At 42.4% G+C, this 72,089-nt stretch overlaps 1 protein-coding gene across 2 annotated transcripts; it reads right to left on the bottom strand.

Annotated features, from left to right (window-relative positions):
- Window positions 1-4,707: 4,707 nt before the first annotated feature.
- On the bottom strand, window positions 4,708-53,974 carry UBE4B (ubiquitination factor E4B). Of its 2 annotated transcripts, XM_075280014.1 has the most exons (29): window positions 53,629-53,974; window positions 44,708-44,894; window positions 31,594-31,729; window positions 30,999-31,086; window positions 30,571-30,715; window positions 30,191-30,416; window positions 27,844-28,194; window positions 25,224-25,337; window positions 21,791-21,917; window positions 21,541-21,641; window positions 20,513-20,627; window positions 20,287-20,370; window positions 18,806-18,862; window positions 18,524-18,640; window positions 18,297-18,395; window positions 16,950-17,063; window positions 16,404-16,602; window positions 15,595-15,733; window positions 14,438-14,537; window positions 12,354-12,481; window positions 12,091-12,189; window positions 11,727-11,962; window positions 10,624-10,750; window positions 9,511-9,655; window positions 9,136-9,270; window positions 8,855-9,046; window positions 8,477-8,651; window positions 8,089-8,235; window positions 4,708-5,956 (listed from the first exon to the last, which is right to left on the bottom strand). In XM_075280014.1, exons 1-29 carry the CDS (start codon window positions 53,650-53,652, stop codon window positions 5,895-5,897), a joined length of 3,969 nt encoding a protein of 1,322 aa, XP_075136115.1. In that variant the 5' UTR covers window positions 53,653-53,974; the 3' UTR covers window positions 4,708-5,894. The 2 variants fall into 2 exon arrangements, with proteins under 2 accessions (XP_075136115.1, XP_075136116.1); XM_075280015.1 differs by lacking the exons at window positions 25,224-25,337; window positions 27,844-28,194.
- Between the last annotated feature and the right edge of the window lie 18,115 nt (window positions 53,975-72,089).

Raw genomic sequence — 72,089 nt, forward strand, 5'->3', positions numbered from 1 at the left:
GCAGCAAGGAACTCCTCCAATATGGGTTTTACATAGGGAAGAGCAGTGATGGACATTTTTTCCCCACAATTGCACTTCTGGAAGCATAACAAGCTCCTCCATTTTACCAAGAGGATGGAAATAAGCATCAGGGCAGGTGATCCTAACATCTTGTTTATTGGGCTATTTGCAAAGAACCACTTTAAGACAAACAAAGCAGAGGATCAATCATAATCCAGACTCAAATTCCATACAAGATCACTAGACAAGACCTAAGGGACCTATAATGGAGAGAAAGGGAAATTAAAGGAGTTATCCAGCTTCCATAAATTTTTATTTATTTTACTTGAGACTCCTTGTATCTATGAACAAACTACATCTCCCATGATACATCTGCCTGCTCTCCAATGAAATCACAGGTAACAAATTACTCACATCCAAGGTCACATGATGCTGTGATGTTTCAATGTGATACGCGCGTATCACATTGAAAGCAATAGGTAAAAATAAAAGCCTCCCATTGAGTTCAATGGGTAGCGCACGCAAGACCGAACCCATTGAAGTCAATGGGATTCTGTTTTACTGTGCTCACCCTGACACGTATTCAAGTGTCAGAATGAGCGGAGCGTGTGAAAGCAGCCTTACAGTCACCAGCTGTGTGGATGCGATCATGCTCTGAAAGAGATCAAGGTTTCCATTTCAGATATTCACCCTCATTTTGACAAGTTGTGGTCTCCACGGATTAACAGGTCTAACATCCAAGGTCTGTCGTCCGGTCTCCAACTGATTATCTTTGATTGACCCATGAATACACCTTGCACCACTCCCTGGCAGGGGGTTCTCTTCTCCCTGTACTCTTCCCCCTTCCGAATATAACGCTGCCTTCTCCCCTTTATTAGTTTTAGGTTGTTTACCTTTAACCCATATTCTTCCCTGTGTGCCCCATATAAGGGTTACTAATATGTAAGACACATGGGGGGATACTAATAAAGGACCTTAATTATGAAGATTTAATTTTATTATTACCTCCATATCGCTCACATATCAGTAACTCTTATGTGAGGCACACAGGGGGTTAATGTGAGGGACATTATGGGGTTAACTGCTATTACTATGAGGCACATGAAGTTACTAAGCTATAATGAACATGACCAGACGTTTTACCTGCAAAGGTGAATAAAATTATGGACTATTATATTTCAATGGGCCCGTACACATCGATGCCATTGCTTTTGCGGCCGTGTGTCCGGGCCAAATTGAAGAGCTGCAACTTATGACTAGGCTTATACTCTAATCAATAGGTTTTCCCAGTTTCTTGTGCTAAAATTCGGGGCCTCGACTTATATTCCAGTTGGTTTATACTGTAGTATATACGGTATTTTTCTTATATGCTATACCTGTGCCTTAATTCAATAATTACTTTTGAAACAAATAAATTAAATAAATATTGAAAAATAGACACGTTTTCCTCCCTCTTGTAAGTGTGTGTGTGTTTAGATCCTATTAATATTATTTGTGAGTTTGTGTGTTTGGATGTTCGGATGTTTGTTCCTCAATCACGGAAAAACCGCTCCACCGATTTGGCTGAAATTTTCCACAAACATAGTTAATACACCCGATTAAACAATAGGCTACTTTTCGTCACAATAGCGCACATACGTTTGTGCCAGGACCCCCACAAAACCCAAACTCACATCACTATCTCTGCAATCTCACACACTTTGGACCATAGCAAGCCACAAAATTCATATTGCCCTCTGCAGCCTAGCCCCTAACCCCACACAATCACATATACATATACTTTACCACTTTGCCCCTCACCTTAACGACACTCCAGGAGGTTCTCTTTAACGCTCCGGAGCAGCCATGTTTGCCGACCCCCACCGCTCTGACAATCCGCGACACCGCCCACCCATGTCAATACCCCTAGGCGGTCTAATAAATGCAAAAAAAAAAAGTTAAGTAAAAAAAATATAAAAAAAATAAAAAAGGATTAAAAATTCAAATCACCCCCCTTTCCCTAGAACACATATAAAAGTAGTTAAAAACTGTGAAACACATACATGTTAGGTATCCCCACGTCCGAAATCGCCCGCTCTACAAAGCTATACAAATATTTTTCCTGTTCGGTAAACGCCGTAGTGGGAAAAATGGTCAAAAGTGCCAAACCGCCATTTTTTCACTGTTTTGATTCTGATAAAAATTTGAATAAAAAGTGATCAAAGCAATAACATTTCCCGAAAACTACAAAGTACACCCGGTCCCGCAAAAAAAGACGCCCTATACATCCCCGTACACGCACGTATAAAAAACGGCTGTCGGAATATGGCAACTTTTCAAAAAAATAATTTTTTAACACTGTTTTGGATTTTTTTTAAAGGGGTCAAAATGTAAATAAAACCATATAAATTTGGTATCCCCGGAATCGTAACGAAACACAGAATACAGGGCACATGTCATTTTGGTTGCACAGTGAACGCCGTAAAACCAAAGCCCGTAAGAAAGTTGCAGAAATGCATTTTTTCTTCAAATCCACCCCATTCTGAATTTTTTCCCTGCTTCCCAGTACATTATATAGAATAAATAATGGTGGCATCATGAAGAAAAATTTGTCCCAGGAAAAATTAAGACCTCATATGGCTCGGGGAGCGGAGAAATAAAAAAGTTATGGGGTTTAGAAGGATGGGAGTCAAAAATGAAAAACGAAAATCAAAAAATGCCATCGGCGGGAAAGGGTTAACTTCAAATACTTCTGTCCCAAAGTCACTATGCAAAGTTTCTCACAACACCGTATAGCAGCTCAAATACAAGTTAACATCAACACAAAAGTCTCATGTATTGTCTGAATTACAGCAAAAACAAGATACAAACTTACATTTCATATCCCATACCTTATACACAGTACGAAAACCTTACCCGCGCTTGTATATACCCACTTCTACAATCACCGCAGACGAAGTCGCGGGTACCAGCTAGTCATATATAAAATCTACATAGCTAGAGAGAAAAAAAAAAAACAAAAAACAAAACAAAACCAAAAACACGCCAAAATAAAAACATAAAAATAAAGCCCTGGTCCTGAGCCAGAAATTGGACCGGGACTGAAGCGGTTAACATAAAAATTTCCTTTAAGCAATAGGTCATTTTGTCATGACACATTCCCTTGAAGCAGTCGAGCCTCTGCCACTCAATGAATAATCAAATTTCACTTGACTCAGTTTGCACATTCATTTCAATGGAGTGTGGTGATTAAGTCACAGCCATGTCAGTTCTAATCCCTTTCCACCCCCCCTCCCACCCCCCAAAAAAAAAAAAAATGTTCCATAAGAGTTTGCACCAGCTTTTTGGAGATAATGGATAGCCATTTAAAAAGTCTTGTTGGAACTTGCACAAAACCTGTTTTTTCATTTCATTTCAGAAGTAGTTGCGGTTTAGACTAGAGATGGAGTAGATGTAGTTTAGGCCAGATTAAAGATGAAAATCATACCATACAATAAGTACAAGCCTTAGTGATCCGCTGAGTGTAGATGAACTTCACATTTCCCCATTTAACATCACTGGCTAGTAATAGCATCTTGCTGTATAAAAATAGTACAAACCAGTAACTTGAGTTCTGCGTGTTCTTGGACATGACTCAACAATACTTGTCCCCAACTCATTATGATCAGTTACAACCGCTATATGGAGAACACGAAACTGCAAATGTATTGAAAATGATGGTACTGTGTAGCAACCTGACTGATTCGATTATGAAAAGCACATGTATGATACTTGCTGAATGAATATTAGTATTTAAAGGGGTGGTCTAGGATAAACTGAGAAATAACCCCTAAATTGGTATTTTCTGGTGTGAGTTATAGCAAAATCTCTCACTGGCACCTCAGGTACTTCCACATATGCTGTAGTTATAAGAGGCAGGAGCCGGTTAGTAATTCTGATCAGTTGTATACCTGTCAGGGAATTAAGAGTGGCGTATAAAAATTGCCAATCCTAAAAAATTTCACACAAGATCTCTATGGATTTAAACAATCTCAATTTATACTATGGTGCCACTTTATTTTGGAGATGTAATAAAAGTCTATATGTTCTCTGCCTTGTAGCTCTCTACTTTCTTGACAAAGAAAACAGCAAATAAGACCTCTTTGGTGGAAGAGAGGAATATGCTCTAGTGCCACCTTTGGAAGGTGGTGATAGAGCACATCATATTTAACCACCCAAGTAGGCTTATTTGCATAATACTTACCAGAAATTCTTAGCAGGACATGCAAAGTTTAATAAGTCCATATACAGCCTCAAGGTGGCATCTCCCTAATGAGACATAGTACACCATTTGACAAGCTTCCTTGTACACATACTATCCATGATAAACTGATCATTCTGTAATGGGAAGGATACCCCTATTACTTGAATAGGAGCAGCCGACATGTGCTCACCATCCACTATACCAGTTTCCAGTGTCTGAAGACTATCGAAGCAGCTGATCTGTGTGGGGTCTGGGCATCGGACCCCACAGATTACATACTGGTGAGCTATCCGGTCATCAATATGAAAACAACATTTAGGACAGGAAAACTTCAATTGTCACAATGCAGTCAAACACGAAACATCCAGTAATTGTACGATTCATGCACCATGTAATGCAATACCTGTCAGCGCAACAATAAAATAAACAACTGGTACACAGGTTTTTCAATGTAATTTTTTTATTTATTTTTTTTTACTTTTCCGAGACTCCATAACGCAATGGGAAAGAGGGAGATTATTCTGCAGAAAAACTGAAAATATAAGGGAAGGGGAAACGCACTTTTTTTTTCTTTTTACAGGTTTCATTTTAAAATTTTCCTGCCTTTCCACATGAAGAGAGTACAGGAATTCAAGTATGTTGTGGAGGGCAGTAATACAAAAAAGGTTTCATAAAAAAAAGCAAAACAAGAAAAACAAAGAGGAAAAAAAAAAAAAAACAGAAACAAAACCTTTGCACATGCCAGTCCTCCTGGCACCAATCACTTTGGTAAGGCTAAACAATAGGAGCAAACCAAGATTTCACAAAAAGGGCATTATCCACTCCTACACTGGCAGGAGGAGGCAAGGTGCAAAGCAGGGCTGGGGTGTAACCTGGCAGAACATTGCCTCCCCCAAATCTCACAAAAGCCAGCAATATAAAACAATTCCCAGTGCTGCTCTTTCAAAAAAAAAAAAAAAAAAAAAAAAAAAAAAAAAAAGTTTATTTTTTTGCACAAGAATGGCTAAGGTATAGGAGAAAAATAAAGCATCTAAAGCATGTGATAAAACATTTGCAGTTGCTAAGCTTAAAACAAATATACTCATAATATATAAATATATATTTGGAAATATATATCATATATTATACAGATATAGGATCATAAAAGAGCACTCCACAAATCAGACTTTGCTCCGGGTCCCAAAATCAGTATATCGCATGTTTGAGGAAGCGCAGGGTTACAATGAAGGTGGTAAAGATAGAGCTCAGCCAAATACGGATTTTCAGACATTTCCTATATCCTTTTATACTGGTATCCTGGCAGGGAGAACAGACAGGGAAGGAAAAAAACAAGAGGAGAATGTTGTAGCAGCAGAAAAAAAATTAAAAAAAAAACAGGAAAAAAAACCAAAACCGACGACTGATACATTTTTGCAGTCAGCTCTTCACCAACTTGTGATGAAACCTTGATGTTTTCTGTCCACCTGCTCTCCAACACAGATGAGCTGAAGGTCTCTGCCTTCCGGACTGTAATTGCTGGCCTTTATTAAGAAAATAGAATCCCCTTTTGTTTATTCCGCATTGGGTGCGCTTGTCAATACGTGTGATATTATTTAAATATATGTACAGGGTTTCATCTGCTGTGGTGTGGTGGCCTTCAGAATGACAAACCTCTTTGCAATTCATTGCCGCGTCATCGGTCAGCACTCTGTTTCTCTCTCATCCATGCATGGATCCTCTCCTTAAGTTCTGGCACTAAAATAAAAAAAAAAAATCAATATTCATAAGTAAAAGGTATACCGCTTAAGAAACTTCTAATCTGATCATGCAGGACTGTGATCAGACATTAGTTATTCTCTACTCAAACTGACCTACGACTGAGCAGCTAGGGTCCGACTATGCAGGAAGTGACCGTGCAGCTGTGGCAGAATTACAGTTCTGCATCTCCCACAAATACAGGATCCACTAGCTTGAAGTAATTCACATAAACATTACAGATGTGGGTATGTGGGGAAGGGGTGGGGAGAGTCTGAGGTACCAGGGGTCTCTTGTTATGTTGCAGCATGTAAGAGTGGGTTCACACCTGCACCTGGTCTCCACTTTCAGGTTTCCGTCTTCTGCCTGAGAAACCGGACAAGAGAAGGAAACCAGCAGTTTTCAAATCCATTCATTTGAATGGGTTTGCAAAGTGACCACCCGTGAGTGTCTTCTGCCTCTCCGCAGCGAAACAGTTTTGGTTTTGTGTTTTCTACCAGACACAAAGTCAGACATGCAGGACTGTGTCCTGTTAAAAAATAAAATAAAAAATGTTTCGCTGCAAAGACCAGAAGATGCTCACGGGCGGACACTGACTGCCAGGTTTCCGTCTCCTGTTGGCAGAAAACGGAAAACCACAAAGCGGAGACTGGACGCAGGTGTGAACCCCACCCTAAAACTGTATTTCTCCTGCCCAGCAAAACCGGTGTATACATTTTATATCTGTTTTGAGTGAATATTTACTTTCCTGTAAAGTGTAGCTATTTAATTGCTAAAATAAAAGACACCCCACCTAGGGCCTGTCCTTATGTTAAGGCATCTGAAGCCAAATAAAAAAACAGTATACGTCAGGTGAGCTAGGGAAGCATGACAATTAAGGGGTTTTTCATGATTCATTTATGAGACCAGCACACCACCCTTAAAGCTTAACTTCAATTATAGAACAATTTTTCATAAATTAATAGTACGTGACTATAAACTTCGTAATATATCTTATTAAATAAATTAGTTTCCTTGTCAGGCTACTTTTCCCTTCCTTCACCCATATGGTATCGAGCCTCACACACAACTCTAAGGGAAAGGGATGGGGGCACTACTACTAGCAAGTGATCGATTTACTGCTCTCTTCTTTACAGTAAAACAGCATCTCAAGATATTACAGCATTAAAATAGCCGTCATGTTTACAGAAGGTGACAGAGCTTAGCAACTGCAGCATGTCATTTCCAGGAGCCTAAGTACCTGGCCAAACGGGAGGGGGATCTCCAGGTGTCCTGGGCTGCCAATTAGAAATCGAAACTTCAGTTTTACCCCAGTTCTGGGTAAAGTATAAGGGTAAGCTCACATGGAGTTTTTTTTTAGTCAGGGTTTTGATGCCGTAGACCAAAAAGACGGCTCCCATTGAAATCAATGGGAGCCACTCAGGTCTTTTTTCCAGAAGCTGTTTCTTCCGGCTCCCGGAAAAAAGAAGCGACATGCTCATTCTTCAGGCAGAGTTGTCTCAAGATTCGGCATGAAGAAACTCCCTCCTCCGGACTAGGCCCATTCATTGGGCCAAATCCGGAGCGGAGTGCGCGGCTGGATACTGGTGCATTTCACCGGCTTTCAGTCGCGGCTACCCGGTTTTTGGATCAGAACTAGAGATGAGCGAGTACTGTTCGGATCAGCCGATCCGAATAGCACGCTCGCATAGAAATGAATGGACGTAGCCAGCACGCGGGGGGTTAAGCGGCCGGCCGCCGTCAAAGCGGAAGTACCAGGTGCATCCATTCATTTCTATGGAGCGTGCTGTTCGGATCGGCTGATCCGAACAGTACTCGCTCATCTCTAATCAGAACCTGAGGCGGCCTCCACCTCAGGTTCCGATCCAAAAAATCCCCCGTGTGAACTTACCCTAACTCTGTGTCAACTCTATACTGGAGGTGCCAGGGTGTGGAGAGCACTCTGCTGTATATTTTTTTTTGTTCTCTCCATTCCTCCCCACATTCTGGCTAGCAGTTCGAGAGATAGCTTCCAAACTTACAGACAGGAGCTTTCTGGCCAATCCAGAATCCTTCCTTCTCCACTGCACCAATATTTCTAATTTTTTAGCTCCATACTAGATAGGTTCTTTAAAGCACGTTTGTAAATTTACCTGGTTCAAGCATGCTTTCTGTGAGTGTTTGTCTATTGAAGGGATCTGTAGATGAATTAAGAAGGTGTCTCAGAATGATTGACCTGTCCATGATGGTTCCAGATGGCAGTCTCACTGGTTCCGACATCAAAGTGTCCATTAGTGGATCTAGATTGATAAAAAAAAACAAAACAAAAAAACAACAACACACATTTAAAAAAAAAATGAAACGTGTGAATGTCACTTTTTAAACTGATATATTACCAACAGGTGGTCATCTATCTGTAACCAGATGGGAGTTATAAAGTAGTAAGATATAAAAATAAAAAATAAAAAAAACTGGTGTAAAGTGTATGTTGAGAAATCCAATCTCATTGTATTGTATTTAGTACAGGCAGTATTTCTATACCTCTGAACTCATCTGGAGCATCACTATAATCAATTTCTGCCCGGGCATTCCGTGCCACAATCTCCTCCACCTTCTCCGCTAAGAGCTTGAACTTCTCAATGGCAATTGTAGATTTAATTCCAGCCTTTTTCATTTTGGATATGACCTCTTCAAAAAGTTCTTTGCTGTAGGATCTCTGAGAATGGGGAGGACAAATAGGTCAAGTCATTTCTTTCTGATGTAATTCTGCTACTGAATTTATAAAGATTTACAGGTAAAATGTGTACACTGAAGGATTGTAGAAGGCTAGAAGTAGGTTGATATTCAAGTAAGGACAATTTTTTTTTAACCCAAGTAAAAACATGAAATAACCACAGCTATATAAGAAGCTACACAGACCTGGTCATCTGCTATGGCCTTAGCAAATCGGGCACAGTCTAAATGTAAGTAGATATCGGTGAGTTGATCCAGAAGTTTCTTTGGTTCAAACCCATACTTCTCTGGGTTCTCCACCTTCAAGTCTCGACACTTAGGTCCACATAACTGCTGCAGGTTAAAATTTAGCATGGCTGCTAACCGGGGTCCAAGCTCCTGAAGGAGGAAAATCGGAATATGTATTGGCCAAGGAAGGTGAAATACAACAGGAACTACAAACAGAAAGCCAGAGGCCCAGCACTCACAGGTCTAAGGAACGGCTTCTGCACTTGTTTGGTAAGAATGTGGAACATGTCAACAGTCTCTGTGGCTAAAGCAAGATAGGAACGGGAGACACGCTCATCTTGAGCCAGCTGGGATTGACGGGCCTGCTGTTGATCCTGAAAAGTAAATTTCATTTGGAGTCATTTCAATCCCTCTGTTGTATGAGAAACAGCCGTAACACAGCCAACGCGATTCCTATAAAATGATAGGTCACTACAACTCATGCTCAGATGAGTTCTGAGCTGGAAATAGAAGTGACTTGTCACAACTGATCTGTGCCCCACCCAGCCTTGACAGTCCCACGACAGATCCACTTTAAATTACATTAAATTAGGGAATGGCATTCCAAGACTAACCCGAGGCAACTGATCCCAGTGTTCCTTGTTCCTCATCTCCTCTTGCATTTCATGGATTCGCTTTAGGGACTCTAAGCTCTCATCCAGCAAGAAGGTGGTGTCATTAATAAGCATGTTTATGTAACGCACAAACTGCTTCCCCGAGCTGCAAATACAAGAACGCTGCTATAATCAATTCGGTCACAAAAAGCACAGCAGAAATGCAAATCAAAAGCACCACAGCTAAATGGATCATGACATAAGGAGGCATTACAGATGCATACTAATAATTACATATATAGGCACATGTTATTTTGCACAAAGCATTGGGAAACACTAGTAATATAACCAAAAGAATCATTTTATGCCAATCCCTTTTTCTCAAGATATGCCTCCAGACCCATAACTATCCCCTCAACTTCATCGCTTTTATAAGGCGATGACAAACACATTAAAGGGGTTGTCCCATCACAAGGATCCTATCTATACTGCTGGTTAATGTGGATGTAAGACTTTTCCTAAATACATTGCTTCAGCAAAACTGCTTTGTTTGTCCACTATCTTACTTTATTCAATTCTTTGTGGCCACAGCCCTGACTTATCTGCTCATGAGTCAAGTGATGTATCTGCTGCTCTCAGGAAGGGGGGGGGAGGGGCTAAGTGCAGGGAGCGAGCCTGTGTATCTAGCTATTCCTGTGTCTACACCACGTGACCTAGCTTCCTGCACTCAGATAGGGAAGAGGAGCTGCTTTAATTTCTTCTGTTCTCCCAGTTATCAGGCTAGCTAATTCAATTGTGTTCATTATGGCAGAGACAGGCAGTCTCTGTATGTAACACAGAATGGAGTTGCTGCTGCCTGTACTTCATAGTCCAATATGGGTGGGCGGAGCTACATGGAAATTTGGGGGCGGCGCTAAATGGCAGGTTGCCTGTGAAACCCCGCCCACCAAATGATGCAAGAAAACAGGAAGAAAGAAGATTTTACAGCAGTAAAGACTGATGAGTATGTGAGGTGGGAATACCCCTTTAATATATGTCGAGGCGCTATTTGGTTATACATTATACAGTATGTTTATACAGAGACAAATTGTTTAATGGAATTCCAAGCAGAAGTTTCTGTATTGAGCCACTCACTTGAATTCTTCCATAAATGTACCATGATGAGCTGGATTTTGCCATAGGCTTTTAAAGATGGTACTTATGTGATAGCGTATGGTAAACTTATCATAGAATTCGCTGGTAGCGCCGGTATGTTCAACATCTAGAGAAAGAAGAAGAAACTTATTCAACTAAGAATCAGGCCAAACATTGAGCAGATCCTGAAACATAAAATCATGTAAAAAATACATTACAGTTCCCGAGAACTGCAGATGAGCTAGAGGCCATGACAGAACCAGAGAAAATCTGATTTTGCAAGTCCGTATAGTGGAACTAATGGGAGGAATCACTCTTGCAGAAGACATGGAAGAGCTGTCCAGATAAACACAAGGTCATAGCATGCAAGGCACACGCATCTCTCACATTCCTGCCCATTAGTTATTGAGGAACCGAGATCCTTTATTAATCACGTTGCCTCTATTCAATCTAAAAAGCTATTTACTTATTAAGCATTCAGCATCACCGGAAACGCATTGATGTCACTACAGTAAAGAACGTTACACTGAACATATATTCTGCTCAGTATTTTGACAGAGATAGCTACATAACGCACCAGCTCAGCCTCAAAACAGGTAAGAAACACATGGGATTACACATAATTTAGCCATGACAAAAGAGTTTCAAAATAGAGAGTAAGGCTAAGGCCCCATGTTGTGGAAACGCAGCATTTTTTTTTATTGTGGTTTTTTGAGCCAAAGCCAGGAGTGGATTGAGCAAAAGATGTATAAGAACTTCCTATATATTTCCCTATTCCTTTTATGACCACTCTTGTCTTCAGCTAAAAAAAAAAACAAAAAAAAAAAAAAAAAAAAAAAAAAAGGCTGTGTTTCCGCAACATGGAGCCTCAGCTTAAAGCTACGTTCACATCAAGAGTTTATCCCAGGATTTACCATATATAATCACTAGAGTATACTAAGTTTTTTGATCACGTAGAGTCCAGTAAAAAATGTATAGATAAACTATAAAAGTTAATATCATAGAGGGAACCTATAGTGACAAATGCCACTGCATGGTGTCTGAGGGAGGAACTAGTGGCAACTGCTATCTGATTCATGGTGAATAGCTGTACTGTTCATTACCTGTGTAAAACTTCATCAGAGAGGGCACAAGAAGTTTGGTTGACAACGGGTGTCCTTCAATCATCTCAAAAAATTTCTGAGTCCGATGCTGGATAGCTGGATTAGTTACAAACATAACCTCCACCAGCTTGGCCACAAGGTACGGGTTTCGGATATAATTCTGGTTGCATAGCAGCACCACCAGGAACGTAGCAACATCCTGTGTACAGGACTCAAAAAGAACCTGAGGAGCATATCTAGAGGAAACGCAAGAAACCCAATGAGCAAGTTGTATAAAAATAAACAAAAGCCCATGAATAAAGTACGGCAGTTTTTAAGAGCAGGTTTAGTGGTATACAAAGACAACCAATGACAGTTTACTTACTGCACAATAAAAAACAAAAATTCAGCTACATCTTCTACATAAAACTCGGGCAATGCAGCAAATATCTTGGGAATGTCTGGATTTAAAGGCAGCGTTATACTGGAGGAGAAAAAAATACATTCAAATTCATTGTCACGTACAACATAAACTATAACAGTAAAAAAAATATCAATGTTAAACTTTGCTCGAAAAATAATTTGCAAAAAAAATGCAACTGGAGTGTAAACACTCAGGTATCTAATCTGTCAGCCTATAAAACTCACCTTGGGTAAGCGGGATCCACCATACGCAATAAGAGTTGTATAACCATTCCATAGAAACTGAGGCATCTTCTGAGGAAGTTTTCATCCAGTAATCCGGCATCAGCACAGGCCTTGCAGCGTACTAGCTTCTGTAGTATGATCAGAAGGAACAAACTATAAGCTTACAATGCACTCATTTCATTGTGGTTGGTATGAACTTATTTTTTATGCATTATATGTGAACACCTAGAAGAATCACAGTTTTTATTGAAAAGCACTGATAGCCGGGAAATCCAAGGGGCAAACCAATAAACACACAGCTCTCCAATAGACCTCTCTTTCCATGAAGTAGGTTATTCTGTCCGCAGAGTGATGGACCTTCAGAAAATGAGAGACATAAATGCACCCCTCAATAGTATGCACAATTCTTATTTTTTCGCCTGGACCTGCTGGATCAAGTTTCAGGGGACGCAGGACTACAAAGACCTTAAGAGGTCCAGAGGAAACCTGGAAGGCTAGTTGAGATAAAAAGGGACTTTTGTACTAACTATAAAATCCATTTCTCGACGGTTTCACTGGAGGATACAGTGGGTATTAGCCCGGCCGCTAGGAGACTTGACACTAGTATAACAAAAAGCCTGTTGCCTCCGGGCAATACCACTCACAGACACTGTGCTAATCAGGTTGTACTGCAGCAGTAGGAGAAAGGCACACAAAATAAGGGAGGGAAATTAAAAAAGAAAAAAAAAAAAAGTCGGACAGGAGTAAACGTAATAACTAAGGTGGGATCTGTGTCCCCCAGTGAAAAAGTCGAGAAATAGATTTAACCGAGTACAAAAATACCTCTTTCTGACCTAATTTTCACTGGGGAACACAGTGGGATGTCCCAAAGCAGTCCCAGAGGGTGGGAAATACACAGCCATGCAAATCACCTAGCGCAAAGCTGCTTGGAATACCTTGTGACCCAAACTGGCATTGGCAGAAGCCACAGAATGGATCTTATAAAATTTTGAAAATGTGTTGATGGAGACCCAGGTGGATGGCCTCGAAGGTAGAGACCATTATGCCCAGGATGCACATACAGAACCGAAGAGTGCAAGGAGATTTTTTCTGAAGGCGAGACACACTGGACCAAAGAGGAGGAATTTTAGACTCTGGGAGGAGAACCTGGCTCTGGTTCGTGTCAAGGATCACGCCCAGGAATTCCATATGTGGAGACAGAATGAAACAAGACTTTTCCTCATTGATAAGCCAGCAGTACTGGTGAAGAAGGTTCAAGGTAATGCGCAAGCTGGTCAGGTTGTCTGATTTGTAGGGGCTTTCACCAGCACGTCGTCCAAGTATGGAATGGAAGGTATGGAACACGAGGTTCAAACTGATTAGCACAGTGTCTGAAAGGGTTATTGCATGGAGGCAGAGCCAACAGACTTTTTGTTATACTAGTGTCAAGTCTCCTAGCGGCTGAGCTAATACTCAGTGTCCCTCAGTGAAAATTAGGCGAGAAATTCAGGTTCATTCCCTCCCTCCCCATTCATTTTTTTCACCCCTTCTGCTCTGTCACATTTCACTTGATTGTCCCTCTCCCCTCCTCCGTTATGCCTACTTGCACTGTAATCGTCTGAGTTTGTCCTTGGCGCCTCGGTTTTCTGGGCAAAAAATGTTTTATAAAAAAAAAAAAAAAAAAAAAAAAAAAAAAAAAAAAAAAAAGGTCTGTTGGTGCTATTAATGGGTTAGTAAATGCACTCAAATACCTTTAGCAGTGTTTTGAGTGATTTCTGGGTGTGTCTGGGAACGTGACGTTCCATTTCCGGAAGAGGGGAAACAGATCAGCACCAGAGAACGAGCAAATGCGGTATATGGGTAAATATACATTTTTGATAAATTATGTTATTTAGAAAGTAAGCAGGGGGAGGGTGTTTAGATTAGAGTAGGAATTGGTTTTTAACCCAGACAACCCCTTTAAGACTTTGTAGCCCCAGACTTCCTATGGCATTTCTGGTGCATTTTGTTCACTTTATGTTCTCTTGCAATAAAAAACCCCAAAATAAAATTATATATATTTCTTAAATAATTTATTTAGAAAATTCTGTAAAGAAATAACTAACCTTGAGCTGAGTTTTACAACGTTTCAGCATCTCTCTGTGTCTGGCAGCAAGTGGGGAATCTTTCCACTGACTCTCATTGTTCTTCAGCTCTTCAACCGTCCTAAAGATGGTTAAAAGAAAAGCCAGAATAAGCCAATGTTTGTAGTATATGTACAAACCATGAATACACCAGAACAGTGCATACTTCAGAGGAAAATAAAATAAAAAAATCTATATACCATCCTGGCAAAAGCCAAAAAGATTCTTGGCTTTCCCCAGGTTAAAGGGGGCCCTTATGGACACATTTGACAAATGTAGTGTTTAGAGATGAGCGAGTACTGTTCAGATCAGCTGATCCGAACAGCACGCTCGCATAGAAATGAATGGACGTAGCCGACACGCGAGGGTTTAAGCGGCCGGCCGCTGTCAAAGCGGAAGTACCAGGTGCATCCATTCATTTCTATGGCGCGTGCTGTTCGGATTGGCTGATACGAACAGTACTCGCTCATCACTAGTAGTGTTTGTTTCTTGTAAAACTGACAAAGCAGATCCAGCCTTGTGAATTTCAGAGACCAATGCCAGCAACGCTGTCACTCCCTATTCATTTCTCCTACATTTAAAGGGGTTTTTCAGTATAAGGGTTCATTCTCACGGAGTAAACGCGAGCTCATTTTGGCAAAATACACGTGTAAAGAATACACGTGTAAAAATAAGACTCCCATTGACTTCAATGACATTTTACATGTGTATTCTGACGTGTAAAAAAATGGGAGACTTATTTTTACACGTGTATTTTGCCAAAATAAGCACGCATTTACTCCGTGTGAATGGACCCAAACACTGATCTTTAGGGTTGTATAGGAGTTGAGCTGTAGTAACTCAGCATAGCCGCTACACATAAAATAAAGATATCTGCTTCCGTTTCAGTACTTCATTTGGCAACTACTGCCGAAAACAGCTGATCTGTTGGGGTCCCTCCTGTCTGACAATGACAACCTATCCAAAGGATAGGTCACAAATATAATTTGTATAGAAAATAACTTTAACCCAGAGCAAGCAGAGGGGGGGTCAAGAAAGGAGGACATCTATATAATCTCCAAATGATCTAACAGACAGAAAAAAAAAAATTAAATCAGTTCAGATTACAAAAATGACACAATCACTACAGAATTGCTAACCTGTTCAGCTCCCGGATGGCCCTTAACCGTCGGATATAACGGCGACAGCTAGGCAGGATTGCGAGGTGATGAGCATGCAAGGTCAGAAAGAAACACTCTGTAGGAAACTTGGGTTCCGAGAATGAAGAAGGATCTTGATCTAAAAAAAATAAATAAAAAATATTTAAATTAAAAGCATAAATACATTTTAAAACAGACAATACTTATCTAGTGTAGTCATCCAGATGATAAAAATTTTTCCTATGCTAAAGGCATTTTCTCAACAAGGACATTTATTCCATACCTAAAACATCCAAGCAGTCAGACCCCTGGCAATCGTGAGCACAGGGGCAATGGTGCATATACATGGCCATCACTTTATTCACAACTATCTGACTGCCAGGGCAATGATCTCCAGCAGTCCCAAAGGAGAGAATGAAGCTGTGGCCACACATGCACACCACCACAAGGAGCAGTCAGGGAAGACTTGTGGTCCTTGTTCTCCTAATGTGACACTTCTCAATTATCCAGTGCATATGGCATATGTGCCCATATGTTCCAGTTACAAGACAGCCAGTGTCAGTGCTGAGGGCACCGTACTTTAACTTAAGTGACCACTAGCTGATTAAAAGACTCTTACTACTAGTTGTGAGGTAACCTGCAAAATCCCATGGTTAGTAATGGGGAAAAGATACTAATCAGTTAGTGCTTTCACAAAAGTAAAAGAACCAGCAACCCCAACACTATGTGTCAGCCACTATTAATGGTCACACTTCTTGAATGATATGAACAAAAATGACATTATCAACCTAACAGGATAAGACACTTACTTAGTTCTGTCATCCAGCTGGTAACTTCCTCCATTGTAGCTTTGATACGAGTCTCATCACTAGGCAGTGCTATGCGACATTTTGGATGGAAAATATACATAGGATCCACAGTCTCCAGTTTAATCTTGGTACTGAGTTGCTGTAGCACCCAGAGGAAGTTCAGCATGAATCCATCAGTAGACACCAACCTGTCATCTGTCTGTTGGGCATAACGAATCAGAATTCATTAAGTTAAAATGGCCAGACCTTTCTCTTGCTGCACATTCAGCCTGACAGCAGCCAAGCTGAATAGAGTCATGACTGTTGGTGGACAGCACCTCCTTTCACTTCAATGGACGTGCTGGAGGGTATCCGAATGCTTTACTTCGGTTGTCAGTAGCACGCCTATGGAAGTGAATGGGAACGCCACCCACCAACAGTCGCATCCACATTCAGCTTGGAGCTCAGGAGAAAGGTCCGCCCATTTTTGCTTCGTTAGATCACCCCTATACCCTTTAAAAACAATGCATCATCCTACAAGCAAGTGTATTATGGAGAGGATTGTACCTGCATCTGTGCCTTTTTTATATTGCCATTGACTATGGCAGCCATGTAGTTTAGAGCACACTCCCTGGTCTCACCATTGAGCAGAACACTGTGCAGAATCTTGAATAGCTCTTGCTAGAAACAAACAAAAAGTACAACAATGAATAAAGTCTTGCAGTGTGAATATGACCAATTCTAAGACTGGGTAAACATGGTGCTTTTTTTAAAAAAAAAAACCCACAAAATTGCAAAGTTTTTTTTCCAGTTGCGCTAATGAGAAGTAAATTTCACTCAGAAGTTTAAAATATGGTGTCAGGTGTACCTGGAAGCAGCTATATCCAGGTACATTGTCTTACACTTCCAATTCCAGTAAACTAGAGATGTGACCTCATTCATGTGATCACATTTTTAATCCATTTGCTGTTTACCACCAGTTATATGTTGTAACTATTGATGCCCAACAGTTAGGATGTATAGACTGTCTTATACGTCACTCAGTTTAATGTCAAACCTTGACGTATAGGTCTCCGATATGGTCAGTGCAGGACAATATATGGCTGTTTCAGCATAGTTAACTGTATTGCTAGGAGTTCCTCTTCTGATGTAGTGTTCAGGCCGGTAAATCTGGCACACAGAGTTTCACAGCTTAATTTATTTTACCTATTGTAGCTATAATTTGTACGTACTGCTGCCAATTCACATGTAACCATTAAAAGGGTTTGTGCCATTAATGACACTTTTACCCTAGCCACAAGACCCCCTGGTCAGGCCGCCAGCAATCACGATAGGATAAGGGGAATAAGTGTCCATAATGACACAACTACTTTAAGCAAGAAAATCAAAAGTTAGCATTAAAGTATGTTTATGCTTTAATGTTGCATTCTGTGCGTATAGAAACGTATTGGCTTAGACATGAGTCCCAGGCAAGTACCAAGGGAGTCCCATGCAGTACAGTATTCTGGGAACAATCTTCTGTAAAGAGCAACATGGAAACCAAGCATAGGCCTAATCTAGGAGTAGCAAAGGAAGTGCTGTATCTAGTGCAGTGTGGTGTGACACAAAGTTCTAATAACATTCTTACCAGAAAGATGCTATATTTCCCCAGTAGGGATGACAAACTACACCCAATGATGACATTTTTTTTAGCACAGGTTTCAGAACCAACCCCTTGGAGATACATTACAAGAAAGTGCAAAGCAAGCTTTTTTTAAAATGCTCATAAGGGGAAAAATTTAGAGAAAAAGAAAATTCAATAAATCAGGAAAAAAAAAAAAAAAAATAATAATTAAACAGACCCTTGAGTCTAGCCACTATGGACATTATCTTATCCAAGTGAAGAAGTATACTCTACCAGCGTACAATACTCACCCGTGCGGACTCCAAGTAATGCTGAAGTGACTGACTGACAACTCGGGTGTTTTCTAGAGTAATTGTAGGACCAGAGAAGTATTTCTCAACAACTTTATTCTGTAGTAAGAGAAAAACATTTTTTTCGAGTCAGAAATATCAAGCTGTAGTCCCGTCCTTGAATAAGCATTTAAGAGAATTTCTTAAGTGTGGAAAACAAATCTTACTGCAAGACAAAAGAAACTTACATCATCTTCAGCAAAGACAGAGAGGCTGAAGAAAGAACCAAGGTAAGACAGACGCTGCAACTCACGGCCAGTCGCAGGGCTCAGAGGCTTGGGCAACCAAAGGGGTAAAGAGGCCATCTAAAATGGAACATTCGAATTGAAGTATATTATGTCAAATACATACTGACGCTTAAATATGGACACTATTAGCACAATTCCTGGAAAAAAAAATAAATCTACTTCTCAGTTTTGCATAATACTATAAAACTATACTAAATTATTAAATTAAAATAAGACACTTACCAAGCAGCAAACAGGATGAGTCTTTCCAAACTTAATTTCACACAGTTCACCTAAAGCCTAAAGAGGAGACAACACATGAGAGAGCACAGAAAAACCACCAGTCCCCAATATTAACTGTAAACCATTACTAGTGACCAGTGGTCCATCCGTCACATTGAGCGTTCTCTTCTTACAACACAATTTTCAATTTGCAGCCTCAGGCCACAGACGGTACAAACCTATTCACTTAAAATTCAACTACATAGATAACAGGCCAGCAGCCGTCCAAATGCATAGGAAATCATTGCTGCAACATAAGTACGAGAGCACTACAGTAAGCAGCTTAAAAGGAGTTGTCTAGGCAAAAATCTAGGTTGTCCAGGCAGCCAGGGGCAGTGAAAAACTAAAAAAAAAAAAAAAAAAAAAAAAAAAAAAATAATAATAATAATAATTCACACTCACCTTTCCATGATGCTTCAGTGCCTCCCACCACGGTCTGGTCTATTCAGTCTAGTGCAGATGTGTGGCGGAAGTCCCAGCCACACATGACCACTGAGGCCAATCAGTGGCCTCAGCAAACGGCATGTGAGGTCACTACCTGTGACATCATGGGTGTCTGTATAAGGCTGCTGACTGGCCTCAGCGGTCACTTAACCACTGAGGCTAACCAGTGCAACTCAGGAAGGGACTAGAGATGGGAGAGTACTATTCGAAACGGTAGTTTCGAATAGCACGCTCCCATAGGAATGAATGGGAGCGGCCGGCGCGCAGGGGATTAAGCGGCAGGACACCGGCCCCGACTGAGTCCATTCACTCCTATGGGAGCGTGCTATTCGAAACTACTGTTTCGAATAGTACTCTCTCATCTCTAGAAGGGACCCGTAAGAAGATGATGGAACAAAAAATGACCAGGTAGAGCTGCACTACCCTTATCAAGGCTCCGCAGTTAAATGCACTTTGGAGTTGGTAGAGACTCCATTAGTAGTCAGTGAATCACATCGGCCAGGAATACAGAGTCTGACCACTGAAGCTATAGAGTCGGTGGTCTGAAGCCTAGGCAATGAGGTGTAAATACTGAAGACACAAAAAATTAGCGGAATCTGGCAAATGGAGCAATATGGATAAAAGGTCAACAGGTCGGTTATCTCAAATAGTTGAGAGGGGATCCATATCAATGTATGTTCTTGTGGCTTGGATCTCCAAGAAGAGTGGGTCAGAGATCCCACTATTGTACTCATGGTAAAAGTGTAAAACAGAATTTGGGATCTTCTACAGCTTACAGGAGTGTTACACTGACTCTACAGTCCCACCAAGTGATATATTAGTACCAAGCCGTATTAGAGAGTCAATTAAAAACAGTCAAGACTGGGATATTTATATGGTAAATTCTACTGTATTCAATACCAGTTCTGCAATTGCAGGAAAATACCCTTGGACTTTGCTGTGCGGTGATCTGCTTTACCATTAATACAACGTCAAAATACAGCAGTTAGAGTTCTTACCATTAGTGGGTATTTGAAGTTGTCACTATCCAAAGAACAATCTTTAGCTGCCAGAGCCAAACCTTGCAAAATAGGAATGAAGATCTGCGTACATAAAATAAAAAATATTGGTAAGGATTTATAATATATTTGATTGATTCTTTGGGTTTTTCTAGTCCTGCCCATATACAGACTTGTCAGCCTGTTCAGCCAAATGAGGGGAAAAGGATTCCGGACTTTTTCTTACCTGTTTGAACACCTCCTCATCCTGATATGTAGTCCTTACAAGTTCTTGAATGAAGCCAAATGGCAGGTTCCTACAGAGCATATATGGCACAAGGAGAGACTGCTGCTGTACAGACCTGAAACAGAAAACATGGGAACTGTGCATTCATTCATATTATCTTCTGTAGGCGCTTCAGGTCTCCCATTCAAGGGGACAGGTGTTCTTTATGCAATGAAAGCCCAAACAAAAAACTGGAGGCATTTCTATTTAGAAGCCGATAGAGTTGACACACAATTGACTTCTTAACTAGAAGTATAAACCTGTACTTGATTTTTATTTAACACTAGAGACAGTACCTGGCATCGTCTGGGTATAAAGTATGGGTGCAAATGATCCCATCTGCTGCCCCTCTATTATGTGCTGAATGAACATATATCATTCCCCATTACAGCTTAATCTAAGTGATGGAAAACTAAAATGAGGCAACTGTCATTAGCAATTTTGTTTTTTTTTTAATGTAGATTGTGAGCCCCACATAGAGCTCACAATGTACTTTTTTTCCCCCCTATCAGTAAGTCTTTGGAATGTGGGATGGAAATCCATGCAAATACGGGGAGAACATACAAACTCCTTGCAAATGGGTTTTTTGCCCTTGGCAGGATTTGAACACCAGGACTCCAGTGCTGCAAGGCTGCAGTGCTAACCACTGAGCCACCGTGTGGCCCCTATCATTAGCAATTTCTGGTAAAACTGGTAAATACTGGAGACTGCCAGACCAAAGCCAATTTTTCACTGGTGCAATACAGGCCATGTATAAGACAACATTATGGTTACAAAACAAGTTGTATAATGATGAAGTACTACACAGTGAAACTTCCCCAAAAGACATCTTCTGTGATGGATTTTCAAGATTTCCAAACTAGCCATGTTTAAGAAGAATCCCTCTAAAAGACCACTTTTTCATGCAAATGTGGGCATTTGTCTCAAAGAGGTTTCTCTTGAAAGAAAAATAGATCGAACATAACTGCAATATCTTAATATGTACCTACCTTGGCTGGGTGAGTGCCCCTTGTAACACCAGAGCAGCATGGCAGATACACTGTGATCGAATGTTGCTCAGGAGCTGGCTCACATCTGGCTGACTGCACATCTATAGAAAAAACCAAACAAAAAAAAACAAAAAACGATTATATCTTATTTTATTTACCAATCACAGTATGTAGACTATCAACTGCAGAGAACAATGGCGCCATCCAGTGACCAGATGATATAGCTGGTTTTCAGATGATAGTATTTTACCTTTGGTGCTTTCCTCTCCTCTATTCCCACTCTATCAAAGCACTCAATGAGGTAGTTGAGCATCTCAGTTTCTTTGCAAGCTTCTATTGTGAAGTGATCGCCACAGGACTCTGTACTACTATTTCCACTGTGGGAGGAAGCAGAAATATTAGTTTGTAATCTTGGCAACATTTCATAAAATCCTGCAACCAGCATTAATCCAGGAACATCCAGTGCACAGGTCCAAAATTTGCAGAGTTAACAGTATTAGCCATTTACCAGAAAAAAACAATATAATAACGGAACAAACACCAAGTGTATTAGGGTTTAGTATTCAAAGTACAAACAGTGGTTTAGTCATATTCCACTATAGTGCAAGGATACAGATACTACCATACAGAGCAGGGGTAGGGAACCTTGGCTCTCCAGCTGTTACAAAACTACAACTCCCAGCATGCATACTTGCTCTGCTGTTCTTGGAACTCCCATGGAAGTAAATGGAGAATGTGGGAATTATAGTTTCACAGCAGCTGGAGATCCAAGGTCCCCTACCACTAATATAGAGGACGATTAGCAAGGGAAATTTGGGTATCAAAAGGTAAATAGGTCACAGCTATGCTACCGTAACTTCAGAAAATAGTGTGTCCCAGGCTGCAAGTGTGCCTTGTATAACTAGAGATGTGTGACAAGGAGTGTTATGTTCCAGAATACTGCTTATACTAAATGAGTACATGACGCAGAACACAGAAGGTGTCCTACATATAGGATAAGGTAATTTATTTTGCCTGGTGCAAACACCCAACTAGACATAACTTAAAAATGTTCCCCCAACTAGAACCACTTTTTTTTCAGTTTCAAAATTATGAATGCAGATTAATTTTTATCATATTCTTATAACTACCAATTTAGAACGGTAACACTATAGGGGATTGTAGGGCTATAAGGTGGACTTGATGGACAGATGTCTTCATCCAACCTCATCTACTATGTAACTATGAGTTATAGCGGTATTCAGAGGGCTACAACCAGTGAAGGCTACAGCAAGTTTTTAAGTTAAAAGGGTTATCCAAGAATTCATATCAATTACTTATCTTTAGGACAGGTCATCATTATCAGATGTTACGGAAACAGTGGACAGAGCTAGAATCAGATAGCACAATACACTGTGTAGAGGCCTGGCTCAGCCTCCACTCTAGTCAATAGAAACTCAGCTGAAACCGCACAGTCACTGCCCAGTATATGGAGTATGCTAACATATTTTACAGGTTTTCACTGCAGCTAGTCTTAGAGCTCTACGACAATATAACCCTAAATGACCATACATGCTGCAACAGTAGGTTTTTAACTGTGAACTGGGTTTAAAAAAAAAATAAAAAAAAAATGCAGGTTATAGCATGTCGCTGCCTCCCAGTGGCATCCTATCCCATACTGTAATTACTACAGTATATACACATGATCATATCGAGCACAGACTAAACAGGTAACATTATGTGTGTATATATAAATATACAGTATGGAGTACTGCAGTTCTTCCCCCGCACGCAAAAATATAAAAGCTACGCGTTTGCACCAATATAGTAACACTGAAAAACATTTTGAAAAATAAACTCCATACTGTTTTGGTTGATGGACAAAATTCACCAATATTGTAAATAAGGAGTTTACCAACACTATTATTGTCTTCCATTTGGATATATGCTTCTTTCATAGCCATGTTAGTTCAAAATAAATAAAAAGGATTTTTATTCCACTTATGACGGCAAGGACGACATTTGTGTGCCACTCTTACCTCCATGGCCTTATAAACTAAGGTCAGTGAGCACAGGCCACAAGACGGACAGGAATAGGACCCGGCCTTGTGTACAGTGCCAAAGAAATAAATGGGTCAGTGTGACGTGGCAGCGGTTGATTGGCCAGAAGCTTATCCAGGCCCCTGGGAGGAGCTTAGATTATACAGTAGGTGTATCAGTGCCAAGATGATAGCGGAAAGAGAACCTAGTACTATTATTAATGATCTCCTCTCCTTGGCTCAAATTCACCTCTCGCGACCTACTGTATATAGACTAGGGGAAAAGGTGTGGTAGCAATTGATCATATTTAGAGAGAGATCCAGCATCTAATCAAACAGTTATATAGAATAGGAGGTTACAATGTAATACACTATAACTTACTACAGGACTCTAAAACACGGCTAGGACACATAAAACTAACAGTCGTGTGCATGAGGCCTTATTCACAGACCTGAACCCACAGTAACGATAAAACATGGTGTCCCTATGTGAATGATGCAATGGCGAGTATGCGCAGTCAGCGCTGTATCCACTTCCATGTGACAGATCACAATGTACAATGCTATGCAATTTTTGTCCTAACTGCACAGCCCTGTTCGTAAGTTGCACAGAAGGGAATGGAGAGTTGGACATACATTCCCACTACCACTCAACTGGGCACTTCGAGACTCCCATTTTTGTTATCAAACCATTATAAGTAGAAAACCAATTAAAGGCATGAACATTGGAACACTATGATAAACCTATAAACACCCAATAACTGCATTCGGTAATAAACACCCACCTGAGAGAATTATATTATTCTAGATGAATGAAACAGACACTGCATTCTCAACAGGACAGCAAAACGTACACAATACAGAAACACAAACATTTTCAGATTTATCCCTTGTTTCCTCTACGATACATCGCATCATTTTATATAAAGCAAAAACATGCAATGATAAAAATTGTTCTTACTATTGTCAAGCTGAAACTTTTTAGTGAAGCAAATAGATTTTGTTTTAGTAAATAATTACTACCTGGCTATTATTGTGAATATTGGCTATAATTTAAGACAATAAAAAGAAGCATTTGCCATAAGGCCATGTTCAGACATGGTGAATTTACCGTGAAATCTCCAAAAGGGAGGTGCAATCTCCCATCTGCTTTGGATTTTGCTTTTTTAAGTTTAAAATAGATAGATACGGTATATTAAATTTAAAAAAATTTATAATTTCACGCAAGAAAACCAGACCTTAACAAACCATTTCAATGACGGACACCAACCAATCCCATAGGAGCCAGAAACAGGATAGAAACTAGTGCTGATTTGGGGGCCAAGCAACTATGACTGCTCCCGTAGGACCTCATACACATTGGATGTCAGTTTTTCCAAGAGTTGAAGATTTCAGCGCACTGCATTCACCTTTATTTAAAGGTATTTTTCACATGTATAGACATAGACATGGTTGTAAATCCTTTATGTAGACTAATACTTTACAGCAGGTCCATAGAATCTTGCAATAGCAAACCTTGGCAGCCATGAGTGGCAGCAGATCAAGTGACTTAACAGATTGAAGTCCACTTGTGCAAAAACTGCAATGCATTGAATAGACACGGCAACTGGTATTTGTGAGTGTTAGTGAGCGCTTGGGAACACTGACATGCCACATGGCCAGTACCTGGACCCAAAGTGAATACTAGAGACATCCTCTTCATCGCTCTCTTCGTCACCGCTGTCCTCAGCCTCATTCGTGTGGGCGAGGAAGAAGAGGGACAAAGGGTTGTCATACGGACTAGCACAACATGAAAACACAGTCAATAAGTGGGGGTGGGGAAAGGGTAATGCAAACATTACCAAACATAAGGGCAAGTTACATTAGTATGTGTGAGTCTATACATCTATCTTGGTAGTGGAAAGAATGTTGTATCACTACATAAGGCACTTTCACCATTCAGGAGGCCAGGAACCCTAGTGCCAAATCCTGTAAGAACTGAAAGAACCAGCATATTGGTTGTCAGCCAGTTTTTTTAAGAATTGACATTTATCTTAAGAGACACTGCAGTACAAGTTAGTATTACTGTAATATGAGGATATTTACATTATAGAACTGCACATTTTATTATGACATGGCCTACTGTATATACAATGCAGTCACATGGCATGCAGCATTCATTGAGCTGAACAGCAAACCCCAGTAAGTAGAGAGGTCGCGAACACGACAGGCGGCTGTCATGTATTGTGTAAAGATATACACACTGCGGTTTTGTTTCGCTGTTATTGTCCAGACAGCTGAAACATGACAAACCTTTCACATAATACCCAGGAAAAGCCTGTATGGGTGGCTATACCAAATCAAAGACCAACAAATCCTATACATGGATGTTTGTCATGTTAAATTGAAGTCTTCAAGACAGACTGCTGAATCTAGTTACAAGGAGGAGATAGAAAACCCATCTCCATGCAATCCATTAGAGAATTCTGATTATTAGAGGGAGGAATTGCATTACAGAAACAGCCCACTTATTTGTATGGCTATATAGCTTATGCGTCAGTACCCTTGTGGCAGCACTGTGGGGAAATTCAACGCTTACTGCCAGGTTTCCCTCCAAGTTAAAGCCAAAGCTACACTGACTTTTGCAGCGCTACTGACTGATTTTTAACTATTTAGTGACAGCTGCAACCACAACAGTGAACACAACTCAATGCACAGCAGCTGTAGTCCAATAGCTGAGTCAATAGTCAGTGTAACCCTTGTATGATGCTGGATATTTTTGCTACTAGAAGTCTCAGTACCCTCTGGGTCACAATGTAAATCCATTGACATACATTAGTGAAGGAGCTGCAGGGAGACACCAAAGTCATAGAACAGCCACCAAAGTCACCATGTGGCCCTAGCCTAAAGCAGGGGGTGACAACGTTTGGGAGTTGGATATTCAATCTAATATGAAGGGACTTTTCTGACAAGTGAGGGCAGGTTCACATCTGCGCATGGTCTCCACTTTGTGGGTTTCAGTCTTCTGCCGACAGGAGATGGAAACCCGGCAGACAGTATCCTCCTGTGAACATCTTCTGGTCTCCGCAGCAAAACAGTTTTTTGGTTGTTTTTTTTTTAACCGGACACAAAGTCCTGCATGTCCGACTCGGTGTCCGGTAAAAAAAAAAAAAGTTTCGCTATGGAGAGGCGAAAGACGCTCACGAGCGCTCATGGACGGACACTTTGCAAACCCATTCAAAAGAATGGATTTGAAAATTGACTGCCGGTTTCCATCTCCCGTCCGACAGAAGATGGAAACCTGAAAGTGGAGACTGGGCACAGGTGTGAACCCGCCATAAGGAGTGTCAGTAGTGCAGTACTCTGATACCTCCAGTATTGTGGCTAGTTCATTAACTGAATAGATTGCTGATACAGTAAGGAGAAAAGAAGTGAAAATACTACCCCCCAGAATTATCTTTGTACTTCCAACAACCCTATATTATGGAGACTGATAGAACGTAGCATCCTCTTAGGGGGCGTTCACACTACCGTCATTGTCCGACAGGTAGTGTCCGCTGCTAGTGTCCATTCAAAATCTCGCACGGACATTAGGAGCGGACACTAGCTGTGTCAGTGACAGTTTTCATTCATTTAAATGGCGATCGGGTGCGTTCTTTTGCACTCCATGCCTGTCCTTAGCTGTCCGTTTGTAAAGATGTCCGACTTTTCAAGCGGACAGCAAAGCCCGACATGTAGGTTTTTTCTGTCCGCTTGAAAAGTCGGACATCTTTACAAACGGACAGTTAAGGACAGGCACAGAGTGCAAAAGAACGCACCCGATCGCCATTTAAATGTATGAAAAGTGTCACGGACACAGCTAGTGTCTGTTGCTAATGTCCGTGCGAGATTTTGAACGGAAACTAGCAGCGGACACTACCTGTCGGACAAATGACAGTAGTGTGAGCGTTCCCTTACAGTCAAAAGGGGCAAAGACATTTGAAAATAGTGCAGCGTTATAGCTCTTTAGATTGATGTTTTCCATAAGGTTTCCAATCCACCAATACAAAAAAAAAAAAAAAAAAAAAAAAAAAAAAAAAAAAAGGGTGCAAACAAACTAGAGAGTCTATAGAACACCTTGCAGTGTCCTTGCCTTATTAAAAGGATGATATGGAGAGTCATATGGCCTTAACAGGTAAAAATACATTTCTCAAACAAGACAGTATGATATTTCAATACACATGCAGAGAAAAAGGTGAGTAATGTAAAGGAAACACCCACAACATACAGAAATCATGCACAAACCCACAACCTGCAGAGAAAATACCTAGGAGGTATCCGGTTTTGCCTTGGAGACATTCTGGGAGATACCAAAGACCTCCGTCTTTGTGAGCTGGTGGGCACTGCACGAGGACTGCTGGACAAGGTACGAGGGCTGGGAGACAGGTGCAAGACAGGGGAGAAGCTAGAAGACCTTGGACTGGAAGGAATGGGCATGGGTCCTGAATGGGTGACCGTGTAAGGTCGATAACGTGGTGATGATGCATGTCCCAATGATGGGCTTGATGGTACGGTCAAAGACTGCCCAGCGCTGCACGGCTGGGGACTAGAAACAGGGGGCAAGGGTGACTGGGGTTCTGGCACAGTGGTAGTATGAACTGGACTAGCATTATAAAGACTGGATAAAGAAAGAAAAATATGAAGTAAAACAACAACATTTAGACAAGAGAAATGAAAGCAGGAAAATGAATAAATAAATCTGTATACAGCAGGGGGATAACAGTTTATAAGACTAACAAAATATTCTGGTTCATGGGTTGAAAAACACAAAACAAACGCACACTACTCATTTCTAGGTAATGCAGTGATAGGTTCTCAGAACAGTAGCAAACTAATCCACTTATTTTCACAATCAGACCTTTGTGGTTTGTGAATTGACAACCAAGCATGGACCATACAACAGGAGAGAAAGTATATACTGCAGTTGCTGCTGCTCTTTAATTCAATCCACTCTGTCTTGGTTAGGGAACCAGCAAAAAAAAACAAAAAAAAAAAAAAACACGTGGAAACCCAGATGAAAACCTCCAAGATCTGATTAAATGTGAAGTAAATGCACTACACACCACAATAGCTAATTCTTTTATTCCTCCTGAAAATGTCTGAATACATTAGCAACTGGGTATTACCATTATACTTGCTAGTGGGATATGTTGCGCCACAGTATGATAGGCTGAACACACTTCAATGTCAAAGTATATGGTAGCACACAGTTGTCCACTAACTCCTACATTTCCAGGCAAAATAACAGAAATCACACAACCGTGAGATCTAGTCAAATATCCATGCAAGTATTTTCTAATATGGAAGAAAAGGAGCCAGGTTTTCTTTAAGGCAATGAGAATGCCATATAGGAAGTTTTAAGTAGAGCCAGGGTACTAAAAAACAAAACAAAAACAAACAAATACGTGCAATTACCATATTTCCCATACTAAAGGGAACCTGTCAAGGTGATTTGGGGCACAAAAATCACCCACGTCTGTATGGACCAGGTGTTTAATCTCCCAAATTGAAGTGTTAAAGTCATTTGTGCCCACAATAGAAATAAAGACACTTTATACTCAACCTGTCATTCCTTGCATTGGCACAATTGTTCACTGAAGCCAGAGTACAGGTAGTCCTCGGGTTACGACGGTCTCGGTTTACGACGTTTCGTGGTTACGACTAGAGATGAGCGAGTAGGTCCTTGCTAGTCGGGAGTGCTGGCAGCTTGCTGTTACGAGGGAGCTTACTTTTTCTCATAGGAATAAACTGACCAGCGTTGATTGGCCAGTGTACAGCATTCTGCCAATCAACGATGGCCAGGAGGCAGAGTCTAATATCAGACCACAACGGAGACTGCTGTGGACCTATCGTAGACTCCGCCTACTCACAGACGAGCTTCTGGCAGAACCAGCGTTGATTGGCCGAATACTGTACACTGGCCAATTCCTCGGAACTGAGGAAGGCTGTACTGTACTGTATATGGTACAGTCTTCCTCGGTTCCGAGCCGCTGCACACCAAATCACATTGATCTGTTCCTACGCGGAGTCATATGGTACAGTTACGCATGTTCCCGACTTCCGTCGAAATTCAGTTTACGATACTGCGTAAGAACGGATCAACGTAAGTCGAGGACTACCTGTAGTACACCTCGGGTTCAGTGCACATGCCCCCGTACCTCCTGCACTTGGGCAGCGAATTCGAGGTATACATCATCAGCTTCACTGAAGACCTGTGCCGGGGCTGAGGGCACCACAGGAGAGTCCAATGAGACTCATCTCTAAGTATGTATAAAAGGTTTTCGTTTTGTTTAAAGTGTGGACACGGATGGATTTATAACAGCGCGACTTGGGACACTAAACCACTCATTGGTCTATAGACTAGGAGTTTAGTTTCTCAAATCAACCAGACAGGTTCCCTTTAAAGTTATGTTTCAGTACATAATTGTATTCCCCATAAAATAATTCCGAAGAATTAATAAAGAGAAAAAAAAAAAAAAAAGAAGCAGCTACAGATCTTTTATTATACTACTTGGCAGATATGATATTCTGCCATTTTCTGTAATAAAATCACAGGTAATTTTGGTAGTGAGATCACACTACTTTAGGCCAAATAAAAGGTGGACTTCACTTGCCTTGATAGTGAGCTGGCACCAAAGGATCCAGAGTTACAGAACATAGGACTAGTGCCAGGCGTTGACCCAGAGTTGAGCAATAAAGTCTTCTCTGGGATTCGTGAAGTAGCAATTGGCTGTGATGTGGCGGTCAAGCTGGCAAATGGGTTGTCGTCTTTAGACTGTGTGGACATCATCAAGACTTCCATTAAAATCTGCCCAATCAAGTCTTTGAAATTGGAGTAAACTGTAGAAAAAGTAGCAAAAATGACAAAACTGGAAGCAAAAATGAAAGTCAGCTAGTTATAAAAGCAACTTCACAAAGTTAGTTAAAGTTCATTGTGGAAGTGTGATGCATGCTGTTTCATGTTGTGGTTTATTTTCAAGCACATAATAAATACCTTCTTTAGGATTTTGCCTAAACTGAGCAGAAAGGCCCCTCAGGAAAACGACATCCCTGTCTCTGTCTTTCCAAGATACTCTGAAGATCTTGCAGACCAGCTGCAGTGACTGTTCTTCAGACACCTCAGATCCTGAAGAGGATTCCTGCAATACAAAGGAGGCATATACAGTAAGGGTAAGACCACACTTGTTGCAAATCCATAGCAATACATGGAGATTCTAAGGTGGAGTCCCTGTGAAATTCACTCCTGCTACATTGAAAGTGGTGAAACCAGAGCTGAAATTATGTGGCATGAGAATGCTGCAAAACTGAAAATCCACGTGAAAAATATCTGTAGTATTTGTAACTACAGTGTCCAACAATTCAACCAGCAGCAACTTTCTGGATGCCAACTGCAAGGGTTCTTCCACAGATACATGGTATTACCTTATCAGTAAGGCTTCTCTTCTCCCTGCGATCACTCTCATCCACCTCCATGTTCTCAATCCCTGAGTCCACATCCACCTGGGATATGCTGGAAATCAAGAAATGTAAATTAAGTCCTTCTCCGATAGAGGTCAAATACATTAATACCAATAAAGCAAAGTTTGAGCTATAGTTAGAGATAAATTTCATAATATGATCTCGCAAAACACAGAAACCTACAATTGATCTTGCTCAGATGTAGGACTTCTTGAATAGAAGCGATGCTGCACATTACGCTCATCCACTTGCAGCTTCCTGCATCAAGTGGCTACTAAAACATACTATCTGTGTGAGGTCCAGTTGTCAGAACCCGACAGATCATTTACTGATGACCTATCCAGTCAGTATGAAAATTCAATTTTGGGACCAGAAAACCCCTTTAAGTACCATTTATTATTAGGACTGGGATATATCACAGAGCTTAAACCCCACTCATAGAAGTGATTGGATATCACATGACAAGGACTTTCATTTCCAACTTTTTGAAAGCAGTGGAGTCAAAAATACAGATTATAACAACGTAAAAAGCAAGCCTCCTTAGAAAAACCTCCTTTACCTCTTTTCACATGCAACGCTGTCGATGTCCATGCTCTGAGAACGAGAGAGGGACTGGGACTGTGTTTCGAGGCTATTGGATGGGGAACTGCTGAGCGAACTGACACCTTCACTGCTCTGACTTCGATGGGGCACCCCTGGAAGACAAAGGTTAATATTAGTTTGACAACAGAAAAATCAATACTCCCCCCCCCCTTTTTTTTTTCTTTACCAAACAATACATACATCTTAGTATTTTGATCATACAGAGGAAGCATTCTCACACTATATGAAAGGGTCTATTAAAAATTCTGTTCATGCACTATGCAACATCTGGCAAATATACTGCAGCATACAAGATGCAACATAAAACACTGCCAATAGAACCCCCTGGTACAAAAAAACTGAGGGATGCCATACTCTATATGTAGAGGAATTTGGTCAAACTAGGTCATTTAGTCTTCCCTCCAAGAGATTACATGACAAACTCATGCGCCCCAATTCTGACCCATCTCACTGCAGTAAAGAAAATGATTAAGACTGATGTAGGAAACACTAGGCTTAATAAGTCTGCAGAGCTCCAAACCTCTCTTGCCATCGGCAAGTGCAAGCCTTACAACACCAAGCTCAATGCCAAATGTTGGACAGAGCAGCGCATAGTTCCAAGGAAGGGAAATCTTCGATAGGTTGTACAGAAGTCACCGCTGAGGTCTGTGACTGGCTGCAGAGGTTACAAAGCACAAATAGGATGTCAGCTAGGAGGACTGTATACAGAAAACTGAACCTATCCCTGCTGAAAAAGGACCAGGGAGAGATAAGTAATGTTTTATTGAGTGTTATGGACCCATATAGCAGCACTATTACATCTTGAAACCCCTCACACACTACTGTGTACATGCTGCTGGTTGTAACTGAATGGTATGGCCGGCACTGACCATGATTCCACGACTCCATTCATTCAATGAATGGTTTTGCAGCCAGGCTTCTGCAATCCTCAAACAGGAAGAAGACCTTTCCTTAGTTTTGCCCCCGGACTGTTGTAATACACGGTCATGTGCATGGGCCAACATAAATTAATTGGTCAGTGTACTATCCGAGTAAAAACCCAGATAGCACACTTAGCTAATAGACAGTCGTGTGCAAGGGGCCTAAAACAAATAAGTCAGAATATCTATTTTTTAATTGCTGCAGCATACCAAGACATATTGGACAACTGTATAATTCCAACTTTGCGGGTCCAGTTTGCCCCTGTGCACAAAGCAAACTCCATAAAGGGATGTTGGGTGGGTCTGTAGATTGTGCGCCAGCCCACTCATTCAACATTAGCCTCTGACCTCACTTTGGATGCTAATAAGCACACTCGAAATCTTGTAGAGCCAACTCTCTATTAACGCCTACAGTGGCGTAGCTGGGGTGGTGGGAGGCATCAACAACACACTTATGTATTTGGACACAGAATTAGGAAAGTGACCAGAGCCTAGCTACAGCTCTGAATGCCTATATGATGTAGCCTGTTATCAATCTAGGTGCACAGTCTGCAGGAGGACGCATGTCATTTATGACAAGTTGTGCCCCTAGTCATGAATTAATCACATCCACCGCAGGCATAGGGAATGTCATGACCGCTGCACTATATGCTAGTCCTGATTATATCTTTCCAATTTCTGCAATACAAACACAAAAGCTTAGTGGAAATTAAAATTACTTATGTCAAGGAAACTTCATAGGTCGTTTAAGGATTCTTCATCTGAAGAACCATAGACGCTTATTCAAGTAGACACAAGTTAATGTGGAATGTCTTGTTTTGCAGTCTAGTTACTACCGCAGTAGTGCAGGTCCATGACCAATAATAAATCAGTAAGACATACACAGAGATGACAACTGCACACAGCAGAAGAACAGAAAGGGAGGGGGTATATGACCACCTCAACTCCATCAGGGGAGGATTTAAAGAAACATGACAAGTAGGGTCTTATTCACTGACAGCAAGTAGAGACCTTCAGATGAATTAAAAAGACAAAAGCTGCACACTAGTTCATGTGGCAAAGCCTAAAGCAGTATTTCTCATCCTTTTCAAACCAAGTACCCCCTTATGAAAAAATACCCTCAACAGACACCATGGGGACATGTGACAGATCCGGTTCCTGATATCAAGTGGGGAAGAAAAACTGGCAAGCATAGTGTGCCAAGAAAATCCAGCACAGACTACCCTCCGACTCCCTGATCTGAAGTCTTTGACATTTACCTCTGCTTGGCGGTCACTCTGCCTCAGTATCTGAACATAGTGGGTGGCAATAGTCTCTCAGGAGACTCAGAACCTGAGCAAATCTGTCACTTCCAGGGTATCTGTTCTCAGCCACAGCACGCACCACTGTGTACATCCTACCAACTGGGATACATGTACCACAGATTGCAAGCCACTGGCCTAAAGGGACCATCTTATTAGAACAATCCCCATTCATGTGCACTTTCATAGTTTGTAATTGTCAAAAAGGTGGTACCTCTGCTCAAGAGCAAAAGCAGCCATACAATATCATTTGGACATTTGGCTGCCTGCAACTATCAAAAACTGAAGGATTGCAGTGGAGTCATCCATATCATACCACAACTCTAAGCTATATTTACATAGAGCTAGCGCCATACAACTCAACTTGCCACAAAGGAATCAATGAATTTGTCAGCCGTAAGCACAGTGATCTGCAGAACACATACAAAGCAGGCTCCTGGATATTAGAGCTGCATTCTCTAAATAGCAGGAGGATTTACAAGAGTTGTATAAAACCAGATTGATGGCCTATTTATAAAGTTAATGCGGCATCTGTGTTGGGAATACATGGCTGGGAGACTAAGCTGCACTGACCGCTCAGTCCACTTGTCACTGCTGGAGACGGTTTCCAGTCTTATAATGCAATGGCATATCAATAGTCTCATATTAGGATAGGCAGGGGTCTGATCTCTGGCACACCAATAGCTCTGCCCAGCAGCACGCCCGGTCACTCTGCTCTGTAGCAAACGGCAGTCAGTCCCATTCACTAGAACTAGTGACAGGAAAGGAATTGTCTGCAGAGCGGTTAGGAACTGTACTTCAGGAACATACAGGTCAAATGAAATCTGGCTTTACCTTAAAAAGGGATGTGAAGTCAAATTTATTTATTTTTTTAAATGTAGATTGTGAGCCCCACATAGAGCTCACAATGTATATTTTCCCCTATCAGTATGACTTTTTTGGAATATGGGATGGAAATCCATGCAAACACTGGGAGAACATACAAACTCCTTGCAGATGGTTTTATGCCCTTGGTGGGATTTGAACACGAGGACTCCAGCGCAGCAAGGCTGCAGTGCTAACCACCAAGCCACCGTGTGGCCCCAAGTCAAAAAAATTTTTTTTAACCAAGTGTATATGTTAAAATATTTAAGATTCCATCCCCTTCCCCCCCTATTTTCTATGTCGCTGCCTGTATTTTAAAAGGTACACTAAACCCTGCAGCTCTGAGCAGTTTAGAAGAAATCTTGCAGATATAGTTTAAGCAGACAACACTTCCTGCCTCTGTACAGTACCATTACTGACTTCAGAGCGACACAAACATGACATCACAGGAAGTTTAGGAGGGGGTGGGGCTTAGCCATATAGCCTACAGTCATTGCTGGTCTGTGAGGAACGCCCCCCTGATAGTTCAAGTCTATGGCATATTCAGTACTTAGCAGTCCCTATTGGAACAGTACCTAGTATATTACTCAGCTTCCCAGAACCCTGAAAGGCAAATCTGGCAATCTCTTACATAATTATATTACTATATTCAATACTCAGCAGTCCCCAATAAAGCGTTACCTGGAATGCTACCCAGCTTTCTCAGGACACCAAAAAGGAGTGACCTAACATGGCACAATTATGTGATATGGAGTGGGATTCCTTTCTGTAAATGTAGTATTCAGTTTCCCTATTACAGCTTTACAGGCTTTGCTACCCAGCTTTCCAAAACCCCTACAAAGGCAAATCTAGCAAGTCATGGCAAAAATTTGGGAGCAAGCAGTGGGATTTACTTAGGTATACTTAGTACTTAGAACACTTATCTAGCCAATCTTTTCTCACAAACCTATACATCCATCTGCTCAGTCCCTTCTGCTCTATAACATGCTGCCTATAGGTCTCTCTGTGTTCTCAGTAAGACAGGTTCCCTTCGGAGAACTGAACAGGCACACCAGCTCATGCAGACTTTCGGCCAGTATCTTATGTACTTAGTTCAAGCATGACCACTAAGCACCATTGTTGTGTCCTCATGCAGAGCAGACACTTTAGCAGAATACATTCAGAAATCAGAGTCTGTTTAAGAAGGAAGGGGAAGGCGAAGGGAAAGGGAGGGGGCAACAAGATCTTGTCTCATAACACTTGAGAAAGGAGATATGTCTCCGAAATGCATTGTGTGCTATGAGCCTTCAATGAAATTCAACATTTCTTCAAGAAGCGCTGGTGTATCCACTCTCCACCGGAGCCGCCGCTGAGGGGTCCTGCAGCTTCATCTACTATTGGTGTGACTGCTATGGTCTTCATAGCAGTCGTGACTTTTCACAACTGAGCCAGGTGTGGGGCCGACCTTAACATTGTGAAGTGTAGACAGTCAGCTTTGTTTTCAAGATTCTCCGCCTGTCCGTTACAGTCCCTCCTAGCACGGTGTATACCATTTACCTGTGTAAATTAGGTACCTCATTTCTCATCACACCTTTGGAATCCGTGTATATCTATACAGTGTCACGCTATGTGCCGCTCAGCTTTGTCTCTATTTCTTCTCTTTTAAAACATTCCTACCTTTTTTTTTTTTTTTTGACAGGAAAAATATCACAGGCTATGGGAACTACAATTTTTCGGCTAGGATGTTGATCCAGAGATTCAGCCCAAGTGCCATATTTGCTGGGGTTTTTTTCCCCCTCTGATGTGGCCTCAGAGTATTCCCTTACATTTTGCTGGATCAACTTGGTAGACTTCTAGGTTGGACACACAACTATATCCAACCGTATCAACACTTCTGCTAAGAGAACAGGGAAACAGGACTCAATGAGAGATGTTATTTGTGAGCGTCTCCTGATATTTGTCACCATATTGTCAAGTAATTTTATTCAGTAAGGCCTCATGCACATGATCAAGCTTTCAAGCAGAGTCTCTCCCATATGGGGGGAGGGGGGGGTGTCTAATACTCCGTTCTATTGCAATGATGGTCCTATCCTTCTCAATTGCATTGGAATCCTTACTGAAGTCAGGGGAAGGTGGATGACACTCCAATGTCATCTGCTATGAAGTCTGTCCCTCCACTGTGTGTATATAGCCTAACTGTACAGCTGTACAGTGGTATTAGTTACGATGTTGTGGTACTGTGATCAGTCTGGCAGTATTATCTGGCCCTTGTTTAATGGTCTTAGTATACTTGGTTTTCCGCATTTAAGAAACATTACATTTTGATTGCTCCTAAAGGCAAATAGGGCAGAATTTCAGTTCCACTCTAGCCCATTTAGTTCCCATTCCCTCAGATATGCTTTTCCATTTGATTTTGTTAAAAAAAAAAATACCACCATTGTTCGCAACTTGCAACCTTTCGTAAGAAATGAATGGGGTTACTGTGCTCAGTCAATGTACCCGTGCCAATTATGTATTAGGATTGTAGTTTTTGTTGTGTGTAGAAAGCCAACAGACATAGTGACAGACAAAAGAATGTGGCAGTGTAGTTACTAGGAACCAGTGTCTATGTGAAGTATTGCAGACACTGGAGTCACCAGTCCCATAATAAAGCCTAACCTATAATGTACAGAGTCACTTAAGTCAGTCATACATAAAAGTTGTCTACCATGTCTGGAATGCCTTCTGACCTGACGTACACTACCAATCACATGAAAAACACATTACACAAGCTGCAATATGACGACCTGCGTAATGTATCTGAACATCTGACTAAACCTGGGCTTTTACTTCCACAGCTGTTTAGCAGAGAGAGGGCCCCAGACCACGAGACCGTATAATACACAGCAGGCCTAGGACAAGATGTTCTGTTTACACGACTCAGAGGAACATCCATTTCTATACTTGGTCCTTCTCTGAGAGCAGAGCACATGACCACGTTTATAAAATGACTTTAGCCTGAAGATCGGTGAGAATGGGAGGCAAATAATGACTATTAGAAAATAATAAAATGTTAATATAAGTATGTAACAACCTTGGGAGACAGGAACAGAAAATAGAAATAGGCAAATACACTTTATAAGCTCTTTAGTTTACTATATTGGACAGTTACAGACTTTGTCAATGCAAGAGTCTAGAGAGCCAACCCCAGTTCTATCCCCTGACCCTGGTCTATAGTCTCTCACGCTGCCAAATTAGTATCCCTGCGCTATGCTGAGGAGGTCCAAAAGACCAAAACAGCGCTGTCCATAGCTGGGAATCTGTTCCTTTTGGAATAGTAAAATTTGAAATCAATAAATACTAATTTGGTAATAAACCCCGCATCATGTCAGTAGGCTTATTAACTGAGTCATGCATGATGTTAAGGGGGCTGTCCCTAGAGGGCAGCATATTGAGGCACTGTTCTAACTACATACTGGAGAATAGATTTGCATATTTTTTACCCAGAATCCCTAGCGGAACAGGAATGACTTGTAAGTTTCCGTACGCCTATGTAGGCACACACTCTCCCTAATGTGTATGATTATCCCCTGCATCTGTTAATAAGCACCGGTCTATTGGTTCCAGTGCAGCTGGAATTCTGTCTCAAGCCTTCCTCATTGCTCAGCAATTAATGCAGTTAGTTTTGGTGCCTGGTGTTAGCCTTTGTACTGTTAGGTGGACAGTGTCAGAAAGGAGCAAGCAAGGGGTCCGATTTTGAAGACGGGAGTTTGGGGGTCACATTCTTTTTTAACCGGTTAAGGACCAGGCCCAGAAGTACATTAAGGACCGGGCCTCTTTTTTCAAAACTGACATTTGTCACTTTAAATGGCAATAACTTTGAGACGCTTTAACTTACACAAGTGATTTTGAAATTGTTTTTTCGTAACACATTATACTTCATGTTAGTGGTAAACACTAATCAATATTTTTGTATTTATTTATAAAAAAAACTAGCAAATTTGATGGAAATTTGGAAAAAATTGCAATTTTCAAAATGTGAAATTCTCTGCTTTTCAGGCAGATAGTCATACCATCCAAATACATGAATAAATATTATCTCCCATATCTCTGCTTTATATCGGCATCATCTTTTGATCGTCTTTTAATTCATTTTGGATGTTACAAGGCTTACAAGTGTAACAGCGATTTTCCAGATTTACAAGAAAATTCCTCAAACTAATTTTTTAGGGAACACTTCAGTTCTGAAAGGAATTATAAAGGCCTATATAACAGAAACCCCTATAAATCACCCCATTTTCAAAACTACACCCCTCAAATTATTCAAAACAGCATTTGGGATGTTTGTTAACCCTTTAAGCATTTCATAAGAATAAAAATAATATGGAGGTCAAATTTAGACATTTCATTTTTTTTCACTAATACATTCATTTAGACCTAAAATTAACACATTCACAAAGGGTTAAAGGAGAAAATGCATCTCACATTTTGTTATGCAATTTCTCCCGTGCACAGAAATACCCCACATGTGGGTGTAAACTGATTTTTGGGCACACGGCAGTGCACGAAAGGGAAGGAGTGACACTGGGTGTTTGAACAGAATATTTTGCTGGAATAATTTTCAGGCACCATGTCACATTTGCAGAGCCCTTAGCGTACCAAAACAATGGAAACCCCCCAAAAGTGACCCCATTTTAGAATCTACACCCCTCACGGAATTCATCAAGGCGTATAGTGAGCATTTAGACCGTACAGTTGTTTCACAGATTTTACTAACATTGGAATGTGTAAAAGAAAAATTACTAAAATGTCACTTTATCCCCAAAGTTTTCATTTTCACAAGGGGTTAAAGGAGTAAAAGCCCCCCAAAGTTTGTTAAACAATTTATCCTGAACACGGCAATACCCCATATGTGGCCATATTCTGCTGTATGGGAACATGGCGGGGCTCAGAATGGAAGGAGCGCTATTTTGCTTTTGGATGGCAGATTTTACTGGAATAATTTTTAGGTGCCATGTCGCATTTGCAGAGCCCCTAGAGAACCAATACAGTGGAAACCCCCTAAAAGTGACCCCATTTTGGAAACTACACCCCCCACAAAACATATCAAAGGGTAGAGTGAGCATTTTGACCCTACAGCTGTTTCACAGATTTTATTAACATTGGGACATGAAAATGAAAATTTACTTTTTTTTCCAACAAACTGTCAATTTAGCCCCAAATTTTTCATTTTCACAAGAGGATAAAGGAAAAAAAGCTCCCTAAAGTTCGTTACACAATTTCTCCTGAACACAGAAATGCCCCATATGTGGTCATAATCTACTGTATGGGAACATGGCGGGGCTCAGAATGGAAAGAGCGCTATTTGGCTTTTGAAGGGCAGATTTTGCTGGAATATTTTTCAGGTGCCATGTCGCATTTGCAGAGCCCCTAGTGTACCAATAAAGTGGAAACCCCCTAAAAGTGACCCCATTTTGGAAACTACACCCCTCATAGAATTTATCTAGGGGTTTGGTGAGCATTTTGGCCACACAGCTGATTCACAGATTTTATTAACAATGGGACGTAAAAATGAAAAATTACTTTTTTTTTTCCAATTAATCGTCCATTTAGCGCCATATTTTTAATTTTGCAAGTAGCTGAAGAATTAAAAGCCTCCCAGAGTTTGTTACACAATTTCTTCTTAACACGGCAATACCCCATATGTGGCCATAATCTGCTGTATGGGTATACGGTGGGGCTCAGAATGGAAAGAGCGCTATTTGGCTTTTAGAAAGCAGATGTGGCTGGAATAGTTCTCAGGTGTCATGTCGCATTAGCTGAGCCCCTAAAGTATCAATACAATGGAAACCCCCCATTGTGACCCCATTTTAGAAACTACACAGGTGACAGTAAACTGGAATTCACCAAGAAGTGACCCCATTTTGTAGGGACAATTTTAGGGCCTCTGCAAATGTGACGTGGTGTCCAAAAACAAAGAATATAAATCTGCACTCCAAAAGCACATATCACTCCTTCACATCTGCGCCCTGCTGGGTACCCAAATAGCGGTGTATGCCCACATGTATGACACTGGTGTACCCCGGATAACGGACTTAATGCCATATGTGGGTATAAATGGCTGTTTGGGCACAGCCGGGCACAGAAGGGAAGGAGCGCTATTTTGGTTTTTGGAGCACAGTTTGGTTTTAGGACACCATGCCACTTTTGCAAAGCCCCTGAATTGCCAATAAAGTGGAATCCGCAGACATGTCACCCCATTTTGGACACTAGCCCACTCATGGGATTTATCAAGTGGTGTAGCGAGCATTTTTCACCCTTGAGTGTTGCATTTATTTAGTTTCCAGAAATGAAATCACAGCTGATAATGAGGAGTTAAAAATGAAAAATTTCCAGAGATTCGCCATTTTAGTGCCCGATATGTTGTGCCCAACTTATGTCAGCAGAGACACTCCAAAAACTGGTAAGCGGGTATCCCGGGCACAACAGCTTTTAGAGCGTTCATCTCTGATACAAGGCGGGCACAACATATTACGCACTGAAATGACGTATTCCTGGAAAAATTGTCATTTTCACCTCTCACAATCAGCTTCGTATTCATTTATGGATAATAAGTTATAGCAACACTTGGGGGTTAAAAATGCTCTCTGTACCCCTGGAGAAATCCTTCAGGGGTGTAGTTTCCAAAATAAGGTCACATATCAGGGGATTCCACTTTACTGGCGTTTCAGATCTACAAAAGTGTCATGGCATCCAAAAACCAAACCGTCTGTGCTCCAAAAACCCAATAACCCTTCTTCCCTTTTGCGTCCAGCTGTGCCCCAATATCAGTTTATACCCACATATGACATTACGTCCGATATAACGGGTACACCAGTGTCATACATGTGTCATAAACTGCAGTTTGGGCGCACAGCAGGGCGCAGAAGCGAAGGAGCGCGATGCGGCTTTTGGAGTACAGATTTTGATGTTTGGTATCTGGACGCCATGTCATGTTTGTAGAGCCTGTAAGGTACCAGAAAAGTGGATTCCCCAAAGGAGTGACCCCATTTTGAAAACTGCACCCCTCAAAGAATTTATCAGGGGGTGTAGTGAGTATTAGTATCCCAGACGTGACTGCACAGCGGATGGCGAAGAGGGAATATATAAGCTGTGCGGAGAACATTGCAGACACCAAATTCCCTACTATGTCCCAGTAGCTCCTATGATTGGGGGAGTCACTCTGGGGGTCACTTTGGGGGTCACTTCTGGTGTTTTTTCGCTCATAAGCTGTAAATCTGGGGTGTCCCCTGATATTCGCTCGCACAGCTTATATATTCCCTACCTGCCGCAGCCAGTTGTGTTCTAATAATTTGGCGATTTTTGGGGGGGTTTTGCCTTGACATTGCTAGATGCTATATTTTCTTTATTTTTCTGCTGACATGGCCATAAGGGCTTGTTGTTTGCAGGATGAGATGCATTTTGTAATGACACCATCTTTGGGTGCCTACAACTTACTGATTACATTTTATTAACTCTTTCTTGCTGGATTTAATAAAAAAAAAAAAAAAAAAAAAAAAAAATCAATCCTGCATTGAGTTTTACATTTTAAATTTTTCGCCATGCAGCGTACAGCATAAGTAACATGTGTCCTTTATTCTGGGGGTCGGTACGGTTACGGCGATACCTCATTTATGTTATTTTTTTATGCGATACTAAGTCTGCAGAACAAAAAAACATATGGGGACATAAATCAATGTTTTTTGCATCGCCATCTTCTGAGAGACGTAACATTTTTATTTTTCGGTTGACAGTGTTGGTTGAGGGCTTATTTTTTGCGGGAAAATGTGCGCTTTTTATTGGCACTGTTGTGGGGCGAATATGACTTTTTGATCACTTTTTATAGCATATTTTGTAGGATGAGATGGCAAAAAATCATTATTTCCGGCGAGTTTTTTTCGTTTTTTTCTTCCGACGTTCACCGTGTACATTAAATATTATTTCAGTTTTATTGTACAGGTTGTTACGGACGCGGCGATACCAAATATGCATTGATTTTTTTAATTTTTAGTGCTTTTTTTTATATAATTCATTTTGTATAGAAAAAAGGGATTTTTGGACTTTAGAACTTTATTACTTTTTTCATACACTTTATTTTATTTTTTTTAACTTTTTTTTTTACTTTTTCATGTGTCCCTTTAGGACACTTGAATCAGTTGATGCTTTGATGAAAGCATCAGCTGATTCAGCACAATAGCAGACAGGACACGAGCAGCACATGAACCTGCTCGTGTCCTGTAAGCTGCAGAGGAAGTGAGACACATCGCTCACTTCCTCCACCGCCTGGCAGGATCACCAGGTATGTGGGGGCTCCGGTAGTCTGGGGTCACTGGCCAGACCCCAGACTACCTTGTACTGACATCGGCACCCCCCGATCTCGCCGCGGGGGGTGCCGATCGGGTTAACCTGTCGGCGGATCCCTTTCGATCGCGCCGTGATGTTTGACGGCGCGATCGAAAGGGTTAACACGTCCAGTCGGACTCAGTTCCGACTGGACGTTATGGAGGAAGGGGTTAGGTGTTAGTAACACCTAACCCCTGTCCCCCCCGCACCCCTCCCCCCGCCAGAAAGGTACCTAAAGGCCGGACGTATTTCGGCAATAGTCCGGTCTTTAGGTACCAGCACATGAGGCCGTAAATTTACGTACGGCGGTCCTCATGTGGTTAATTGGCCGCTACCTACTGCATTACAATAATTTTGTATCCAGGCTAAATAAGTCCAATCAGGGTACTAGATCCTTTCTTCAAATGTACATTGTTGCCAAATAAATCTTACAATATTAGAGTGAAGAAATAAGTGTAAGATTCATTTCAATCCAATCACTCCTTCTTGGGGCATTTTTTTTCTCTTCTTCAATGAGAATTTCTAGAAGAATGAGCGCATTATATGCTCAATAAAGTGAAACGAGCTTCAATAACATGCCACCTTTTTGCTGACTTGCAGAGAAAACTGCATGCTATGATATAAAATGTGATTGGGCCTACAGAATTCCATAACCAGAGCAATGATCTACAACATTCCAGGTTATGATAGGTTTATACTAGTGTAACCATTACAGCACTCTGGTCTGCGCTCAGAGACTTTAATATGATCTTTTGACATGCATTTGCTGCATATTGAAATATTCTATACGACAGGACTGCCCCTATAACATAACTCTGACAGAGAAAGTCATATTTGCCAATTTACCAAACAAATATTATACATTTTGTAGTAGCTGTGCCTGATATTGCAGCTCGATTCAATCTATTTAAATGGGACTGAGCGACAGAAAGGTCATGTATCCGAGGGACACAACATTACAGTCATGAAGATGCAGCAGCAAGAGAAGGATTAAGTTCCAGCCCTTCGGTGAGTAGGACCCATAATTGATCTTATATTTATGACCTAGCCAAAGGATAGGTCAAATATTAAATTCATAGAAAACCCCTTTAGGCTAAAGCCCCACAGGACATCCCAAAGCAATAAACCGCTGCGGGAAAAACCATGGCAGGAACGCATTGCAGTTCTTCCCGCAGCGCTTTAAACAGAAAGTTCACAGAGTTTTCCTTGGCAGACTATTACAATCACTATGAGGAAACCACCAGCGTTTCCGTAGATATAATTGACATGCTGTGATTTCCAAAACCGCGCCAGTTTTGGAAGTCAAGGCATGTTCGCACTGCGATTTTTACCGCGAAGTGGGCATGGGATTGGCTAGAATCACATCCAGTTTGCCCTTACTATAAAATGTCATGATTTTTCCTGCGTTTCCGACCCGTGAGGCCCCAGCTTTAAGGTGCCTCACAAAACTGATTGTTCATCAAATTCATCTATGGCTATTTTGTTACAGAGGTAGTGTAATTTTTCACCGAATGTTCAAACAGAAAACCAAATTCACAGACATGCAACTTGCTAAAGGTTCAATCTCTTATGTGGGACACATACATCGGTCAGTATAACAGTTGTTACAAGCAGTTTACACTTTTGCATATTCCATTACAAGTACCTGATGCTCCTATGGGTGAGGTAGCTGGGGTTATACCCTGAACATTTAGGCCAAGTTGTTGGGACGCACTGGGGGCTGGTCCTGCTACTGGTGGTCCAGGTGGGGTCTCTCTTTGAGGAGAAGTGAGTGGAGTTGTGGGCTGCGAAGACGGCCCTCCCCCAAGCCGAGCCAGGCGCCTACGTCTAATCTGCAAAAATGAAAAGAAATAAGAAGTTAGTAGCAATACACCGGAAGTATGTGCTGTAGAGATTATAGACATCTGACCCAATTTTTCCAATACATGCCGCATCAGATTATTGTAGAAAAGTATATATGCACTAGAAATATTAACTAAATTTCACAAGTTTCAGCTCTTTAGGTTATTTGTAGTATCGAGTACATTTATAAAAACAAATATTCCACGTTATCTCTGTCTATTCTCAAAGATAGATACGTCCTATCTTGTGCTCAGTACAGGACATGTGAACCAGAGATGCAAGGCGGTATACTGGAGAACCCATGATATTCTATGTCTCTGTACAACCACACGTAATGGAGGGATTCTCCCCTACAGACAATGGGGAGATAGGGGGCATATGACACCTTGCACAAATTACGATTCTATATAACTCCATCAGAAATAAATCTCTGCATTACCACCGATATCATAAAAAAATGTATAAACCCCTGCAGGCTGCTACAGTATGACACTACTCAGAGGTTTACTGAGCAGTGATATCCTCATGACTGGAGTCAATACAGCACCTCATTTTTGCATCAATCCTGGATTTTCATGGCTATCAGGAGTGCATTCAACTCAAAATCATCTCCAAATTCCACCTTAAAGACTGAGGCCCCACTAGGCAGAAACACTGCGTTTTTGGGCTGCAGAAAAGCTGTGTTTTTCAATTATAGTTGCGGAAACGCTGAGTTTTTCCCTCCATAGATTTCTATGAAGAGTGTGAAAACCGCAGCATGAGAAATATGTTGCGGAAACTCCGCAGAAATGCCACGGAAAAGCATCAAAATCTGCAGACAAAAACTCACTGTTTTGCTTGGTTGAGGCAAAAGGCTAAGGCCCCACGGGCCGCCGGCGTTTCCGTAGATATAATTGACATGCTGCAATTTTCAAAACTGCAACGGTTTTGGAAATCGCAGTGTCCGCGCTGCGATTTTTTCCCGCAAAGCAGGCATGGGATTCACATGAATCCCATGTACTTTGCAAATACTGTATAACGCCACAATTTTTCCCGCAGCGTTTCCGGCCTGTGGATCCCCGGCCTAAATAGCAATGGACCATAATTCCTTAGGATTTTCAACATAGTCTTTCAATTACCTTTATTGCACATGAGATTTTCCATCACATTTTTGCTCGAGTTTCTCAACAGAAAACTCATGAATTTCCGCAGCACAAAACTGAAAAACAAGATGAAAAACGCATGTACACGTTTTTTTTCACGCGATAGAAAACGCAGCGTTTTCTCTGCGGTTTTTTTACACTGCATTTTTTTTGCTGCTTTTCCGCCCAGTGGGGCCTTAGCCTAAATCTGCTTCCTATTTATTTCAATAGGAGGCAGATGCAGATTTTTTTTTTTCCTCCTGTAGCTAACAGAGGAAAGTAAGCCTCATGCTCAATCTTCAGGCGGATTCCGTCTGATAACTCCCATTGAAGTGAATGGGAGGCAGAATTTTTATTTTTTTTTAAATGTAGATTGTGAGACCCACATAGAGCTCACAATGTACATTTTTTCCCCTATCAGTATGTTTTTTTTGGAATAAGGGATGGAAATCCATGCAAACACGGGGAGAACAAACTCCTTGCAGAAGGGGTTTTTATGCCCTTAGCGGGATTTGAACACCAGGACTCCAGCTCTGTAAGGCTGCAGTGCTAACCACTGAGCCACCGTGTGGCCCTTGAGGCAGAAAAATTCTGCCAAGATGGTGCAAACTTTGCTAATTAATAGAGAGAATTTGGTTAAACAGAAAAATTCAGCTTCTTGTAGACATCCCCTCACTTCACAGTCTTATTCTCCATACTTTGTGCACAGACAATGGCTGGGGCATTTTACACAGCACTAGTGAAACACTGAACTTTGACACAAAGAAATCAAAGTCTTTAATGGCGTCAAGGCCTACAAACAAAGCTCTGTTACTGTGTGCACACTGGAGGCGGGGGTCTCAAACGACCTGAAAAACCACTAGTGTGAACAGAATACAGAATGATTAGATAAACAAATGGAAATTTGTTCAACCCATAAAAACACTTTTTATTAAAGCTATCAAGTTTTTCTTGATTTGTAGTAGTAAATGTCTACATTACTTCCTATGAAAGTAAATATACTACATACTATACATGTCTGTGTGACAATGCCACGATACCTAAGCCGTGCGGTTCACTGTATGTGAACATTACTGAGAGTTGGTACAGAAGATCTGCAGGGATCCCAGGTGTTGGACCCCCACAGATCTAATACTGCTGGCCTATCCTAAGGTTAGAAACCAGATCATTTATAGTTCTGCATTATAAAACTGTAGGTACCATTGAATGAGAAACCTTATATAACAATAGCAGCACACTGCAGTGCAGAGTTTTGCTTCTATATTTGCACAATAAATGCTTAGTAATGAGAAAAGGAATTTCACTAAAATACACCGGGATACCAAGTGATTAATGGATTCTGGAATGGCTGAAGCCTACAGAAAGAAGCTAATGGTGTTATTTGCTATACTCACTACCAGAGGCATATCCGCTCTGCATTGCACAAACCTTGGATCCGAGATGGCTTTAGAGTCCTGCAGAAAGCATGTGACGGAGAATACGGAGAATCACAGGATGCATGTCACAGCTAAAGATGAGCGGCATTCAGGGAGCTACTATGCGACTTATACATAGAGTGCAAATAACAAGGTGGCAGAAAGAGTTTCTCCTTACGTCACCTTTATAGAAGAGATATTGTTAGAAGCTTTTCCCAACCTTTTAACCATACCCAACTATAAATATAAGTATGTTCACACACAGCAGATGTGTTGCAGAATTATTTGCCACTTAATCTGCTTCATACACCAAATGTGATTGTTCCTGCAGCACCTCCAGTCCTATCTTCATGAACGGAAAAGCAGAAGATATTTCTTGATAAAACCTGGGAGGGAGCCAAACCAATCTAGAAGTCAGCGGGCCAAAGCACCCAAAAAATTCCTACCGTCTTATTAGCGTCCTACTGACTTGATGCAATCACAAATTTACTATGTTATGACCTAGTTATTAGTGTGGCTGTCCCTAGCTTCCTGTGGTGATATCCATGCTGACTTTTCTCAGAAGAGGGTCAGTTAAGACAATTCCTTTATGTAAAGTTTATTTTGTCCATTTTTGCTTTTAAACTTACAAGCACACTGGCCAAGATTTACTATTGTGGTTACACTGGAGCAAACATGGTGCATCTCTTTGGCTCAAGATGGTGCATTTGGCAATCTACCATATCGTCCAATTGAAATCGGTGAATGTAAGTTCTGCAAACACAGCTTTTTTTGGACCCCATTATAGTCAATGAAGTGCGTTGGGATCAGTATTTAACAGCTATTTTAGCAGCCAGCCTGTCTGTTGTTCTGGTCTTCCGAGGCTGGTGTGAACCTTTTGCACTTTCTAACCATTAGTAAATCTAGGCCAGGGTTTCATCCACGTTGACGGAAATTTGGCAGAGTTGTCCTGTGTTGGCGTACCCTTATAGTCTTAGGCCAATGAACCAAACAACCACAATCACAGGCAGTAATTTTCCTTTGCATAGAAGCCCTAACTATTTCTTCTGATGTTGAGACCTCCCACCTGGTCATTCAGACTACACAGACAAAGCACTGATGCTTGTCCATTCGCCTTCCTCTGCGGCTCCTAAGCTAAAGAAAGGCAATTACATTTGTGCTTATTCTTCATTTTACCAGCACTTTATGAACCTTTACTGTAAATCCCACATCTCGGTACCTGTGTGTAGATGACAAACAAGACTGAAAAGTAGGTCATGTTTTTAGTTTATACGTTATCAGCGACACTCATACTTTATCTGCTGGTCCTGGAATTACACGAATTACCAGCACCAGTCCATTCACCTGAGTGACTCAGTTTACTAGGTACAGACTCAGTCGACAATACAATAGTCCTGCCGAGTGACATACATAAGAATGGAAAAACACACTGCACCAAGTAGCTCTCAGAAAAACAAGAATAGTCCAAGTTTCCAAAACAACTAAAGTAGCAATCTGTTTGGCTGCAATATGCACAGTCAGGGTTTCCTGCTTATGTAGAAGTTCCTCGTATATTCAGGCTGCTAGCTGCCATATTTTTATGTGGACTGGATGAGACGGGATTAAACTAAGACACTTACTGTCAATGGGAGAAGCAAACCCCAGCAGCAATGGAGTCTAAATCTCTCCATTTCCCTCACAGCAAATCAATGTACAGAGCAGTGACTTATGGTAATTGATCCTTGGATGGATGTAGACAACCAAGATATTGGTCTGCCTATACCTACTAAGAGATAAATTCCCTCACCTTAGTGATATCAGCCGTAGCTCACCACACATACATGAAGGCTTTATATCAGGGGGAAGAATCAAAGAACATGAAATTTGTATAGGTATGTCACTTCAAATGCTAAACCATCAAAAACAATCAAAATGAAGTGGACTTAAAACACAATATATAGATTTATCTAAAAACCAAATATAGTATCAATATGTTGCACACGTGTGCTACATTAACCAGTCATCTTTATATCAGGGGGACTGTACTGGAGGACTGCGATCTGAATCCAAACTGGAGACGGCTAATGTATAGACCCAACCAACCAGCCACTAAGGATGTACTGTAGACGCCTGGTGTCCAATGCATAGGGCTGGATGATTAGGATCCAAATTAAAATAAACTATTAATTGAACATTTTACCTCAATTATGATAGTTTTTACATGCCACTGGATTTTTGTTTTGGTTATTCACATATAAGCAATCCTTACCGGATATTGTAGTTATTGACATGTCCCATAGCAAATGGCAGTGAGTCAGCATGGTATGAATGCAAAATATTAGATATAATTGATGTGAGTAAGTATTACAATGTATTGCTCAGCCCTACCAATCCATCTAGGAGAGTGTGTGTGGAATCATCAATAAATATATATATTTTCTTTTATATATAATCTTGATTGAAGTCAGTAAAACGTCCACAAGACAACATCTTACTATTCATGTTTAGGTCAGACCTTCACTAAAACTAGTTGTACACCTCTGCTTTACATGGGAAAAGGGCCAATACACCAGGACTGAGAGGTACAATGGATTCCCTTCATGAACTGCAGTAAATACCACATTTCTCCAGGAAAAGGTGGACAATACAGCGACATCTGTGCAGTGGCAGAAGGAGCGACTATGGTTATTTGTAAGATGCTATTAACTCAACGGTGCTGTACATATTTTTTGTTTATACAAGTAAATACTTTTCGCCAAAACAACAAATATATACACAGCTAAAGTAAGAGAGGGGAACCTTCTTGAGAGAGCTTTATACTCTATAAGTTCAGCAGTACATAGACATAGGCCTCCATGATGCCTTCCTATAGCACCGTATTCATTTGAACATATCCTTCTTACTAGCACTAGAGCACTCACATTCTCAAAATAGTTGAGTGTTCCTGCACTTCAGGTACAGGTACATACACTTCCGATGAAGGACAGCAGCTCATTTGTTGGCTGACTGCATGTTTTATGCTGCATAAAAGATGCTCAATTGTTGGCAGTATAAATCCTTATAGATAATGAATCGTCCCGCTAATGTTTGTTCAATCACTTAAGGTAGTGACACGCAATGTACCTTAGATAATACAATTACTGAATCCCGTTCGTGGCCACTGAGGTTTCACTTCTATACAAGTAAAGGGCAGTTACTAGATCATCAAATCCGGCGGACACAGGATGATGGATGCAGGGGTTCCAGCCTGTATCCGACACCTTGGTTACGTGATCAGAGACAATGTTCTGACCCCCGGGTCGCTTCTTCCCCAATCTCAAAGGTAACTCTGCTATGGATCATAGTTGACTAGATTAAATCATATGAAATTAATCGGAGTTTCATTTACACAGAAATAAAATATCAGCGGCTGGAGACAGGCTGCGGCTATAGCCACATCTCAGGTACGTAATGGAAGCACCCTTGTGCAGACATGTGAATAAGGCCTATCACGATGGGTGGGTCTGCATTTTTCACATATGCCATATCTACCCATTCATTTCAACATGTGGATTTAGATCTCCATGTCTTATTTTTAGACCACACATCCACAAACTACAGAAGCATATATTTCATGGACTTGGAGACATGTGAAATATAGAAACAAAATTAAAAAAAAAAAAAAAAAAAATTTTTAAAGTGATCTGCATTTCACAGTTGTGAAAAGCAGGGTGGGCTGCCAGCGTGAATAGCACAGATCTGGTGAATGAGGCCCTACAGTCCTGATAATGACTCCATGTAACTATACAAGTGCCACCAACTACTGTTTTCTTGATCGCCGCTGGTTAAACACAAATGCTCGATTTGTTTAACAGCCCAAGTAGGACTATGGATGATGAAGCATGATCTACTACAGTAGGATGCCGACTATTATAGAAGCTGAAAGGAAAAAAAACTAAAAAAAAAAACGCAAAATAACGCAGGTATGTGGACAGTGGCTAGTGATTTTGTTCTATTGGTAAAAGCTCTGACTAGTGATGATTCTGGGCCACAGTATATTTGTGTTCTGCTGATCCTATGTTACAAAGCCTGCATTGTAGATCATAGCTGCATTCAGTCTGTAACATTTTAGTTTTGTTCCTATAACACAGTGGGGCAGAGCAGACGGCCACACAACATTTTCTTAGTCAAAGGCTAAAATATCTCCCTACCGAAAAGAGGGTATATGTTAAATTTCACCCTGACATGTAATGTTGTGGGTCAGGAGGTCACCGTATAGATTGGATTGTCAGCACATCCTTGTCAATTATCTAGTATGTACGAGCAGCTTCTGCCTTTCCAACATCAGATAACCGTGCAGCACATGATGGAAAGGCAACAGGAGAGATTTATCATTCCTCTACACCACTATTGTGGCATAAAAAAAAAAAAATAAAAAAAAAATTGCAAACCAGTTGTGCAAAATCTTTGCACCTATGGTGATTTTTTTCACTTTGCATTGTCATGGCAAGGGCTACCGGCCCTACCACATTTATTATCATTTCTGCAAGTTTTCTGGCATAAGTGAAGAACGAAACCTCCGCCAGCTCCGAGATATATTTCAGCCTAGGCACACGGACCAATAGAGAATTCGCTTAATTTATGATTACCTGGTCATAAATTAAGCCCACCAACACAGGGGTTAGCAAAATTAGTGTCACATACACTGACTCAGCATGTCCCAGAGTGACAATCACAAAACAAGCATTGAATGGAGGAAGTAGTGTGAATGCAGCCATTGGCCATAACTTGCACCAGTAAGACACACTGCAGAGGTTCGACTCTCCGGATAATAGGTAAACCATTACAAAGATAAGACGTCAGATACTAGAATGACCATCTGCAAAAGGAAATGGCTAAAATGAAAAAAAAAAAAAATTGTATTATCTGCACAACTTGGTAACTCCAAAATGCTAAAACTGGAGAGGGTCCTTCATTTGTTGTAAGAGAAGACCTAGATCTGTACCATCACCAGAGGCGCCCGTTACTGAAATCAGAAAGTCTAACGATGCCACGTGTCATCTTGGGGCGTTTTCCAACCATGACTGAACCCATTTAATGGTACAAGTTACTCCAGCTTAAGTAGTGGCCATAGAAATATTATAGTTTATATATACACATATTCATCTGAAATTTATCTTCCGACCTAAAGAGATTTATCCACAATGAAGAATCCAAGGCTGCTTTCTTTTAGAAAGAGCTCCAGTTCCTCTTCTCAGGAAGTGACATCACCTCCTTTGGTCACAAACTAAACACAGGTGAGCTGCAGCATGGCCATGTGACCAAAGGAGGTGACGTCACTTCCTGCAAAGAAGCACTGGAGTTCCAACACCTCCACCAATGCAAACGCTTAGAATCGGTTACAGTAATGGGTGCGGCTCCACTGATCCCAATACAACTGGAATTTTTTTTCTCTAGCCTCCACCAATCCCAAGTAAGGCTAGATTCACAAGTAGAAATCCTCCACGGATTTGGGAGCGGATTCCTCTCTGATTCTGCCTCCCATTGCTTTCAATGGGAGGCAGAAATTGTAGCAGGCCGCACTCGTCTTGATCTTTCCACAGATTTTGGGAGCCCATTCATCTGGGCCTAATCCTACGGCCAAATACAGCAGTGACAAATGTAAAGGAGTTTTCATTTGCTTCTTATTCTGCCTTGTGAATGTCTTTTCCACATCGTGGGGAGAGGTAGACAAACAGGACCAATGCCGAATTTACCAGCCTGAACTTCATAATTGTAATCGATATAGGAAAGTCATTTTGCTGGGACTACTAGGGGGCTACTAGCAACATAGAGAACTATGATTATAGGACATGAAGTTCAGGCCGGTAAATCCGGCAAACACACGGGACAAATTTCATGTGAATGTATACAGCCTGAGGCTCTACATTGTGGAAAAGCAGATTTAGCCAGGAGGCCCCTGGCAGACCCCTAGGCCGGGACGACCCCTATAGTTACCATAATAAAACCTCATAATACATTACTAATATAGGGGGAGTGATTGATATTATAAACGACAGAAATCTGTATAAAAACCCATATATGAACTAACAAAACATAGGAAATGTAGATAGTAAGACCTGATCCATAGACAGAGGCCTTGATATAACATGTCCCATGCAGGTCCTATATGATACCCCTTAATATTACATTGTTATATTATATACTAGTTCTGGGGCTGCCCCTCTCACCTCGTCAGCGCTCAGCTCCTCCATGATTTTTCTTTTAATGGTGGCAGAAGCCTGGGGTCCGTGTGAGGGGCAGGAGGAGGGGGAGGAAGAGCCGGGGGCCTCCGGCTTCAGGGCTGCATTGTCTAAGGTAGACTCCGGAGAGAAGAATGGTAGATGAAGAGAAGAAAGCAGCTCTCTGCGCCGCCACACACGCCGCTGCTTCCGCTAAGGCGACGTAAAGTAAAGCGAGAGGAGAACTAAAGACACCGAGAAGAGAGGCCTGTACACCGGGAGCAGACACTGCCTCACACAGGATTATTCATCAAAACAACCGGGCGGCCATCTTGCGAGAGTGCTCATGTGACATCAGGAGGGCCCACCCACAGAATAAAAGAACTGACCAATCAGCGAGCCAGAGAGGCGGGAATTGTACAGCAGGGGGTGTGGCTAATGTGAGGCAGCAGATAGGGCAGAGAAAGGGGGGCCGCCTGGCAACAGGGGAAGAGTCTGGTGTCTATGGCAACCAGGCCTAGTTCTTCCTGTACAGGGCCTAAATACAGTTGGAGGGAGTTGCAGCCATTTTCTGGCAGAAGCTCAGAGTAGATGGAATCAGTACACTAGTAATGTTAGTATATGTACTAGTGAAGGCGGGCAGGCTTCGGGCCCTGTACAAGTCTTTCTGAGACTCCATACAAAAAATAGTTGTGGCGTAGTCCATTGGACATTGTATGAGGATAGAAAACAAACTTTGCTATGTGAGAGTTTCTCTGTACACTGAGGCTGGACAGATCCATACTAAGTAGCCATACACAGACTGGCTGGCAGGGGAGCAGGTAAATCCCCCCATGAGCCCCTGACCCAGGAGGGCTGGTGAACCCCTAGATCCCAAACCCTTGCAAGATTGATGCATGGTACAGTAAACTCACAGCACTACATGCATGCCGAGGTTAGGGATGCTAGTGGTAACATCACAATAAATACAATGCAGTCATAGTTTGTGCAGTAATACTCACAGGAGACGTCTTCCCACATTTCCCGTCTCTTCCCTTTGGACCACCATGACCACTTCTTCCAGCTGTGACTTGACTCTGTAAAGTTTGCAACACAGACATCTTTGACTCCTCACTTCTCCACGTACCCAACCCCTATATAATATATATCTCCCACCCCCCGAGGCCATCGCCTCACCTCGCTTCATTAGAGGTGAGGTGTGTTGATGGGTTACTATTATGAGTTGTCCTTGTATCGGATTAGTAGCATTCAACAGACCTAGAATGTATATAGCTGCTCATCTAGATAATCGGTAGACTCTACTAACTTGTCCCAAGTTTGCATAACCATGGGATACAAGAATATCGTGCTGATAACTCTGTTGTTTGTACCCATTGAAACCCCATGAGGTCGTCCATTTTTCCTAAGGTGATTGCTGCACATTTGTACAAAGTATGACGGGGTATCAGCTCATGTTCCACATGTTCATGGGTAAATTATCAAGCCGGCTGGTGTTAGTCTAGCGAGAGTACAAATCCCCTCTCCCCCTGGGGGTAGCCACTTGTATGCTTGATGACCACTAGATATACGTACTTGGGCAATATGCATGCTTTCCAGAGCTGAACTAAGCAATAGAGGTAGCTAAAGAGTTGCTGTATGGGGGAGGTTTGCATCACCCATCTTTATTTCTTTTTGATGATCGATGTTCTGTATCAGGGCCGGCGTCAGCGCACGGCATAGTCGGGCAAGTGCCGGGGCCCACAGAGCCTCTGGGGGCCCCCTGGCACTTGCCCGCCCCAGCACTTGCCAGTCCCGATTTCCGTCGGACGCCGATGAGCTGAATACATAGGCGATTAAAGCAGGAGCTGTGAGCTCAGCTCCTGCTTTAAAGTTGCGGCCCGGCTTGCGTGTGTAGGCGCGATGATGTCATCACATCGCGCCTACACACGCAAGCCGGGCCGCAGCTTTAAAGCAGGAGCTGAGCTCACAGCTCCTACTTTAATCGCCTATGTGAATGGAGTGAGAGAGCGGAGAGAGGAGCGTCAGGGGAGCGATGGAAGGTGAGTGTAAGTGTTTGTTTTGTATTAAATATTAAGGTGGAACATAATGAAGGGGGCCCATGAAACTGGGGGGCAAATGAAGGGGAGGGGGGGAACGGCATCACACTGGAGAAGATGAAGGGGGTGGGGAGAGAACGGCATGAAACTGGGGACAGAGATGGAGAGGGCCCAATGAAACTGGGGGGGGGGGCAAATGAAGGGGAGGGGGGGAACGGCATGACACTGGCGCAGATGGGGGGGTGTAACAGCATGACACTGGGGCAGAGACGGGGGACATGAAACTGGACAGATGAAGGGGAAGAACGTGATGAAATTGGGGACAGAGATGGAGGGGGGGACACGAAACTGGGGGCAGAGGAAGGGTGTATATGAAACTGGGGGAGAGATGGAGGGGGGCATATAATTTACGGGTGACTGTAGGAGGATTATACTGTGTGGGAGCACATGATAAATGAATGAGAATGGGTGGAGTCAACATAAGTGGGTAGAGCCAAATTTGCCGCGGCGCGCAGAGCCTCTACTACTACTACTCTTTAAAAGTTGGGAGGTATGGCATTGGTGACGCCACACTCCTGCGTGACGTCACTCGCTTCATCTGCGACGCACAGTGTCTTGACTCCCCCACTTCCTTTACAAGGGGGCCCACTGAGGCTCTGTCGCCCAAGGGCCCATAAAAACCTGGAGCCAGCCCTGTTCTGTATCACATACACATGACTATTGTTATAACTAGTCCCCATTCTGTTGAAGAGTTGTGCTCTGGATAACCCTTTATTCCCTCTATGAACCATCTGTCACTATCTTTCAAGGGACATGAATCGTTTCTTAAAAATGAACTCCACTTTACCTGATCTTACAATAGAGGTGTTTGGCTGACTAAAGCTAATATTAAGCTGGGATTGGTACCAGCATGAAATGGGACTTTGGATTTACAGTATGTTCAAATTTTCCTTTTATCAGGTTCCAATGAAACCACTTGCTTGGTCTCCCTGTCAGGTTTAGCTGTAGCCATGGGAGGGTCACCCAACCTGTGATGGGAATTGGAACAAAGTGGTTATTACTGATGTTAAGTCACTGGACTCCAAGAAACATTATGAAAACAGGAGTCATAAAAAAAAAAATACTCATCTAAGTCAAGAGGAAGTTTTTGCAGAACCAGGGCTGTGAATACAGATCTAACAGTCCCTGGATTTTTCCTCTTCATCTATGTTATCAGTTAACACCTGATGGTGTTTAAAGGGATTCTACCATTAAAACACTTTTTTTTCTGGTTGACACGTAGGAATAGCCTTAAGAAAGGCCATTCTTCTCCTACCTTTAGATGTCTTCTCTGTGCAGCCGTTCCGTAGAAATCCTGTTTTTTGTCGGTATGCAAATGAGTCAGCTCTGCCTGAGGTCTACAAGTTTGACCACCTGCGCTAGAAGAAGACGCGTGAAGAGGACGTTCCTGAAGAAGATGGAGACGTCACTGGAGAGTTCGACACCCCCCAGTGCTGTTTGAGCAAACTCATTTGAGAAAATGGCTGCTTACACAGTATTGTAAGCAGCCATTTTCTCGTGGCCTGTGGGCATGCGCAGTCTGCTCTGCCCGAGGCCTAGAAGTCTGAAACCTGCGCCGGAAGAAGAGGATGAAGAGGGTGTTGCTGACGAAGATGGAGGTGGCGCTGGAGAGAGTTCTCTCACAGCATTGGGGACGCCCCCAGTGCTGTTTGAGCGCTGGGGTCCGCCCCTAGTGCTGCAAGAGAACTAATTTGCATACCGTCAAATAACAGGATTTCAGGCAAACAGCGGTGCGGAGAACACAACAAAAGGTAGGAGAAGAATAGCCTTTCTTAAGGCTATTCTGACGTGTTACTCAGAAAAAAAAGCGTTTGTATGATAGGATCCCTTTAATATTTCAATGGGACATAACACCTCAGGAGCTGCTTATCCTTCCAAATCTTTCCAGAAGAAGAATCTTTGGAAAAGGTTTTGTTTGCCAGGCTTCATACACATTAGACTTTTAAATGATCCTATTAAAGTTGCAGTGAACCCCAAAACTCCACGATAGAAAGGAATAGCATTGCCACTGGCTAGCAGTACACTGTAAATGATCTTAGAGTAATGTGTTACACTGAAGAACATGTTACACAGTCTATATACAGTAAGATCATAATAGTGCTAAATAACAAACATGGCTCTGATTATTTCTTACAGGCAACATATGGTCTGTACCCCAGGGACTTCTGCCACCACCCCCACCTCTTTTAGCTATCTCCATAAAGGAGCAAAATCCAAGCTGTGATTTTTCAGTCTGAGCACTGACATTTGTGGTTGTCGACAAGAACTGGCAGACTCCTATCACTATAATTTAGGCTTATGTTATATTGGGTTGCAAAACAACAGAAAACTCCAGCAAATTATGGCCCAGAATTACAATACTATGGAGGAATGGCTTTGCTTTCTCTCATCTGGAGTGGAAGTGTCAGTGATACGGACTAATAAACCTTATTAGTAATTCATCTGAATGTAGTTGACACATTCAGACCTGTATAAGTTATCAAAGTGTCACCCGGGGGGTAGTGGGACTTATATTGCTCTGATCTCTTACTCCTATTAAAAACATTGGGAAGCAGAATCAGGGTGCAATCTGACGATCATTTTAGGTGGAATCTACCTCAAAATCAGCAGCAGATTCTGTAATGTGAACGGACCCTCAAATGCCCCCTATTGAAATGCTGGGCCCACACTGACCTGGAGAACTGTGTTGTTTTGAATGGATGGTCAGGACTGTGTGCCACTGCTTCAGTAACGTAAATGGGAACCGCCAGATATAGCTGAGAGCTGTATGTTGGCTATCTCCAGCAGTTCCCATTGAAAAAGGGTTTTCCAGACAAATGATGTTGATGATCTATCCTTAGTTTCGGATTTTCAGGTGTCTGACGCCCAGCACCATCAAGGCCCAGCTGTTCTCACACTGCTATATGGAGAACAGTAGCAGATACAGTAGTTCTGTTGAGTTATACAACAGTACTTATACAAGTGAACCAGCGCTGAGCTGCACAGGGCTATCTGTTTCCAGCTCTGTTCTCCATTTAGCAACTGGTGACAACAGCTGATTGGGAGGGGCCTACAAGGATAGGTGATCAATATTATTTTCCTGGAAACCCTTTTAATTGAGGGTTGGTGAGTTCTCTGACCTGCCGCTGTATTCAAACTAGGTCACAAAAAAAGTCCAGTTCTCATTCTTGGTGGGGATCCCTGAAGTCAGGCCCCTGTGAATAGGGGTTAATTTGTTATTACTTAATTATCCCTTTAGCTTAAGAGTCCAATTGAGCACTATAAAGCATTTGTATGTTGGCTCCTCGTGATACTGTAGCTTGGCATTTGCCCTCCCCCATCCCTGTTTTAGACACTGTTATATGGACGTCATTATTCTCCATTTCCTTTTTTCCCCCAAAATGGGGGTTTCCAGTTTAACAGAATTTAAACACAGCACATGATAATCTCAAGTCATGGACAACCATTACTACTTGGTCTTAAATGACATGATGGCATGGCATTTGCTTTGGGGCAATGGAACTATGTTTTACTGTTTGTACACTATATAACGTAGTTACATTGACACTGTATGATTGTAATATTCATACTGATATTTGGGCAGTCTTATTTCTGATGGTTTAAATGTGGTTCTAGAGCAGGGGTCTCAAGCACGCAGACTGTGGGCCGCATGTAGCCCCCAAAGCTGCCCTCTTCAGCCTGCAGCCTTCTCCCTGACCCGAGGAGAAAAGAACTCCTGATCTGGTTCTAAACCTTTATGACTCTGTTAGCTGTAGGCCACATTAAGCCTAGTAACTACAGACAAGCAGATTAGAACTGGCTGGTTTCACACAGACATGATAGAGATGAGAAATACCGTCTGTGTGTCCATGGTTCATATGAACGGGACTTACAGCATCATCCTATTTTACGGTGCTGTGAGGTTCTGAATTACCGCCACTATAAGATAAGATAATCCTTTAATAGCCCCACAGTGGGGAAATTTCAGCATGCTACAGCAGCATAGTAATACAGATACAGGATAATACACAGTAATATATTACAGAAGTAGACACACATATGCTGAGAAAAAGAAGATATACTAGGAGTCCACAGCAGCTAAGTAAGAGAAGAAAGAAGGAACACTTCAGAGTCATTTAGTTCTCTGTGCGGAGTGATCTTCGCTTGGTTTGATGTAGATTATGTAGCCTGATCGCGGTTGGGAGAAGGACCTACGATAGCGCTCCTTCTCACTCTTGGGGTGAAGCAGGCGGTTACTTACAGTGCTGCTAAGTGCCGTCAAGGTCTCATACATGGGACCATACATACATATAATGTACAGCATGCACAGCAGACTTTAGAAGCTTGCAGTATAATATAGTATATCCCATTCATATTAACCAGGGTCAAGTTGGGAAATGTGGCTGAAACACTGCATTTATCAATCGTCTCAGAAATGGTGTGATCAGTGATGATGCTTAATCTATAAAAAAAAAAAAAAAAAAAAAAGATAAATTGTGTCAGAAAAATGTTGTGGGTACAATTTTTTCTGTTTTGTAAAATGATGCATAAAAATTCCCCAACACCTCCTACACATTTTATTGCCAAGAGGTTTGATCTCTCTTGTAAAGTACATTAAATGGAAAACCATGTGCCTGCAGATTATCCTGTATAAGCAATGCTACCTCCGATGCTGCCCCTGCTACCTCTTGTGTCACCCCCTCTACCTCATAGATTGTAAGCTCTTGTGAGCAGGGCCCTCAGTCCCATTGTGTGAATTGACTATTTCTTTGTAATATATTTTTTTGTATGTACTTGAACTCTACAAATTGTGGAATATGTTGGCGCTATATCTATATATCCTATCTTATCTTATCTTACTGTGAAAGTTTGTGTTTGGATGTTTGTTACTCAATCACGCAAAAACAGCTGAACGAATTTGAATGAAATTCGGCACATAGATAGATTGTATCCTCGATTAAAATATAGGCCACTTTTGATCCCGGTAAAAAACATGGCTTCGCGATTGTTATGAATTTATGTTCATATTCTATATTACACTGTCCTTATCTAAGCTTCTGAGAAAACTAGGTCTGTTATCTCTCTGTGTAAACACAGATACATATATATGTATCTCCATGTAATAATGCTGAATCACCATTGTTAACCCCTTCATGTTATTATACAATACATTCAACAAAAACACTCTACCAAAGTCAATCATGTTTTGAAAAGCATGTGGGGCCATACAAGACTCTGTGATCAGCTGTTCACTTTACAGTGCTGCCTTTGAGTTCTACATCTGGATAAGATCTTTAAGTCCTGGAATCAGATTTCATAGACTTACGACACAGAGGAGATGTTTGTATGTTGGAGAGTAGATATCAGTTGCTACTTTCACGTCTTTTCAGCTGTACTGTTCAGTATAGAGAGAAAGCTGTTGTGATGTGGAAACCATCAATAAGAAAGAGTCTATTGATAGATTTTAGTGTATCTTATAGGGGTTATCAACTTTTTCAAACTGATGGCCTATCTTCAGGATAGGCCATCAGCATTAGATCTGCAGGCGTCTGACAACTTAGGACGCTGTTCTGGAACAGTAATGTTTACATGCCAGGAGACACCCTGTTCCAGAACAGCTACCCAGTTGTTAGACCTCTCCAGATCTAATATTGATTGTTATTGTATTGTTATTAATGGTCTATTCTAAAGATGCTCTAGTTAGTCAGTCGGCCTCCCAAACACAAGAGTATGCCTTACATCCAGACATCAGAAAGGCACACCCCATCCAGGAGTGCATGTTCTTTGGCCCAGTCTGCAGTGGTAGCTCCAGCACCATTACTGAGAAGTCCAGGATGTTTGGCTTACTGCAGCTGTTCCAGGTCCATGTTGGTGTCAACAGCTAATTGCAGTGACAAGGCTGATGTGAATGACCTACGTGTGGACTCAGTTCCTCCAACTGGTGGGAACAACTCAGGTGAAAACCTGTCTATGTCTTGTTCTGTCCCTGTTGTACTGTGGTCTCAGTATGAGAGGGCTTCGGTGAGTGTACAAGGGTTGTTGGGAGATTCAGGGACAGAAGAGGTGAAGTGGGCGGGTCGCAGGAATTGTTAGTAAGTATCTGTGGGCAGGTCGGACAGCCCCTGGTACTGACATGGGTCAGGGGGCTTATAGTATTTGCCCCTTCTCCAGTAACAATGGATAATGAGGCAGGGGTATCTATTCAAACAGAAAAGAACAAGGAGGTTGATAGGGTGCGGATTGTATGATTGAAAAAAATGAAAGATTTATGCATGCGCAATAATTAACATTGTCGACCCCTACATAAAAGTTATTAGAATACCTCAGTATTACAGTTATGTGAACCTTACCAAATTTGTATTCATATGTGCAGTTAGGTATGAAAAAATTCTAACATAATATGGTAGTGCAGCATGCAGGGGTCTGCTGACCCCTGTCCTAGACTGTCACCTTAGATGCAGTTTTGTTCTGTTTTTAATAGCAGCTGGATCAGTCTTTATGAAATAACTTCATCCCTAATATTCCCTCAGATTGCATTTACTGCAGATTGTTCTAATAAAAAAGACATCTGTTTCTGGGAGAGCTGGGTATAATAACCAACATGGTCCCAACATGACACCTACCACTTGTCAAGAGCATCTTTTTCTAATGATACAGCATTATAGCAGGCATAGTTGTCATTGAAGAGTCTGGAAAAGCTTGCAGATGACTCATGTGGGATCTTGCGTGCTGGCCATATTAGCTATTAGTCATCTCAAAGGGTTCTTCAAGTTTTTAAATTTGATGGGCTATCCTCAGGATAGGTGACCAATACTGGTTGGAGACTCATGTCTTGATAAAGTCCTGCTAATAGCTTGTTCTGGTTTTCTCTGGGAGCTCCTGGCATCTTCTGCATTTGTTTACAAGAGTAGCTTCCTGCTCTCCTATTCTACAACTACCATGATGAATTGCTCTTCATTCAGATCCCCCTCTCTCTCTCCCTCCCACTCCCTCTCTCCCTAGCTATTCCACGGACTTCTAGACCTACCTAACCTAACAAAGCCCACCCTCCCATCCCATCATACTTACTTGCCTTCCTTTTGCGATCTTCTGGGTACAAGAGATGCTTCTGTGTTCCAGCTCTGTTGTGCAGGCAGGGGAAGGTTGATTCGTTCTCCTCTTCACTTCTGCCGGCGTCTCACGTCTTCCCTCAGTTCTGCCAGCTCTTGCAGACGGCACTATTGGGCAGACACCGACAGAAGTGAAGGAAGTGATGATGCATACCCAGAAGATCACATGAAGACAGGTAAGTATGATGGGGAGGGGGGAGTATTGGTGATGTTCCGTTTCCGGAAATGGGGAAACAAAACGTTACCAGATAATCAGAAAATGTGCCTTGGATGGTCACATGACCACCCCAGGGATATGGGTAAATATAGATTTTTGCTAAAGTAAGTAATTTAGAAAGTAGATGGGGGAGGGAGTTTAGATTAGTGTAGAAATTGCATTTTATCCCAGACAACCCCTTTAAGTAGAATGCAATGTGATCCTGTTCAGGCAGTGTGTGTATTATTTCAGTTCCATGTGTCACACTCCCAACTTCTGTAGTTGAAAATAAATCCCACAAGAGTGTGAATAAAATATTATTATATTTATTAATACTCAATAAAAACAAGAATGAGCATAATGGCATACAAATAGTATAGAAAATGTAAAATGGGCAAAGAGATTAATAAAAGTCTCAGGACTGGACAAGCCAACAACCAAAGATGTGGTAAGTGGAATGGCCAGTGGCGGATCCAGAGTTTGTGGGGCCCTGGGCAATTGACTTTGGCGGGGCCCTACTTACTGGGGATCTCGCACTTCTAACCTGTACTTCCCAACTGTTGAAGACTAGAAAGAGGCAACAAAATGTGCGGTGTGCGCAGCACGCCGCAGTAAATTAGGCCCCGCCCACTTTTATGTTGACTCCACCCATTTTCATTTAATTTTCATGTGATTCCACACAGTATAATCCTCCTACAGTCACCCGTAAATTATATCTCCCCCCCATTTTCATATACACCCTTCATCTACCCCTAGTTTCATGTCCCCCCCTCTATCTCTGTCCCCAGTTTCATGCCATTCTCCCCCTTTATCTGCCCACGGTTTCATGTCCCCCCCGTCTCTGCCCCAGTGTCATGCCGTTCTCCCCCCTTCATCTGCCCCAGTGTCATGCCGTTCTCCCCCCCTTCATTTGCCCCAGTGTCATGCCATTCTTCCCCCTTCATCTGCCCCAATGTCATGCCATTCCCCCCCTTCATCTGCCCCAGTGTCATGCCATCCCCCCTTCATTTGCCCCAGTGTCATGCCGTTCTCCCCCCCCCTTCATTTGCCCCAGTGTCATGCCGTTCTCCCCCTTCATCTGCCCCAGTGTCATGCCGTTCTCCCCCCTTCATCTGCCCCAGTGTCATGCCATTCTCCCCCCTTCATCTGCCCCAGTGTCATGCCATTCTCCCCCCTTCATTTGCCCCAGTGTCATGCTGTTCTCCCCCTCTTCATCTGCCCCAGTGTCATGCCGTTCTCCCCCCTCCATCTGCCCAGTGTCATGCTGTTCTCTCCCCCTCTATCTGTCCCAGTGCCATGCCGTTCTCCCCCTCCATCTGCCCCAGTGTCATGCTGTTCTCCCCCCCTTCATCTGCCCCAGTGTCATGCCATTCTCCCCCCTTCATCTGCCCCAGTGTCATGCCATTCTCCCCCCTTCATCTGCCCCAGTGTCATGTTGTTCTCCCCCCCCTCCATCTGCCCCAGTGTCATGCCGTTCTCCCCCCTCCATCTGCCCCAGTGTCATGCCGTTCTCCCCCCTCCATCTGCCCCAGTGTCATGCCGTTCTCCCCTCTCCATCTGCCCCAGTGTCATGCCGTTTTCCCCCCTCCATCTGCCCCAGTGTCATGCTGTTCTCTCCCCCTCTATCTGTCCCAGTGCCATGCCGTTCTCCCCCTCCATCTGCCCTAGTGTCATGCTGTTCTCCCCCCCTTCATCTGCCCCAGTGTCATGCCGTTCTCCCCCCTCCATCTGCCCCAGTGTCATGCTGTTCTCTCCCCCTCTATCTGCCCCAGTGTCATGCCATTCTCCCCCCTCCATCTGCCCCAGTGTCATGCTGTTCTCTCCCCCTCTATCTGCCCCAGTGTCATGCCGTTCTCCCCCCCCTCCATCTGCCCCAGTGTCATGCCGTTCTCCCCCCTCCATCTGCCCCAGTGTCATGCTGTTCTCCCCCTCTTCATCTGCCCCAGTGTCATGCCGTTCTCCCCCCTCCATCTGCCCCAGTGTCATGACGTTCTCACACACACACACACACACACACACACACTCACCATTCCTCGTTCCCCCGCAGCTCTCTCCCTCATACACATATTGTATCTGCGATGTGATGACGTCATCACATCGCGGCTACAAATGCCGGAGCTCAGCGTTAAAGCAGGAGCTGAGCTGTGACAGCTCCTGCTTTAAACGCCTATATTTTCAGCTCATCGGCGTCCTACCGCCGATGAGCTGAATACATAGGCGTTTAAAGCAGGAGCTGTCAGCTCCTGCTTTAACTCTGAGCTCAGTTGGAATCGGGACATGCCGACCGGGACCATTTTGTTAGGTCCCGGGCGGTTGCCCGTCTCGCCCGGCCCTGGATCCGCCCCTGGGAATGGCAAACACAAGGATTAGTGACTATGTCAAAGTATACAATGAAGTCAGGCTAATAAATATAAACTGTGCTGCAAATAGGTTAGATAAGATAAGCAAGCAATGAATAATGTGAACAGTGCAATAAAAAAATGCAAACACCATAAACAACAGCTAGAAACAAAAATTAATGTTACAGACAGACATAATAAACCATACCAACCCACTACCACACACTCCCAACTTTGTCCACTTCTATGGGTGGTGGTAAAAATTCATAGTGACATTTTTAATAATGCCCATAAAATGCATTGATGCCAAAATTGTCAGTGTAGGAGTGTGCCTAGGTCTTTTTGTGGAAGTTTTATACTTGGTTGAATTCCTCCCTCTGATAGGCCTTCTGGTATGACGTGACCCTCCTGCACATTATGTAGATATTTTTTTATAGAAAGGTCTGTTAGTGATAGTAATGGGTTAATAAGTACACCCATATACCTTTAGCAGTGTTTGGAGTGATTTCTGGGTGTCTCTGCTTGCTGCTGCATCCTCTGCATTTGTTTACAGGGTGTTAGCTTCCTGCTGTGCAGCTTACTGTGTAGCTTCTACACTCAGGGCCGGCGTCAGCGCACGGCATAGTCGGGCAAGTGCCGGGGCCCACAGAGCCTCTGGGGGTCCCCCGGCACTTGCCTGTCACAATTTCAGCTCATCGGCGTCCGTCCGCCGATGAGCTGGAATACATACGCGATGCAGGAGCTGTGAGATCAGCTCCTGCTTTAAAGCTCCGGCCCGGCTTGCGTGTGTAGGCGCGATGACGTCATCACATCACGCTTACACACGCAAGCCGGGCCGGAGCTAAGCAGGAGCTGATCTCACAGCTCCTGCATCGCGTATGTGACTGGAGTGAGAGAGGAGCGTTGGGGGAACAATGGAAGGTGAGTGATAGAAGGTGAGTGTAAGTGTTTGTTTTGTAAGCTCTTTTGAGCAGGGCCCTCAAAATGACGTTCTTTGTTATGTATGTCTGTATCTGAACCCTATAAATTGTACAGTGCTGCGGAATATGTTGGCGCTATATAAATAAAATGTATTATTATTATTATTACATATTAAGGTGAAACATAATGAAGGGGCCCATGAAACTGGGGGGCAAATGAAGGGGAGGGGGGGGAATGGCATGACACTGGGGAAGATGAAGGGGGTGGGGAGAGAACGGCATGAAACTGGGGACAGATGTGGAGGGGGCCCAAAGAAACTGGGGGGCAAATGAAGGGGAGGGGGGAACGGCATGACACTGGGGAAGATGAAGGGGGTGGGGAGAGAACGGCATGAAACTGGGGACAGAGGTGGAGGGGTCCCAATGAAACTGGGGGGCAAATGAAGGGGAGGGGGGGAACGGCATGACACTGGGGAAGATGAAGGGGGTGGGGAGAGAACGGCATGAAACTGGGGACAGAGATGGAGGGGGCCCAATGAAACTGAGGGGGCAAATGAAGGGGAGGGGTGGAACAGCATGACACTGGGGCAGAGACGGGGGACATGAAACTGTGGGCAGATGAAGGGAGAGAACGTGATGAAACTGGGGACAGAGATGGAGGGGGGGACATGAAACTGGGGGCAGAGGAAGGGTGTATATGAAACTGGGGGAGAGATGGAGGGGGGCATATAATTTACGGGTGACTGTAGGAGGATTATACTGTGTGGGAGCACATGATAAATGAATGAGAATGGGTGGAATCAACATAAAAGTGGGTGGAGCCAAATTTGCAGCGGCACGCAGAGCGCGCCGCACATTTTGCCCCTTTTTCTACTCTTTAAAAGATTGGGAGGTATGGCGTTGGTGACGCCACACTCCTGCATGACGTCACTCGCTTCATCTGCAACGCACAGTGTCTCGACTCCCCCACCTCCTTTACAAGGGGGCCCACTGAGGCTCTGTCGCCCAAGGGCCCATAAAAACCTGGAGCCGGCCCTGTCTACACTAGTTCCCTCTCACTCAGCCCCCCTCAATCCGTTACACTGCCCCTCCCTGTCTCATTAGCCTATTTATCCTGCTCATTATTAGCCCCTACCACCCTCCTCCAGCTCCCTAGCCTAGAAATCCCACTCATTGCTAGCCCCTCCCTTTCTCCATAGCCTAGCGATCCCGCCCATTACTAGCCTTTCCCACCCTCCCCCGTCTCCCTAGCCTAGCAATCCCGCCCATTACTAGCCCCTCACACTCTCCCCCCGTCTCCATAGCCTAGTGATCCCTCCCATTACTATCCCCTCCCACCCTCCCCCATTTCCCTAGCTAACTTATCCCACCGACTACTAGCAGAGGGGAGGAGCCGTTCCTGGACAAAGGAAGGCTTTGTAAGTATAGGACGGGGGAAGAGTAATGGTGACGTTATGTTTCGGAAGCGGTGAAACGGAACTGTAACGGATTATAAGATGACTGCTCCAGGGAGATGGGTAATTATAGATTTTTTTAAATTGAAGTAAACTAGAAGTTAGGCGGTGGGAGTGGGTTTCTTTGGGGGTTAATTCTTAGTTTATCCTGGACAACCCCTTTAACAACTACACTATCCACAGTGACTGTAGGAACATCTTCACTATCCACAGCCACAATATCAATGGCTGCAGTTACAGCTCCATTACCCACACATGTGGATATGTAGATTGGTCTCTTCTCTCCTATGTCTCAACTGCTAGGAACAATCTTAAGGTCTTTTTATAAATGTTGACCTTTGTCACAATGGATGATTTCCGGGTCAGGAAGCTAGAATTTGTGAAGAGTGTTGTCAACTTTGGAATTTATTAAATCTGGTCAGAAGAATAGAGCTGATTGACATGTAGGAGGAGAAGGCAGGAACCTCTTCTGTATCACCCTAACCTTTGTATCTGTAGGTTTGCAGAACCAGTTCTAGACATTGATATCATTATAATGCCATTACTGTATGTGCCATCACAGCTATAGGCCCAGCTGTGTAGAGTGTGATATCCTGTGATGCAAACCATTGATTTCAATGTGTTCGGCACATTAAACGGAACCCATTGAAGTCAATGGGATTCTGTTTTGAAGCGCTCACGCTGACACGTTTACATGTCAGCATGAGAGCAGTGTTACTCCGTGGAAACGGACCCTAAAAAGGGTTATTCGAGATCAACATTTTTTTTTACATTAGGCTGGAGAAGGTGAAAAAAATGTAAAATAAAAATAACTCACCTGACATGAAAACCTTGGTGTCTCCCAGCATGGTCTGGTCCTGCTGTTCCACTATCTTGTTTTGGCGAAAGTCCCTGCCACACGTGACCATTGAGGCCAATCAGCCGCCTCAGGAAAGGACACGGGAAGTGTGTGTCTTATCTATTATGTGGCTCACTTACAAGGCATAACATAGAATGAATCTATGTTATGCCCTGGTGCATGTCATTTGGACTGTGCATAAGAAATTGAAATCTAGGCTAGCTAGGGGCACCAATTTGCACCAAAAATTTGAGTTTAAAGCCCCACAACCTTCTCAGCTCGCCTTTAACAAGAAAGGCAAGCCTAACACAAATGGAGAAAAGTCACAATTGCTACTTTTTATATGCCTTGTATGAATCAGTATATCTATATTTTTAAATTTTTCAATATCTTTCATACTCCAGAGTATAATTATTGGAGATCCAGGAGATGATACAAACATAAAAAACACTGTTACTTACCTGTTCCTGGCTCTGGCACACTCCTCTCTTTCGGCCCTCTTCAATGTTGAACCAGACATCATATGAGCCAGGCTGGCGAGGCGACACATAATGACCCTGGTGTGTCCTGCATGATGTCTGGAATGTCATCAAATAGACCCGAAGACTGCTGGAAAGCAGGAGAGGTGAGTAACAATGTTTTTTTATGTTTCTTCACCTCTCCTGAGTCTCAAATCATTATACTCTGGGGTCTGAAAAGACCCCAGACTATAATGATAGCAGTGTTTGTTGGAGGGTCTGTGGACTCACTTACTGATCTCTGCTCCTGCTCACAGCCACCTCAACTTCCGCAGAAGGGGAAGCACAGGTGGCCATGAGCAAGAGCAGGGATCGGTACGTAAATAGGGCCCATTACCTGCTGGGTTTATGAACAAGTTTTATGAGTAGTTTACGGTGTAATCAACAAACATTCAATATATGCAGGCATGTAGTAAATTTCCTGTACTTCATAGATGAGGAATTACCAGGTTATATGTGTAGGTAATAATGGAATGAACACATATTTCACATAAACAGGCATGGAGTAAAATCCCTGTGCTTCATAGACATGGAATGAAGAGGTTATACAAGTATTTTAATGTGGAATCAACACATAAACAAAATTGGGTAGCACAGATGGGTCTGCCTTTAATTCCTCTTATGACCTACGTAGCAATGAGACAGTACATTTTTGGAATCTGATAAGTGTTTTGTAATATCTGCACAAAGTTGCATATCGGACCTCAGAATGAATCAGGTGCCCCAGTCCGACTATATATAGTGTACATGATGTTTTTATGGTGTGGATCTCGGCAGTATTGTAGAGACCATTTGAAATCACAAAGCACTTGACATCATATCGCCATGTGACATCACAATTATGATAGTGGATCATACCTTCAGAGAGAAGAGGAGTCTAAGCTCTATCAGGGCTAGAGAATAATGTGAGTGCGAGGAAGACCAGCGTGGGCAGGAGGTAGCAAAAATTGGAAAGGAGTAGGTAGTGGGTGTTGTGGACATGGCCAGCTTTCAAATTGATTCTATATCAGGGCCGGTTTTAGACAAACTGTTGCCCTGGGCAAAATTAAAAGTGGGGCCCCTAATGCTGATATACCAACATCTGCATCATATTTCCAGTGGCAGCTCCTTTAATAACACCCCCTCCGCCACCAAAACAGCAATAACCACTTTCCTTATGCCCACACACAATTCAAATAGCCACCTTTGTACCGCCTAATAGATTTTTCACCATCTCACCAATTATTATAGCGCCTCATTATAAATAATAGTCCCTGCTTATAAACAGTGCCCAATATCAGTAATAGTTCCCCCTTTACAGTAATAGCCCCCCTCATAAATAATAGAGTTCCCTTATAAATAGTCCCCTTATTAATAATAGCCCTTTCATAAATAATACTTCACCTTATAAATAATAGTTCACCTTATCAATGTTAGTCCTCTTATAAATAATAGTCCCATATAAATAATAGTCCTCCTTATAAAGTCCAGCAGCAGTGTGGTTTATGTAGATGCTGACGCAGCTCAGCAAGGCTCTGGTCGACCAGAAGACGGCAGGAGAGTGTGCTGGTGCAAGAGAGACCCAGAGGCTACAGACAGCTGCCTGAGCAGCCGTGCAGAGTTTCCTACAAAAGATGATGTCCACAGACAATGTGGAGGCATATCTTTAGGTTTTTGAGTGAGCGGCCAAGCGGGAGAAGTTGCCAAGGGATCAGTGGGCTGACGTAGTGGCACCCTTCCTTACTAGGGAACCCTTTCTCACTAAGGACTACTCTAAATTGAGAGGTGAGATCCTGGCACGTCTTGGTGTGAACATTAGAGATGAGCAAATACCGTTCGATTGAATAGGTATTTGATTGAATACTAAGGTATTCGAGATATTCGATTGAAATTGAATACCACATGGTAAACGCAGTAAAAATACGATTTCCCTCACACCTTCCCTGGCGCTTTTTTTGCACCAATAACTGTGCAGGGGAGGTGGGACAGGAAGCAGGAAAATGTAGGCATTGAAAGAAAATAGGAAAAAGTCATTGGCTGGCTAAACCAGGAGACCTCCGATCTATAAGAATAGTGTCTACCATATTTGTGTTAGATGCGGCTTGGATTTAGAGAGGGAGAGACATTCTACTCAGGGTTAGCTAGCAATTAGCTTTTGTTAGGCAGGAAAATCAAACCAACAGTTCTTTTAAGAGCTACACTGCTCGAAGAGTGTATATACACCTCCAGTATATACACTCATCCAGCAAAAAAATTCACAAAAGCCCTTTTTAGGGCTCAAATTCCCTACCACCTTTCATCCTATACAGGTGTATAGTATGCACAGAGTATATACCTCAATTGCTCTGCGCACTAACTATATACCGTCCCTGTATACTTGCAAAACATTAGGCTTGTATACATCACTTTGTGCCCAAAATACCTGCTCCATACAGGTGTGAACAAACCTCTATACTTGCTATACAGTACGCTTGTATACATCTCGAAATGCGTAAGTCTAGCGCAATGGGGCAAGGATGGAGGCGTGGAAATCCAGCTGGGGGCCCAGGCCGCAGTCAAGCTACTGCAGATCCAACTACTGGTGAGGGGCAGCCTGCATTGCGCTCATCCACAATCCCAAAATGTATTAAGAAATGGCTTCAGCCTGAGGAGGCCACTCCAGCACAGATGGTGGAGAGAGTGGTACTGGATAAGTAAACCAGGTCGCTTCTGCATAAGGTTCAGCGCTGGGATGGACCTACAACGGCTGACCAGCTGGTGGGTTTAGTGGAAGGGTACCGAGCCACCAAGAAGCTACTGCAGATGTCTCCCAGACCTGTTACCCCCAAGACTGGTAAGACTGTACTGACTACTGTAGGGGTAAGGAAGGTTGTGGTGGGAGAACGCTCAGAGGGGAAACAGGCAGCTGGGTCTGTGAACTTTAAACCCAGGTCTCAGAATGGAGACCCATACCATCTCAGATGTTGGCGGTGCCATGAACTGGGTCACGTTGCATACTGTCCCCCAACGACTGAGCCCATGGACTGCAGCAGTTCTAGATGA

Source organism: Leptodactylus fuscus, chromosome 6 (assembly GCF_031893055.1).
Source record: "Leptodactylus fuscus isolate aLepFus1 chromosome 6, aLepFus1.hap2, whole genome shotgun sequence".
NCBI lineage: Eukaryota > Metazoa > Chordata > Amphibia > Anura > Leptodactylidae > Leptodactylus > Leptodactylus fuscus.

Excerpts from the sequence above, each read along its gene's own strand:
- UBE4B (XM_075280014.1), bottom strand. The coding sequence starts at position 53,652 with ATGGAGGAGCTGAGCGCTGACGAG. Across the intron at positions 15,734-16,403 it reads CAGCTGGATGACAGAACTAA|ATCAAGATCCTTCTTCATTC; the intron begins GTAAGTGTCTTA and ends TATTTTTTTTAG. Across the intron at positions 14,538-15,594 it reads GCCATCCGGGAGCTGAACAG|GACGGTTGAAGAGCTGAAGA; the intron begins GTTAGCAATTCT and ends AACCATCTTTAG.